The sequence below is a fragment of the Homo sapiens genome, chromosome 2, assembly GCF_000001405.40.
Source record: "Homo sapiens chromosome 2, GRCh38.p14 Primary Assembly".
NCBI classification, from domain to species: Eukaryota; Metazoa; Chordata; class Mammalia; order Primates; family Hominidae; genus Homo; species Homo sapiens.
In genome coordinates this window covers 21,592,219-21,664,307 of record NC_000002.12, presented here as the reverse complement: position 1 = coordinate 21,664,307, position 72,089 = coordinate 21,592,219, and the positions used below count along the sequence as shown (strand labels likewise).

General features: G+C 39.4%; 1 long non-coding RNA gene across 11 annotated transcripts; it reads left to right on the top strand.

The window, feature by feature from the left end:
- The first annotated feature begins 14,735 nt into the window (after positions 1-14,735).
- Positions 14,736-56,843, top strand: LOC101929230 (uncharacterized). Of its 11 annotated transcripts, XR_001739326.2 has the most exons (8): positions 14,768-14,856; positions 16,556-16,770; positions 25,010-25,135; positions 25,770-28,039; positions 28,164-28,265; positions 33,123-33,224; positions 33,365-33,482; positions 34,313-34,466. It is a non-coding gene; the product is annotated as an uncharacterized LOC101929230 (long non-coding RNA). The 11 variants fall into 11 exon arrangements; XR_939806.4 differs by lacking the exon at positions 33,123-33,224 and having other exon boundaries at positions 14,736-14,969; XR_244974.5 differs by lacking the exon at positions 33,123-33,224 and having other exon boundaries at positions 14,736-15,035.
- Positions 56,844-72,089: the final 15,246 nt, after the last annotated feature.

Below are 72,089 nucleotides of genomic sequence, written 5' to 3'. Positions count from 1 at the left end.
CTTGCCATGCCATGTGCTGGCCCCTACCTCACCTTCCGTCATAAGTGGAAGCTTCCTGAGACCCTCATCAGAAGCCAAGTAGATGTTGTTGCTACGCTTGTATAGCCTGCAGAACCGTGAGTCAATTAAACTTCTTTTACTTATAAATTACCCAGTCTCAGGGATTACTTCAAGCAAAGCAAAAAACGGACTGACACAAGCATATAAACACAATAGCAAAGAGAACAGAAATGGGAACAACAATAATGAAATGCTGAGGCTTGAAAATAGCTGATGCTAACTGCCTTAGCAGACAGGAGAATGTTAAATCCTATTCTGGGGAAAGCCAAGCAACACTCTCATTTTTACCCCCAAATCTCCAAAGGCACTGGAATTGGAAGAACCGGGTACCCAGGAAAGGTGGTGTTTGGGAGGGTGAGTTAAAATACCGGGTTAGAAGCAGGAGGATTCATAGGAAGTCTTTTTTGTGAAGCAGTTAGACCCCCAGTCCCTCCTCCCACTCCATGCAACCTCTTTCCCACAGTAGAAGCCTAAAGGGTTTTTCTCTGGAGAGAATAAAACAGAATGTCTCTGGACCAGGAGATAAGGGCAGGGATTACGAAGGCACTGTAAACAGGGAGGATCGATGAAGCGCAAGATTTCCAACTGAATGCAAATTCTGAGAAAAAATAGTATCCGTCTGAAATTCCAAACCAGCTAAACTCTCAGTTAAGTGCGAGGGCAGGAAAAATACATTTTCATGCATGCAAATATATTATATGTCTAAAATATATCACCCCCTTACGTTTTTCATCAAGCAGCTCCTGAAGAATGTGCTCAAATGAAATGAAGGAGAAAATAGGGAAAAAAGAAACAGAGTAAGAGGTGAGAGGCATCTTCAGGGTGGAAATCACAGGCAGATTCCTATGAAGCAGTTGGGCAGCATGCTTAGAAATCAAGAAATCCAGATTGGAGCAGGTCAGAAAATTCTTAGCAAGTGCTCTTCAAGAAGATGAGGAAAAATTTACACTACTGGAAGAGAGTATGGGATAACTGAGAGACAAATAATAGGAAATTTAACAACCAAAAACTTTTGCCAGAAAAATAGTATCAACGTTATTATAATACATAACTCAGCTATGGATAGTGTTTACATAATATTAGTAGTATAAAAATTATATTTGATCTAAATTGAATTATATTAGGAAGACAAAGGAACAAGAAACACATATTTTATGAGAGGCTGAGTGTGAAAGGTACTTAAATCATCATCTTCCATACTTGGAAAACAAAGAGTAAGTACAAAAACTGAAAACAAACAAGCTCTAATTCAGAATACTATTTAGAGACACTGGAGTACATACCAAACAAGTGTCTAAAAGAGCTGACTGTGGGTACCATAGTGTGGTAGGCAGAATAACACTCCTTCCCCAAAAGATATCCAAGATCCAATTTCTGGGGCCTCTGAATGTTACCTTACATGGCGAAAGAATTTTGCAGATGGAACTTTGCAGATGTGACTAAGATTAAAGAACTTGAAAAAGGGAGATTACTGGGGTGTGATGGGGGCAATGTAATCACTTGAATCCTTAAAAGTAGAAGAGAAAGGCAGAAGATGAAGTTGAGAAATGGCCCCAAGAGAAAGATCCACTGTCCTATGCTAGCTCTCAGATGTGGGGAGTATATACAAAAACTAGAGCTCAGGACAGCCCTGTGCTGACAGCCAGCAACAGCCCTACAACCATAGGAAACTGAATTCTGCTAACACGTGAATGGGCAAGGAAGCAGATTCTCCTCTAGAGCCTCCAGAGGGGAACACGGCCCTAGTGATGCCTAGTGATGCTCAGTGAGACCCAGGTTGGACTTCTGACCCACAGAACTATAAGATAATAAATCTGTGTTGTAAGCCACTAAGTTTGTGGTAATTTGTTACATAAACAATGGAAAACTAATACACATGAAAAATGGGAAATCATGGCAGGAGAGGACAGACTAATTTTTCATGAGAAACTCTGAAGAAATAGTTAACTCTTTAAATTACGTTTATGTGTACCTTAATAACGATTTTTAAAAGAGTAATTACAAGGTCAATATAAGATATTCACAGTTACTAAACCCACTACCAGAAGTTTACAACTCAAATTTTTAAGAATTCGGATGAGTCGAAAAAGCAACAACAAGAAGCATGGAGGGCAATATGGGATTCAAATTACTAGAAATAGTTATAAATGAGTAGAAATCATACTCCATTGTAACTACAGATTTGTGTTTCAGTTTTGTTTAAATTGTGATATTTATATGATATATATTTTATATAAGTTTTATAAATATGTATGCTTTTTAATTTGTGTTTGCTGTTTTAAAATAAGCTCATGAGAAATCCTGTATCTCAGAAATCACACTCAAAGAAGTGCCTAGGGGGAATTAAACGAGATTTTGAGTTCTGTCTTTACAAAGGCCAATGTATATAAAAAGAAATGAAATAAAATAAAACAAAGACAAGAAATACTATGGTATTCACTGATCTTTTTTTCCTTTTGGTGATCTATCCACTGCCTTAAAATGAACTATGTATCTTTTCTTTTTCTTTCTTTTTTTTTGAGACAGGATCTCACTCTGTCATCCAGGCTGAAGTGCATGGGCGTGATCTCGGCTCACTGCAGCCTCAGCCTCCTGGGCTCAAGCAACCCTCTCGCTTCAGCTCCTCCAGTAGCTGGGACTACAGGCTCCAGGCTCCTGCCACCACACTCGGCTAATTTTTGTTTTTGTTGAGACGGGGTTTTGCCACGTTGCCCAGGCTAGTTTTGAACTTCTGATTTGAAGTGATCCTCCCACCTCAACCTCCCAAAGTGCTAGTATTGCAGATGTAAGCCACCATGCCTGGACTCTCTTTTCTAAATAGAAAAGAGAGAGAGAGAGAGAGAGAGAGAAGCGAAGGGAGTAAAAAAGGGAAATGAAAACATAAAGTAGAATGAAGAAAGGACAAGAGGATATCCTGATATCCTGGGAGACCCCCATGGTTTGAAGCAGGAGTGTACAAGAAATAGAGCCAGAGAAGTGGGCAGAGAAGAGACAGTGGAGGCAGGGGCTGGTGTAGTGGATTCCATACGAAGGAAGGCCAGTTCTTTCATTCTTGACACTGACAATGAGGTACGTGCTTTGCTAGGCTCTGAAGATGCAGAGGAAATAAACAGATGTCAAAAGAAACAGTAGAGAAAAGAGGAAAAGAAAGAACATTCGAGAACAAAATTTCAATGACGCCCTCTACAAACAGTCAAGCACAGCTAATTAATGACATCAGAAAGAACATTAGTGTCTTCCTTGGTTTGGTAACTTGGAAGAGAGAAGTTATCAGGGACACTGAATCCTTCAGTCAAACTGTTCATCCAACTGTGTGCTCAGCAGGTGTGTCTCAAGACGGACTCCATGGACAGATTACACATTAGTGTCAGAAGTCGGGCGGGGGGAGCCAGAAAAGGTATGGCTAAAAACATCCATCCTGGCTCTAAAGGAAGCTTAGAGTCAATGCAGGAGCTCAGGGGATGCAGAGGCATTCTCCAAGTCCCCATCAACTTTGCCAAAAATGCTCATGACACCAAGCCCACAGGGCCCTTCTGTCCCTATGGAAGGGTTTTAACAATCTACAAAGTTGGTGATGTCACCTGTAGAGTGGTCACCTACAAAAATGAGGGCACATGGCTTAGTGATGACATGGGAGATTGAGTGAAATTTGCTCCAATGAAGTACACAGGGCTTTGAAGAATTTGCTTTACAATTTGAATCATAATCATGTTTTTAAAAGTTTTTTTTGTAATATTTCATGTAAAGGCAGATTAGTAATGAAAGGCACATGTTTCTCTTGGTTCTTTTATGTTGTCTTGTAAATGTTGGGTCTTAGAAGTTGTATTATTTTTGTCTTTGCTCTGGAGGCCTGCTGTTTCCTTAATTGATGTGGTAGCATTTGACTGGCTTTATTCCCATCGTCACATAGTCATTATTTTCCATATCTCAGTTGTTGCTCCATTTCATTAACTTTATTCAGAAAATTGCTCCCTATTTATCTATTTATAGGTTTTGAATGCATGTAGTCTTTGTCCAAAACCAGTATGATTTCCTTTATCTTTTTGCTTTTGATCTTTAATTTTTCTTTGTTCAGAATCAATCATTTTTCCCCTCGATACTCCCTTTGATATTCCCTTTTTCTACTGCTGCCACAGTAATTGGAATTTTCTTGAATTTTTACTTTATTTAAAATCTTTTGCTTGTGGGTGGTCAATTCGAGAGCCAGCCGTTCACAAGTCTGAAGCTCCTAATCTAATGCCCCAGGCTTTCAGCACCTCCAGTGCCAGTTCTAGCTCCTTCCTCCACCAAAGTCAATATCCTAAAAAGCTCTCTGAGCTCTTCCCTCTCACCAAGTAGCTTTTCTTTCCCTTTGTTGAGTTTTTCTGTTTTTGTGCGCCTATGATTCCCCCTTAACCATAGAATCATCACAACTTATAATCCTGATCCTTTTACTATTACTATCTGCTAATACATGTCAGTTCATTCATTTTAACTCATTTTTCATATTTTTACATAAACTCCTAGTGCCATTATTTACTATAAATTTAAACTTCTTAGGTCTTCTATTTCTGAACTATCAACAACTATCAACCAGTATATAAAACTGGCCTTTTGTCAGCTCCATGTACTCATTAATTTAATGTAATCGTTATTGTCTAGATCATTAAATCTGTTTTAGTTGATTGGTTCTTTTGTATCCTTTATCCTCAGTCTTAAGCCGAGAGGAAACTGTGTTGTAGAATTCAATATATATCCATCTGTAGAATGAATGAATGAAAACCAGTGTGTTTCGGCTCACGGGAGCACTGCCTAGTATCTCACCATCACCTTCTGTGTTGCTTTCTGCGATGTACGTTTAGATCCAGTCAGGCACGGTAAGGCTGTGAATCTCCGGTTTCTCTGATTTCAAGATTTCACTAACTGTTTATGAAACCTTTTATCTAGTTAACTCAGCTGCTTGCTATTAAGATGCGTTAGCTTCTTGGCTCAGAAATAAAGTCCCAGGGTAAGAAAATAAAGAGGCCTGGTGTTCTCTGTTACTGAAGCCCTGCTTGGCTGTCCCTGGCTTAAGCTTCCTGGGGCTAAATTATCTATAACAGATCTTGTTTTAACATTGTGAAATGTAAATTCTAAGGAGTGAGGAGGCACTCGCTGAAGCTCAAGAAGGCTGTGGTTCTGGGGAATGGTAAATGGAAGAAACAAGCACACTCTCATTCACTTTACAACTGAGGATAATTTTCCCTGAGGCTCTAAGGGCTCCAGCATTCCTTATTAGCACTTATTGCATACTAGCTGTGTATTATCCCCCTATTTAAAACCATGAGATGCTGCCAGAGCTACACTGGCCAGTGGCCTACAGTTCTTTCCTTTTTAAAACAATAAGAATTGAGCGACACTCAGTTCTTCCCAGTTTTGTATCATCTGTGCTTTCTTAGACTGGATTCTATCTACCACTTGCACAATAACAAATACCCTCTCTCAATTTTCTATAATTTATATTACTGGTGTTTTCCAATTAGTTCATGGAAATTCTTCCAACATTACTGACGCCATACCAATCCTCTTAGATGATATCACTACCACTCCTCCAAGTCCCTGTCAATCATGCCAAAACACTGCATGATACCAAGCCTACATCCCTGAATGACAGTGCCTCTCATTCAGGGATGCCACTTTGCTGCCTGCTGTCTTCAAAGCAGATGCAGATGTCCTAGGCAAGGCCATTAGCCCCCATTTCTTTCATAGTCATTGGTGTTTGCTGCCTCCAGAGGTGTGGGCCACAACTGCTGTAATAGGATCTGGGCACTGCTGCTCCAGGTGGGATATGGGACCCTCAATGTGACTAGGCCAGGCTACGCCTTATGGAACTCTCACTGTATCCCAGCTCATCTGTATCCCATGCTGAGGCAGGAAAAGGGCCTCCACTCTGCTGGAGTAATGTTTTGTCAGAGGGGGATTAGAACAGAGCTTCCTCACCACACAGAGTCTTGCAGAGATTTCAGTGGAATTATTCAGTGGGTTAGAGGATTATGGGAAAAGGTGGAGACCAAAAGCTGGAAGTCACACATTCACAATTGCCCCTCCTACTTGGGCCTTCTCCCACTGTCACTGGAACACTCTTGCATGCTTAACTTTCTTATAAATTGCATTCTCTTCCCAGAAACCTCTTGGGTGATTTATACAATTTGACCTCCGTTGGCCCCACCCCATGCACTGGACAGTCTTGCTTAGGTGTCCTTGAATCCTAGAGTGAACATTCACCAGGTTCATTTTGAGACTCCCTCTCTCCCCTTGATTTATTAGCATGAAGAGACATTAGCACGTCCAGTTCTTTCCATTTTCACTTCCCATATTTCCTATATTTTATATATGGCTCTGCAGGTTACAAGGTGCTTTGACATCAATCACTTCATTAGTTTTATTAAAATCCTAAGACATACACAGCACAGGTATTGATGCAAGTGTTTTAACCCTGAAGAAACTGAGATCCAGGAAGTTGTCGCTTGCCCAAGGCCATATGATGAATGAGTTGCACAATCTGAATGAGCTCTGCTATCTGTTAGTTCTTAAGACTTTACTTCATCACACTCATCCTCAAAATCTCTCAGTTACAGTTAGTGACTAAGTTTGGATAAAGATATTCTATGTTTAGTTATAAGTATAATTTGGTAAGGAGTTTGAAATGTTTGCAATGTTTGGCAAACGTAAAACTTATTTGTAAGCTAAGTTAAAAGTCTGGCAAGAGAGTATTTTACTGGAATTCACTCTTAGCTAATACAAATGTTATGGTTTGAGCTAACACAAAGGAAAAATAAAGAAAATTGTTTAAGTCCTACACAGATTTAATTCAGAGGAACAGTCCTTTTTGCAGATATAAGAGAAGAGTTTCAATTTAGTTCACCAAGCACAGCTCAAGTCATCTCCTTTCCAGGCCCTGTGCTAAGTGCAAGGGGGGATTACAAAGATGATTACAAAGTGGACCTTAATATCAGATGTTCACAGTCTGCAGGGGAAAATAAACCTCAGACACAAATAACTATGAGACAGGCTGAATGTGATAAGAAACGGATAAAAAGTCATGGTAATCCAGGGGAGTGGGAAATACTAGTAATGCATTCATTCTCTAAAATGTAAATAGGTTTCCTTTGCTAAGGGATAGGAACAAGGATCAAATCCACTTTATAAATCAAATACACTGGAGATGTCAAATGACCCGAAGCACCCAACCCAAGATGTGCCCACACAGGCCCCATAGGGCCTTTTCCTTGATGTCAGCAGAGATGGAGGCTTGGTCCTCCTTCTAACATGAGTGTTCTAAAGGGAGTGCATTGTATTGTTCTTAATCGGGGCAAAATTAAGAATCTTTGGTATTGACCACTGGAAATCAGGCCACTGAGCTGCGTGGGTGGTCTGACTCAGCCGAGTCCCTTCTGTCACAATTGATGTTTTCTAGTTTCATTAGAGGGTATTAGATTTGCACCGGGCAGATTCCCATTTTCAACAGCGTGCACACAACCCACTAATGATGATTGCAAATGAGAAAGCTGTGTGCATCCATACAAATTGAGATTACACCTTCATCCTTGGAATACAGTTGTGATTACATTAAAGACACATTATAAGTCTGTCTCCTCTCATTTCATTTATTGTGTGTGTGAGCCGTGTTGGATCCTTTTATCTTCTATTAAATTGCTCGCATTTCCTTTTGACTCAGATATGCCTTCTCTAGTACAAAACAGCAGCACACCCAACAGTTCCAGTTAGGAAGTGAAAAGGAAAACCGCAGCCACTTCAGCAAGTTTGAATATGGTCTAATAAGCACAAGCATCTGCAGGCATGGCAGCTCACACCAGTAGCCCCAGCACTTTAGGAGACTGAGGCAGGAGGTTTGCATGAGCCCACGAGTTTCATACCAGCCTGAAAAACATAGTGAGACCCCATCTCTATAAAAAGTTTTTTTAAAAAAGCATTAAAAGCATTAGTTGGGTATGGTGTATATAATGCACGTACTTCGGAGGCTGAAGTAGGAGAATTGCTTGAGTCCAGGAGGTCCAGACTGTAATGAGTTGTGATTGTGCCACTGTATTCCAGCCTGGGCAACATAGTGAGACCCTGCCTCTACAAAAAGTTTTTTAAAAAAGCATTAGCTGGGTGTAGTGTTGCAGGCCTGTAGTCCCAGCTACTTAAGAGGCTAAGGTAGGAGGATTGCCTGAGTCCAGGAGGTCAAGGCTGCAATGAGTTGTGATTGTGCCACTGTACTCCAGCCTGGGCAACAGAGTGAGACTCTATCTCAAAAAAAATGTTTTTAGAAGCACAATATGCTTTTCTCCATTCCAAAATATGGATTATGGAGATTATGCCTAAGACTTGCCTTCAATTTTCTTCTAAAAAGACCAAGCCTGGCTGGCTTATACCTGCTGCATCTCATATTCACTTTCCCTTTTCACTGACCAAGCATAGCCTTACTTCCACTTCCTATGCAGAGACCACGAGTTCTCAGGGCTTTAGCAGTACATGAATTTATGGTCAAAGGTTACAGGGTACCACTCTCTGTAAGGCCACTGAAGATTTTTTCTGGGAATCAAAATCAATCATTTTTTATACCTATTTATGTTTAAATATTGAGCATTGAGTATTTTCTCTTTTCTTAACATTACCCTACTCTTTCCATATATGTCCATCATTACAACTCCTGAGTAGATAGGGCTTATCGTATTGCCCCAGTTTTATAGGAGAGAAATAAAGACCTAGCCAGGGGAGAAAGGGGCCATGTAACACAGTCACCTGGCTGTAGAATTATAGTTCAGGTTGCCTCATGCAAAGTTCTGTCCTCTCTGCCCTGAGCCTATGAGCATCATAGACACTGACCACATACCAGGCATCGTACTGGGTCATGGGAATGCCCAGATGAGTGAGATGTGGACTCTGGCCGGGAGATCTCAGTGTGTACATTGCTTTGCCCTTCATATGGTAGGAAAAGCACCGGCCTGGGAATTGGGAAATCTGAGTTCTAGTCTGGGTTCTGCCCCTGACAACCATGATCACCTTGAGCAAGTACTTTAATGTCTACGCAGTAATGGCCCAGGCACTGCCTCTCTCTGGATAATTTTGAGATTCAAAGGAGAAAACCTATAGAATGGAGCTCGGAAAGTAGAAATCGCTCTAAAGGTGAGGATCTCTAATGACAATAGGAATATGTAGAGCTATCAGAAATCCAAATATGGGGTGAAACATGGGGCTTACAAGGCTTAGAAAGGAATCCATGAACACATACATCTTGATGGCTCCTAAAACCTTTATGTAAGCCGATGCCGGTAATGAGTAGGGAGAGAAAATAAGTCATCATTTAAATGCAGACAGGCACAAATGGGGAATGCTTTGCACACATTGATCATGTATTCATACTGTCAATTAGGTTCTAGATTTCTCTGATTCCCTCTCTGACTCCCTCTACCATCCCCTCTCTTCCTGCCAGGAGAGTTCCCAGAGACTCAGATCATCCTTGAGATTTATGTGTCAATCTTATTTGAAAAGAGAATTAGTCTTACGGAGGTTGGTAAATGCAGAATTGACGGGCATCATGTTATCCTTCCACATGATAGTAATAATTCTTACAAAATAAATATCCGCACCATGGTTTGATGCTCAAATTCTGGATTTCAAAATTTATCATGAGCTAAACAACTTTTCAGCTTTATTCACAATCAGTTTGCAAAGCTGTTAATATACTGTGACATCTATTTTCTGCTCAACCATAACCCTCCCTGCATATCCCTGCTACACCATCGGCAATACGGAGTAGACTAGTTTCTAGTCTGCAACCACCTGAGATTCCAAACTCCTGAGCACCAAACTGGGAGGCCACTGTAGTATCCTTCCTGCCTGCCAGTGAGAGACCCGGGAGAAGCCCTAGGGAATTAGGAAATAAATACAATTAAATTTGACTCCTCTGCCTGTCTTTTAAGACCATCATAAATTGTCATTGGTTAGTAACTAGGAAATAGGTTCTAAAATATTTAAAGTAATTGATTTTTTTTTCTTCTGTAAACAACTTTAGAGGTAAGCTCAGGGTTAGCAGATTATCCTTACATTTCCCTTCACATACACTAGGGAGAGAAGGGAGGGATGTTTGGGAAGATACAGTTATAATCTTTCCCAGCCGAAATGCTTAATTACACTCAGGTCTTGAATCCCCAAGTTGGCATATTTGGCCCATTCATTGCTCAGTAAATATTAATTGGTGGAGATGAGTTATAATTTAGCATGTATATACTATATAATTTACCTGTAGCCTATAATTATCTTAAATGCTCAAATAAGGAAATTGATTGAAGTGAAAAGAAAATAACTTACTTAACTTTAAAAAATACTGTTATAATTCAGCCTTCGTAAAAATCACCCACCTTCAGACGGCATTTCCCTTAGATTGGCAAACTACCATATACCATATACCATCTCCCATATCCAGGAAGACAAGATTGCAGTTGATGCTGAGCTCAGCTTTATGCATGTTCTGAAGTTCTCTGGTATAGTCAAAATATTTTGTGCTATCTGCTCACGTCAAATGGTTGCTTTCCAGGAACTCTGCCTCCTCTATATGCAGGAACAAGCCCCTAAAAGCCCACTTAAAAAAAATCTTGTCTTCTTGGCCACAAATGATTTATTATTTTTTTAAGTTTATTATTACTATTTGCCAATGGGGAGATGTAGTTTATTTAAACCAGAAACCATAGAGGAAAGGGGAATGAACAGTCAGCTATTGGAGGCAGACTCTTGGCTTAAAACAAATTCATCAAATTGTCTCCCCTAGGGTTATAAAATTAGGATTCAGATTTAACCAGTGCATTCCCTATGTGTGACTGGAACTGAGAGGATACGCTTTGGGAAGTTGTTGGGCATCCATCTTCTGCCCAGTATATGACTATAGGGAGACCGAGAAAGCCAGTCCCAGAGAGAGGGAGAATGAAAAGAGAAAATGAGCAGAGAGGCATAGACAAAAGACACAGGGAGAGTCCTTACTACACGGCTTCCTGCTGACTTTCCACTCCCTCCTTCCACGCCCTGAGAGGCCCAGCTGCTTTATGTCCTACAAGGGATACCATTTTCCATCCCACCTCCCTCTTTTTTTTTTTTTTTTTTTTGTTTAGCTTTAACTAGTTTCTGTTTCTTGCAATCAAAATAATCTCCTCCTCAAAACTTGACAACCCTTAGCTTATTCAGATAAGGGTGAGTCATGCCTCTGCCCCTCCCGTATATTCCCCAAGGAGACTGTAGTCTTTGCCCACTACCTACCTTTCAAACTCCATTTTTCCATGAGGAAGAATTGAGCTTTGTGTCTAAATTTGTGAGCCCCTATTGGTGAAGATGAGAACAAAATAAGGCCTTCATTCTCAGAGAGCCAAACAGCGCTTGCTCCAGCCAAACAAGAGAGCATGGACAAGTGAGTGGCAGCTGCCTCAGGACTCCTAGACCCTGACTTGGTGGTGGAAGGTGTGTTAAATAGTACAATCAAGAGGCAAGAGAATGCTTCCACTCTAGCTCACCCACTTGCACGCATACACCTGCTGAGACATCTGTGTATACATGAACACATATATGTGCACATGAGCACAATAGAAAAGAAAGCAAAGCTCAGTGATCAAGCCAGGGCGCTCTCTGCCACATCCTTATTCACATCCCTGGAGTCTTTCACAAGCCTCAGGAAGCGTTCAACCCAACCAGCCCTCCCATGGAGCTTGTAATCAGGATTGCCGTTCAGATCCATCTTTCAGGGCTCCTTGCTTTGCAGTTCTATTATTGTTTCATGAAACTTTAAAACTTTCCACCCTTCCTTCATTGTAGTCAACTTTAAATAAATTCAGAGTGTCACTTGTTAAAATAAATGACATTTAAACAACCTCAGCATGGTAACTCATTCCTCATTATCATAGAGAGCTTTTCTGAAAGGTCTATAGTACATTATCTCTACGAAATGGATTTTACCTTCAATATTAACCTCATTGCTCAGAAAGGACAGGTGCTAAGCACTGTGGTGAGAGGGGGCATAGAAATGCACAGGTAGATTGATAGAACCGAGTAAGTGGTGATGAACTAAAACAAAAGCAGGGAAAAGGTTTAGGTTAAATATTAGGTAGCAAATCTGAGTTGTGAGAGAGCTGTAATGATTGAGCAAGCTGCCATGGGAGCCTGAAGAATATCGTTATTATTTTAGCTACTCAAAGCTCACGGTGCCTTTGTCTCTAGCAAAGAGAAGTCACCTGCAGGGTGGGGCTGATAAGTACAGTGCACCACACACAAGCCTTAGGTTCCTGCCAGGCCAACACCTTCATTTTAGAATTTGGGAAACTGAGGCCTGAAGCTGATATTGCCTTACTTTCGAGGGCAAAATGAGCAAGTACCTCATTTTGTACCCTAAACTACCTCAGCTCTAGCCTTACCTCAGGCTAGAGCTGAGGTCAGCAAACACAGTGTCCAGAGTCTTCCCTGGGAACCATAGAGGCCTCAAAGTTCTTTTGCTCATTCTCTCTTGCCTCTCCAACCTTTTCTTTCTCCTTTGTAGTGTGGAATCCACTGATCCAACTGCCCATGCCCCCACCTACCAAGCTGTTTGCTCTGCCTGAAAACGCCTTGCATGGGTGTTTTTAGGCAGATCGTATAACATATTATATGTATCCAATAAAGTTATGTGCATCCAATAAAAAAAGAAGTTATTTTCTTAACAATCCAAGAAACTAAGAGGCCGTCTATTCTGTAGAGGGCTCCAAAACAATGGCCTAGGGGAGGTCACTACATGGGCATGTCCACACCCAGCAGAGGCCTGGGATGGCTGGTGATCACCTCTGGATGGGAGAGTCTCACAAGCATGGTCGCCTTCCAACCCACAACCTTTCTCTGAATCCGGATGTCCACCCATAGGACCCTCATGAGTAGAGTCTCTAGTGCTCTGGTCAGGTGCTGTGAGCTAGGTAAATCTTCTAGGTAAGTCCCAAAGTGCCTAGGCTATGTGCCCAGCCCTGAACAAGAACTGGTTAAGGCAGAAGACTAAAAGAGAACTTAGCCTTTGATTTATTTACAGACTTGTAGTCGATGGGGAAGGAGGCAGGTTTGACATGCATGAGGCAAAGTAAGAACGCATGACAGTACTCACGGGCTATTTAATCTACAGCGAAAGTGAAATAAAGACATCAGTGTGGGCTTGGGACAGAAGGCAGTAGGAAAGAGCGTTGGATATGAATAGGTATTACGTTTATATCATGAAAAATAAGCTTATATTTTTAAAGAAAGTAAGAAAATGGAATGAGAGTCCAGAGATGAGAAATACAGTCTTGGCTCATGACTTACGATGTGACCTGGTTGTTGTCCTCCCTTTATGGATTTACTCGTTAGCCCACTGGTGATATCTGGACTCTGTTTGAGTAGTGGGTGGGACCCTTTGCAGCCTCTCTCTTGCTGTGTCATATCAAGCAAGTGAATTCCCTGAATGTTACCATCTGCTTCCTCAGAACTTCCCTGGGGCCACAATGACTCGTGCATTCTCTAAATTTTCTCTCAGATTAAAAACATTTTTATAAGGTCCAAAAGCAGTCCAGAGTTTATCTCTGGAACTCATACCAGTAAGTGTTTAAAATAACTATTTACTGGCAATAACGAAAATATTTGAGGTGCTCTTATAAAGTTCTAGTTGTGAAATATCAGTAAAATAATTGCCTAATTCCAAACCATGTACTGTTCTAATTAATTCTGCATGAGACATTTTTCCACCTTCAAAGATTGCTTTACTTGTATTGCATAACAAAATAATGGTATAATTAGGAACAAATTTGTCACTTTTATAAGTAATTCTTTTTTATTATGTGTTTGGAAGCAAATCACAAGCATGATTAAAGGCCCCTTTAAAAGGTTTTATTAATTATTATGATTATTATGGATAATAAGCGTCCAGAAGCTGCAGAACGCACCCCGGGCAAGACGCACAAAGCCACAAAGCATGGCAGGAACAGGGATGGCTCTGAGATTCAGGTTTCTTTATTCTCACTGTTTGTCTTTTCCCTTGTTTAAGGCAGGGGCATCAAAGATAGGAAGTATTTCATGTTTCATCTCCTTCTACCTCTGTTCAGACTCCCTCCCAACAGGATAATCAAATAAGCGGGTCCTTTTGTCTTCAACACCCTCCGTCTCTTACCTGCCCACTCCCCCACCTTCACCCTCCATCTTGTCAAAAGTCCAATCAGTCCTCAAAAGTCAGCTCTGGAAATCCTCTGCCAGGGAAGCTTCTCTGCTGCCTTTCTAGGCTGGAGCCCCTCCTGAGCTGCCACTTCTATCCCCATCACTGGATGTGAGCTCTTTGAGGCCAAAGACCGTGTCTTGTGTTTGCTTTTGTTTCTCTTACATCCCCAGCACAGAGCCAGTTTGTAAGAGCCATTGAAGAGCATTTACTTAATTGATAGGTAAATTAATGAATAATATGTGCTCATCCTTTTTACTAATATGCATTGCCTAAAATCAATGGACTGGGCTCTACCAGTGAACATGGGTGCCAGGAGCCTCATGTCCAGCCAGCTATCCTGAGGAGAAGCTGAAGTAGCTGCCGCCTAGAACTCTCTCCCTCTATAATGGAGAATCCACACTTTAAATAAAAATGTGCCTCACTAGAATTCTCCTCTCAACCACTTAATGTGATGTCATAGATTCACAGATCATTATAGCCACAGGGTTCTTTAGAGGCCACTTTCTTCAAGTCTCTAATTTTGCATATGAGAAACACTAAGACTCAGCAGATAAGGATGGAGGCGACTCAACATCACACTGAGACAGGTCATCTGGGACCCATGGTTTCTAACTTCTAGACCGAATCTCTTTCTTTCGAATGTCCAGATCATCTCTCCTTCTTCTAAAAACCAAAGAGGCCTCTGCATGCCTCTCCCTGGGTGAGGGGAAGAGCGAGGATCCCATGTCTGGAGGAGGAGTGGTCACATGGCAGGCTTTCCTCTACTGTGTGTTTGTGCTTTTGTTTTCTGGGCTATTCCTTATGTTCACAAACATTTCACAAGTGTTCCTGGGGCCATAGGAGTGTCAGCTATCAGTCTACTTTGTGTCCCAAGGCCATTCTTCTGACTCTGTCTCTTCCCTTCCAAACTTATGGCCCTATGCTCACGCTACCCCTTAGCTAAAAGACAGCAGAATCTGCTGACAATGTCTGATGTCACCCCACAGATGATGATCCCCGCAGAAACCACATCAAAATGAGCATGAGGCAGAAGCCATATATCTTATTTTAGGTCCACAGCCTGGCTTTACCTTTCTGCCTGACTTCCTTTAATGCAGCCCTCATATTTGCAAGTGCTTGTCCAGGTGCACATTTGGAATATAGGGCAGCACTGAAAAAGAGTGTGGGCCAGGCTGTGTGAAGAGAGGCACACCTCTTCTGAGTAAAAATAAATGTTAAATTGGAAAGTTTTTTCTTTTTTTTCCCCACAACTCCAAGGACCACACCTAATAGTAGCCTGGCAGTTCTGGTTGCCAGTCCAGAAACCACCCTTGTATGGGAATTGGGGAAAGTACTGACCTTACAAAGAGGAGCCAGAAGAGAATGTTCCTCTGCATCTTGCCTGGTTCCTAAGATATCCCTAGGAGCCACATGGAAGGCACCATGAAGAGTAGCAGTAAAGAAGTTTGCTTTCTTTCAGTCAGTTATTTACAAGTTTTCTTTATATCTTTTCAAGTTTCCTTCTCTAAGGATTCATGCAAATATCACACCCAGAAGACCCATCACATTCTGAAAGAAAGACAATGGGGGATTCTCACTGGGTGATGCCAGGCCTTGGTCAGGGATAAGGTTCTAGGTGTGACTGATGTGGCTTAGGACACACCATGAACTCCCTGGGCCAGGTGGAGCAGAGCTGGGTCTAGTCCATGCATGAGGAAAAATGGAAGGAAACAGAGAAGGCATCCTTGCTGCATCAGTCAGATAGGGCAGGCCAGATGCAGGATGCTGACCTAGAGGAGGGACAAGACAGGAGCACAGGCAATCCTGGCTCTCAGTGGACATTGCAGCCAGGAGGATTTTTAGAACGCTCATTTGAGTGGCACCTCCAAGAGGGAGGAGCACGTAGCAAGGGTAGCTGTGGAAGGCAAAGCTAGATCTGGCCTCCATTTAAATCAAAGACCGTCTGCCATCTTTTCCTTTTTTAAAAAATGTTTTTCTGCTGCCACCTTCACAGTCTCCCCATGTACATGAATTTTATAGTCTCAAACACTTTGAGAATGTTTGGCTACAGCGCCCCCCGCCCTGGGTCTCCCCAGCCCAGTGAAGTAAAAAAACAGAAAAGGACAGGGGTTCGAGAAGGGGCCAAAGCCTAGTAACAGAACACTCATGGTGACTTAGAGGCTGTCTTTTCACAGATGAGGGGTAAACTTTCCCTAATAGAATTCACAGTGTCATTATTTTTCTGACCTTCCCCAATCCAAAAGACTGTATACCACTAAAAAGAACATCACGGACTTTTCATTTCAGATATGAGCCCTGCATTTCTGAATGCCTTGAAAGAAAAACCAGCAAGTTGGGAGGGCCGTGTCTCCTTATCATCTTCCAGGAATTCAAAACCGTGATTTCCAGTTTCCAAATGCAACTCAAGCTCCATCACCCTGTACATCTTGCACGGTTTCTCCAGCATATCCTGATCGCCACCTCCAGACCCTTCTGATAGATTCATTACCTGAATCTATTTGGTAACTAATCATCTGCTGTATTTATATTCATGGGACCCACACTTTGACTCTGAGCTACTCCAGGAGTAGAGGATGTGGCTTGCATTGTTCTTATGTCTTTCACAGGGCCAAGGAGATGAGAACCATCTATGCATTATTCACGCATTTATTCCTTAACTATGTATTCAGCACCTGCTCTCTGCTAGGACTCATTCTAGCTACTAAACTTACAGAGATGAATATAGGGCTCCTGAGTTTGAGAGCTCTCTCAGCCTAGTGAGAGAATCAGACATGTAGACATGTAATGATCATACAGTGCAACAAACATGCTTCAGAAGTGCAAGCAAAATGAGTTCTCTGAGAACACTGAGGAGCGGAGGAGAGACTCCAAGGGAATGGCAGTGAGATTGTGTGCCAAAGCTTCTCAATAAATATTTGTTCATTAATTAGGAGAGGAGTACACTTCTTTAGGGATTACAGGGACAAAATGTTCTCATTAGCTGATGATGAGAGAAATGTTTTCCTTAGAGTCAGAGAGCTCATGGGAGTTGGTAAGTGATAATCTGTGTATTAATAATAACAAAAGGAGGAAGCACTGACAGGAACACAAGGCTCAGATGCATCTTGAGCATCAGATAAATCCATTGCATTTCTGGGCCTGTAATGCAATCCTGCCCATCGTAATATCCCCTGCCGACTTTCTCCCCAGTCCAGGGAGATGCTTTTTGCCCACAGAGAGCCACAAACCCATACTCCAGGCACAGGAACCTATGTGGGCTCAACCAGCAGCTGATAGGCTAGGAGATGAGCAGCTCTTTCTTCAAGACCCTTGCCTGGGAAGGGAGGGGAGCCTCTGTGTGGCCTGGGTTTTGCCTGCACAGTTTATTTATTCTGTAGCATATGCTGGCTCAGCAAATTAAGGCAGCTCCAATTTTCCGTGTTCATTTTAGTCCTCCCTTAACTCTCATAAGTTGCATTTTGTAGCGATCTGGCCCTTATGGCTTATAAGGGAAGCAGCTGTGATTTTTCATCCTTTGAACTCTTGAGCCAAATGGCTTAACACTGCCCACTAGTTACCCTCTCCCCTGGATCTGATGACCAGCAATGTGGTGATTAGTAACAAGCGTCGTCTGCGAGGCTGGGAATGTTTTTTTATTCTTACAGCAAACTTCACAGCATCATGGTGCTTGTGTGTCCTCCATCTGTCAATAAATCAATGTTGACATGTAAGAAAACAGTAGTAAGCAAGTGAAACTGCTTTGCTCAGGTGGGAGAGAGATCTGATCATATATGCAATGTGAGGAGTACTCAGACCCTCTTTCAGATAATGTTCTATCACTTATAATGGGCTTTTGTTCTTGGTCAGCTTAACAATTTTTATGACTACCACCCTTTTCTTTCTCCTCTGTGTTGGCAGTTGTCACTTAGGCTCTGCAGCTGTCCATATTAAATAGCAAAAGACAGAAGTAGGTCCTATGGAGCAATCAGTCAGAAGAAAGGACTTATGTTTTTTATTCTATGTGTGCCAAATAACAGCAATGGTAATTGAAAACTTTACATTAAAACTCATGGCATTAAAGCCATTAATTTCTTAAAGGACAGATGGGCTATCTCTTCCATAGTAAGAAATTTTAAAAATCAATATTGAAAGCTAAAAATGAGGTCATGTAGTGTCAACCATCCTCCAGTCTTTGTGAGTTCAGAGTTCAAGAGCAACGTATTTGGTACTTGGAAACTTGCACTTGATGTGAACACTGGAACCCTTTATAGTATTTCATTGTACTATTTCGTCACTCTGAAGTTGCCCTCTCCAGATCTAAGTAACTCACGAAATTGTGTCTTTTAGGGTTTCAGCTCTTGTCTCAAGGATCTCATCTGGTTTGGCAACCAAAGGGAGGAAAATTAATTCAAAGAACTTAGAATATCAGAAAATGATAAGGCTAAAGCAGAATGTACACTGAACTATAGAAGTTTTACTTCACCTGTAGTCTTTGTAGGGCTTGACATTTAGTCTTGAATATAATTTTGGCTCATTGGCTAAGATACTAAACTTAAGAAGAAAGACAAATGTAGACTAGCGTGTTGGAAATATTGGGAAAACAGCTTACTAAAACAGAGAAATAAAAACATAAGTTAAGAGAAAGAGAGCAATCCACAATGGATAATCCCAGCCCCATAAAAGGAAGGCTTGTCTGCCTCTCTGTTTTTGTGCCTGGTCTTCTAGTTATGATCCAGACGAATGGGCATCCTGAGAGCTGGTAGCTGGTGCTGCTGTCAGTGGGCTCCCAGGCAGTCACACTTCATCCGAGTTATGGAGCTGACCCTGACCCTGTTGAGGGTCAGCAATGCTGACCTATGCTTTCGGGCAAGAATAACAATTGCAGAAGAGTTTGATACAAATAGGAGGGATGACACAATTTGTGATTAGCGAGTGATTAAGATTTTAGAACTTTGTTCCACTCTTTATAAAAGCATTTTAGGAGGCATGTGTTCGCCTCTATGTGCATATCCTGAACCTGGATATTGTAAGAAAATGCCAGAATCGTGGTTTCAAATAGCCGCACTAAATGTGGATCAGTTAGAACAATTGTATGAGGTTTATATTTAATCTTCCTCAACACTACCTAAAGCCAGTGCTGTTAAAATGCCAGCCGGGCATGGTGGCTCACACCTGCAATCCTAGCATTTTGGGAGGCTGAGGCAGGTGGATCACCTGAAGTTAGGAGTTTGAGACCAGCCTAGACAACATGGTGAAACCCTGTCTCTACTAAAAAATACAAAAATTAGCTGGGCGAGGTGGCAGGCACCTGTAATCCCAAATACTCAGAAGGCTGAGGCAGGTGAATTGCTTGAACCCAGGAGGTGGAGGCTGCAGTGAGCCGAGATCATGCCACTGCACTTCAGCCTGGGCCTCAAGAGCAAAACTCTGTCCAAAAAAAAAAAGTCTTCCTTTCGGTCCCCACTCTATTCCACATATGATAGTCTCTGTGTTGACACAGAGTTGTCTCTGAGTTACACATAGTCTGAAAGGAGCAGAAGTTCACAAGATCCAGTAATGCATGTCAAAGCTGTGATGTCATGAAACCAGCACAACCATGCTGAAAACATGCCTGGCCCTGGTGTAGGATAGTACAGATAAGCCAATCTTGCTGCTCTTTGCCAAGAAGCATTAATTAAATTTGGAGATTATTTTTCCATCTGAAAGTTTAACCTGCCTTGATTGTGTCAGACCAAAGCAAATGATGTCACATCATGGTACCTGCCCACTTGCCAACAGACCAATAGCAACTAGACTCACAAATGCCAGAGCTAACCCTCAGCATAAACTAGAGTCCGGATCAGAGATTTCAGACACTACTTACTGAGTTTTCTAGGTATACCTGTCTCCACAGAGAAGTATCACTTCTGTAGAGAAGTGGTTGTCAACTCAGGTGATTTTGCTCCTCACTCAAAAAATATTTGGCAATATTTGGAGACATTTTCAGTTGGCGCTATTGTGAAGTTGCTACTAATATCCAGCAGGTGAAGCCACAGATGGCTCCTACAATACACAAGACACCCCTCCATTACCAAGAATTATTTGGCCCAAAATGTCAATTGTGCTGAAGTTGAGAAATCCTGCCCTAGAATCACTAGAATATTGCAGAGTTGATATTTTCAAGGTATAGTTAGAAGGAATGACACTCAGCATAACCTACCCAAAGTGGCAGGTTTTCGATACTCTTCTAAGTCCTCTCCCTCACTCACACCTCGCCCCTATGACAAGGCTCCCATGTCATTCTATAATATGTCCTTGCATTGCATGTTCATTTTACGTATTCTTGATGAAGCAGGAGAGCCATTTGTATGGGGGAATAAAAATCATCAAGACTTGCCTTTAAAGTATTAGGGTTACTACTTGGAACTTGGCATATAATTCAGATTGGGCCTCCTTTCTGCAGCCTTCAGATAATTTATAGGCGGTTTCTACTGATGATCCTCTCTCTGGCCTCCTGAACAGTTCAGATCTCTTAACCTTTGAATTAAACATGCTTCACTCATGAAGTACTTTCTCTTGACTTGGCACAAATCATTACTCCTGCTTGTTTGAAGAGTTTCCATGTCCATAGCCCACCTCTGCAATTCACTTCACATTCCATTTCTGCAAGAAAGCCTCCCCCGCTGTTCCTGTTTGCATTTCTCTTATTTTCCTAAACAATGAATCACTGACTATGGCATTTTCCCCCATCACCCCACCTTATGTTAGCTGGGTTTTCACTATCCAAGTCTTATCTCAGCAGTGAATGGTCATGATGAACACTGGGTATATATAAAGAAAAGGAAGCCATTTCCTTGTATTATTAATAGTTTCAGAGCTTACTGTATTCTGGAAACTCTGCTAAGCATTTTATAGGCACTGCCTCAATTTTACAAGGAACATATGATTCTTCTTATTTTATAGATGAGTAAATTGAGTTCAGAGAATTTAAATAAATTGTTCAAGACCACGAGCTTTTACATTTCAGACCTGCAATTCAGACGTAGATCAGTGTGAACATAATAACCCATGCTCCTAACTAGTCCATTGCACAGCCTCCCTCAAGGTGTTCCCCATCTAAGAGAGAGCTACGTATGTTCATTTGGAGGCAGAAAACCTCCGTGAGCCAAGTCAGGCTAATGAGCTTTGTGGTGACTCAGCATCAGCAGGCTCCAGGCAGGCATCCCACTGATAACTTTAATGCACCTTATCTGAAACCAGCCTTGAGGACCCCTTGAACACGTGGCTCAGCACCACACGGTCTTATGAATAGTAATGAAATCCAATCAGGAGCGGAAGCCTTAGGTTTTAATTGAGCTATCCTTTAAAGGACTGCTCTTCTCAGTGTCAAGGTCATGTTCCCCTAGCTGAGGCAGTTATTTTATGTGTGTAACAACGATAATAGGCACTGGAGACACATTGAGGACAAGTGGCATGCGGCATGAAAGAAAGAAGGAAATATACGAAAAGCAATCATTGAAGTATACACTATAGACTTTCCCATTGATAATTGGTTTAAATTATTAAAGCACATAAGAGATTATTAACTAGAGAGAGTATAAATTACTTTTTTTTTTTTTTTTTTTTTTTTGCTGAGCATGACTTTTCAAAGTCTCCCAAACTTCCACATTAAAAAAGCTTTAAATTTGGAGTCATTAGAAAAAAAAATCTCTTAAAAATTATCTCCAGAGTAGATGGATAAGGAAAGAGCAGATGCTGCACGAATTTGAGATCATGTTACCCGCCATGAGAATATAAAATGTGAAATGATATTTAAATAATGCTAACAGGGCTCAGTAGGTGGCTGGCATTGGCCAAATCCAAAGAGTTGGCTTTGCAGGCCCCTGGGACAGGAAACATCTCTGGGCGATTGGGACAGACAGCTGAGCACACACCCTCAGAACTCCTGGAAAACTTTGTGACGCACAGCTCTGGGAGCACAGCCGCCTCAGGATGGAAGGACACATCTTCAGTAGATACCACTGGGAGGGGCCTCATCTTCCACCTCCACCTGTGTGCAGAGCAAGGGAGGGGAGCAGCCAAGCCCAAGAGATTTCAGGAAGAGGCCAGGCCAGGGAAAATGAGTGACATATATCTTCCTTCTCCTGCTTCAGATGCCGACTTATATCCCTGTTCTCCAAGCCCTCCTGACTTTCCTGCAAATAGGTCTGATGAGTCTGTTCTGATCTAATGCTATTCCAATCTTCTGGGGCTCTGAATTAGCATTTTGAGGATGTACTGTTCTGGCAAGAGACCCTATATCTAGTAAGGCCAATTATCTCCTTAGATTTCTAGTTCTATCTTTATTCATTAACTCCCATTTCCTCTCTCAGAAATGAGCTCATTTGGTCTGCTTGCCTTTTCTTTGAATGACTTTTCCTCCTTGTGGCCTAAATCCAGGATCTTTTTGCTCAGTCTCTCTCTAGGCCTCCTCCTTTGCCCTGTGGTTTCCTCTCCTCTACTTTTCATTTCTCAGTGGTGCTTCCACTGAAAGAATGAAAAGGCCGAGCAAAACTGCTTTCTCCTGCCAAGCACAGGCCAAGCTCTGCTTTTGTCAAGCATGTCAGGATGACAGAAATGCTACAGTTTCAGCGCCATTCTTTTAAAGATGGTCATGATATATCATTGCATGAGGTAAGAGGCTAGGAAACAATGTGCCTAGCACACACACATACACACACATGCATGCACACACATACACACTGCACACATATTGTGATGGATACCTCTTACCAACCTTCCTCAAACTTGTATTATTTTTGTAATTGTTTCTCCCCCAGGTCCAACCATAGTCTTTTTTTTTTTTTTTTTTTTTTTTGAGACAGAGTCTTGCTCTGTCGCCCAGGCTGGACTGCAGTAGCGCGATCTCGGCTCACTGCAAGCTCTGCCTCCCGGGTTCATGCCATTCTCCTGCCTCAGCCTCCCGAGCAGCTGGGACTACAGGCGCCCGCCACCACGCCCGGCTAATTTTTTGTATTTTTAGTAGAGACGGGGTTTCACTGTGTTAGCCAGGCTGGTCTCGATCTCCTGACCTCGTGATCCGCCCATCTCGGCCACCCAAAGTGCTGGGATTACAGGCGTGAGCCACTGCGCCCGGCCCATCCAACCATATTCTTATATGGTGCCGACACTCTTTTTCAGGATCAAAATCAAGTTAATAAGACCAACAATATTTTTTTCCCAGATTCATAATTATTTTCAAATTGGAAATGGAAAAGTATTTTCTACTCCAGAATCAAAATTACCCCACATGGATGAAGCTGTACTACAGAAAGAAATAATAATGTTGGCACCCAGAGAGAAAGGATAGTCAGAGATGCAGAAAGCAAGACTGCTAATGGAGTTTCAAACTTGGATTCCAATTACTCTCCCGGACTTCCTGTAATTCAAATATCAGCTTCTCCTTTGATTATGTGACCTTACTAGATGTCCTGCCAATAAATTCACTTCTTATCTAACCTCTGTTAGTTCACTTACTGTTGCTTATATACAAAGGACTCCTGAATAACATAGAAATATATTCTTGAATAACATACACCAATATATTAACAGTACTTATCTCTGGATTTTCTCTTTTACTTATCTGCATTTACCACTGCTTTATAAGGAACCCCAAATATTTACGTACTTTTATAATAACTTACTCTTTTTTGTCATGGTGATTTGTCTACTTATCTGATTAAAATAGAAATACTTTTCAGAAGAATAACAAATGTAATTGTGAAGAAATTCAGTAGATATGAGGCATCCATTACCACTGGGTCAGAATCGTATGTTTGTCCAGCAAATATTTATTGAGTGCCCAGTACTACTCAGCACTGTTGGCCAAGAGTGAGCAAACCTGGACTCTGTGTTTGTGAAGTTTGTGAGCTGGTGGAAGATACAGACAAATCAGTAATCACTCAAACAAATGCAAAGCTGCAACTGTGATGATTGCTATGAGGAGAAGAAACTTGGAAATAAGGAAATATGACCTAGTTATAAAAGTCAGGAATACTTCCTGGAGAAAAATGACACTTAAGATGAGATCTGGAGATAAGAACAAGTTAACTGAGGAAGAGAGGAAGAAAGAACATTCCAGGGAGTGGAGGCTGCATATCAGATGCTCCATGAAAGGAGGGGATATGGGGCATCTGGGACATTGAAAGAAAGCCAGTGTCACTGAACTGGAAAGAGCCAAGAGCTATAGTGTGAGAGGGAGCTGGTGAATTAGGTGATGACCAGAGTATGAGACACCTTGTGAATCAAGTTCAGGCATTTTGTTTTCTTCAGAGTGTGGAAGGGCTGTTAATGGACATGCATGGAATGTCTCTGTGCATGTGTGTCTGGGATATGAGTGGTGAAGTATGATCAGATTTGAATGTTTTAGGCATCACCCTGACTAAGGTGGTTTGAATGTCCCATACAAATCTCGTGCTGATATGTAATCCACAATGTTGGAGGTGGGGCCTGGTGAGAGGTGATTGGATCATGGGGGCGGATTTCTCATGAATAGTTTAGCACCATTCCCTTGCAATAGCGAGTGAGTTCTCATGAGATCTAGTCATTTAAAAGTGTATAGCACCTTCCCCGCCTCTCTCTCTTGCTTCTGCTCTTGTCATGTGATGTCACTGATCCCTCTTCCTCTTCCACAATGATTGGAAGCCTCTTGAGGCCTCCCCAGAAGCAGATGCTGCTATGCTTCCTGTACAGCCTGCAGAACTGTGAGTCAATTAAACCTCTTTATAAATTACCCACTCCCAGCTATTTCTTTATATGAATGCAAGAATGGACTAACACACTGACCATGGAACATAGACAGATGTGAGAAGATCCAGAAAAGATGCAGCTCAATTAATTAGAAAGGCCTCTGGAATGGGCACAAGCCAGGTGAGAGATGATGGTAGCTCATCATGGGATAATGGTGATGAAGCTAGAGAAAAGAGATTTTGGGGTGTATATTCACATCTCTGTTTTCAAGAAATGTAATTCCTATTAGAGGCAGGAATTTCCTTGTCACAGACAAGGGGACTGGAATTTATAAAAACATAACTTGGCCAAATACAATTGAGCTAAAATGTGTTGAGCCTCATTTCTATCAGAAGTAAATAGAGAAAGCTTCAAGCAGAGGTAGGACCCAAGCTATGTACTAAAGAATGGGTCAGCTTCTGTGTAAAGGGGAGAAATTATTGTGGGATTTAGCAGGAAACAGGAGACACCCTCGAATTGGGTAAGTTGAGAAGAGTTCAATAAAGAGACTACTTATAAAGGTATGAGCAATGTGTACAGAAATTCCAAGGAATGGTGACATACCACAGGTCTAGTAACCACCCTTAGACTTGAAGGATTGAGAAGAGGAAGTGGCCCCTGGAGCCAGAGAGAGAGAGAGCGCTAGGTAGATACATTACCTGATGAAAGTTGATGCTTTACAACAAAAGGTAAAGCAAACTCACTATAACCCTGCAGGGAGGGGAAGGGCCGGGAGAAATGCATACTCTGACCTCACTCTCCTTTCTCCCACCAGATCCTGAACTCCTGCTCTCCCTTGGCTCAACCTCATCACAGCCAGAAAGGATGAGAGCTCTTTAATGAAGTGCATACATGTCAGTTTCCCAGGACACAAACCAAAGTAAAGAAGAATGGAGCATGCTCCTATAAAGGAAAATAAAAGGAGATCCATAAAGCAAATCCAACTCATGGACACTTACTAAACATGCACTGTGTTCATGTAATGGCTCCAAGAATCTTAGTGGACATGGACGGAAGTACACACCTGGAGTGGACCTACAGAAGCTCAGAGTCAAATGGCAGAAAGATGATATGGGCATTGAATACATTAAATGAAAATAAAAGTAATAAATCACAAGAGAAGAGAGTAACTGAGGGTGTCACTGGGCAGTACATTAGCAATTAATTACCAGACACCTATGCAGTTAAAATGTACTGCTGGCCTTCAAAGGTGAAGGAATCCATGGCCTGGAATGACCATAAAAAATTTATTTTAACAAAAAGACATGACTGTAGCCTTTTAGGGTAAAGAGATTTTAACATTTGAAGAGCAGAGAGACAGGTACAGCATTGCAGGCTAGGAAATGTGGGAGTTCAAAATGGCAGACCAGGAGGAAGGCAAGTTGTGTTTGGGAAAATTGACTTTATGGTTATTAGAAAGACCATGTAAGCAAGCAGAGATCAATTGTGCTAGAAATGTTTTTCAAATTGAGCATCTGGTGTGTGTTAGGCACTGCTCTCGGCACTGGGGATACAGCTGTGAACATGATCAACAAGGACCCTGCAATCATGGAGATTAAATTATAGTGAGGCAAACAGAATATAAATAAATATACACATTAGGTGAAAGCCAGACAGCTTCGGGTCTTATGGAGAGAGTTACTGTTGGAGCATGTACTAGAGAATGACTAAATGGTAACTATATGGGATGGTCGAAGATGACCTCAATGAGGAATCTCTACACTTAGATAAGACCCAAATAGCAAGAATGGTTCTTGTTCTGTATTATAATCAAGAGGAAGAGGATTTCAGGCAGAGGGAAAAATGGGATCCATGGGCTAAAACAGGTACTTGAATGATGTTTTTGAGGAAATAAATGAAGATCAGGGTGGCTAGAGCATTGTGATGAAGGTTTACACCAGGTGCTGGCTGGTTTTTATTCCTAGTGAGAGACAATTGTTGCATTTTCAGGGATTTTGTAAGGCAATTCATATAACGTTGGTAGCTTATAATTGACTATGGTAGGAATATTCATACCTGAGAAATCGGCAAACACTGTGAATCAGGACTCCCTCTTTGTCCCCAACCCTCAACTCCCATTCAGAGAGCCTGTTTTTGAGTATTTTCTTGCATACCACAGAGTGAGTATAAGAAGCAGCTGGAATAGTAACTAGGAACCAATCATCTTAGGCTTTATAAGGCAGAGAAAGGAATTTTAATTTTAGGTGTGTTGGGAAGCCATTAGTGGGTCTTATGTAGGAAATGAATATGGTCTGATTTACATATGTAAAGGATAATTCTGAGTATGTTATGGAACACTTTGTAAATAGGTAAAAAGAGAAATAGGAAAATCAGCTATTGCATTAGACTCAGTTAGAAGTGGCAGTGGTTTTGCTAGGGGTTATATAAAAGGAAGAAAACTTAATAATGTTAGGCCTGACTATAGGTAGAATCTATAGTTTTTACTCATGAATTGGATGTAAGAATTGAGGAGAAACGAAGAACCAAGTAAAAATTTTGAGCTTTGGCTTGGGAAACTAGGTATATGGTAACGCCAAAAAGAGAGATGTAGAGAATTGATGTAGGAGCAAAGCTGGGCTGGGAAATTGAGAAAATTATACCTGCCTTGTTAAAGTTGAAACACCCACATGACACTCACCTGGAAGGATATTCACACTTGGATTGTTGGGGAATAATAAGAACTAGAGATACAGTTTGAGGGTCACTGGCATAGAGATAGTAATTAAAACCAGGATGTCAGTTATATCACCTAGGGATAATGCAAAGAGAGAGAAAAGCAGGAGATAAGACAGATCGAGCAGTGGGAGAAGCCGGCATTGAAGAATGAAGAGGAAAACCAGGCGTGTCTAGTGCCATGATGCCAAGAGAAAAACCCAGCTCCGAGAAGACAGGAGTTTGTTTGCTAATGTTATTGAGGGATAAAGTAAAATACGAAGAGAGAAGTAACTTGGACTGGCGGCAAAGCGATCACCAGTGCTCCTTCTAACTGTGGTGTCGATAAAGTAATGTGGACTGGATGAAGGAGCCTCGTTGGAATAAACTCATGTGAGGATGCTCACTGAAAAAGCAGACATGAGTATAAAAGGGGCAGGGAGTAGGGGGAGTGACAAGAGTTGGAGGGGGATGTGGGGTCAAAAGAGGTTTTTGCTGACTATATTTTATTTTTCAGATAGGAATGATGATACCGTGTTTACCTACTAATGGGAATGACCCTATTGAAGAGGGAACATCACGTATGTTGGGGAGCGGAAAAGTCAAAGTCCTCGAAAAGGTGAGAAGGAATGGGATCTAGGGCACAAGATGAGGGGTTGTCAATTCACCAAACGTGTATTAAATGATTCCTATGTGCCAAGTTTCACTGAACAGATCTCTGAAAGCACATCTGGAATATTTTCCAGCATTAAGTTCCCCTAGTTGATTTCAAGCTGCTTGAGAACTGAGAGCTTATTTTGTTATTGTTCTCCAAGTCTCGGACACCAGCCCAATTTCAGGCACACGTTAAGACTTAATAGTAAGTATTTGCCAATTATATGTTGAATAAAACTAAAAAGTTTTCATTTAAATCGTTACCATTAGCAGTTATTGGGACATCTGATTTAATCATAAGCAGCATTGAGGAGATAGACATAACTAGCAAAAATAGACAACTTCAATTACAGATTTTTTTGTTCCTTACTTTAAATTTGACTTAGATTGGCAGGGAATAAGGTTGGGGCCAGATGGATGTGGGAGTTGAGGAAGAGAGAGCTCCCTCTCTAAGTCACTAATGAAAGAGAATTATTGTATTTTACATAAAATCTAGTTTAGTTTAATTCTTGAAAACAACTAATCGTACGCATCACCTCAATGTACCTACACATAGTATTGAGTTTCAATTTTTGAGTGTGTTATCTTAGTACGTCTTCTCTATAATTGTAACCTACTGAGCTTCCCTGAAAACATACTTCATTTCTGCCTGTGTATGTGCCTCTGAGGCCAGTGCAACCAACCCCAATCACTTTTCATAACCCCAGCACCACCCTGTCACTCCTATATCACGCTCAGTCCCACATCTTGTTCTCTCCCTTGAAATGGTTCCTTCTTTCTTCTTTTATTGTCGAAATTTTCTCATCTTTCAACATCCAATTCAAGTCCCACCAACTCTAAGAAATCTTTCCAAGGGTAAGAAACGTATCCACTTGCTTAAATTCTGTAGTATTTAGTGAATTCGTTATTTAGCAATTGTCGAATAACACCTCATATTTAATTTGGTGGCATGCGCGTGTGCATGTGTGTGTGAGAGAGAGAGGGAGAAGGGAGAGAGTTTCGTATATATCTGTAATAATTTAACCTGAATAGATACATTGATATTAAGAAGTTGGCTTTAAAATAGCTTCTGCTTCTCAGAAGTTCAGAGAACAAGACAAGAAGTATCTATAACAAAATACTTCAGGCTCACTCTCTGCTTCAAAGATGGTGCCTTCTAGCTGTGTCCTCACATGGTGGAAGGGGCAAACAAAGTCCCTTAGGCTTCTTTTATAAGAGCATTCATTCTATTCATAAGGGAAAAGTCACTCATGATCTAATCATCTTCCACAGGACCCACCTCCCAGCATTATGCTGGAGATTGCATTTCAACACATGAATTTTGGGGAGACGCAAACATTCAGATCGTAACAAGGGCTAAATGACTTTTGGAAACTCAGCTGTAGTGCAGGTGAAACATTTTTGATTGCTTGAACTACACAAATGCTGTATCAACCACATCCTCCTAAGTAGTAGGGTATTGACTCTGTTCTTTTTTCTTGAAAATTATATATATACATATATATGCATATTTTCTATTTTTGAAAGCTTTTCTAAAATATGTGTTTTAGAAAAGAAACAAAGTTTTTTCAATCACTGTAATCACTGTCACATCCAACAAACGAACCACAGCTACCTGGAGGGAAGAGGCAAAGTAATGGGATTAAGTGGAGAGCTCACAAGACTAGGTTTCAAAAACCTGGAATATTCTTGAATCTGCCTATGGATGTGTGATCTTGGGATAGTCATTTCCCTTTTCCGGGCCCTCGATTTCTAAAATGAAAGGTTTTGACTAAATGATGTTGAAGATCTTTCCAGCTCTGTCAGGACACGATGCTAAGGTTGTAAATGAGATCTGAGTTTATCACTCTCCTTTGATCAACACTGCAGACCTTGCTCCTTCCTGACATGCTGTGCTTCCTGGAACATAATTGACATAATGCGGGTGTCATATCTCTTTTGATTCCCCAAGCATGAGCGAAGTCATCAACTCTCCTCGTTTAACCTTTCAACAAATAGCTCTGTTTGTTTCAGCCAGGGGCAGTATATATAATTATAATAAAATGTCTTAATACAAAGATGAACACGTAATATTCAAGCCACTAAATTAGAAAATATCCATGTCCCCATATGGCACCCGGAAATCACTCTCCCTTTAGCGACTAGTTTTCAGTTAGTAAAAATGGAAATCAATTTAGCAAACATCACGTCTATGCTCGAGCCAGAGCTGTCCTAATATCCCCTACAGTGGTGTCCTTGCAGGAGCCAGCTCAGGCAGCTAGCAGTGCACCCCATTTCGCAGACGGAGACAGGCTTTGTTGCTAGCCATGCAGATGCCCTCTGGCAATCCTCACTGGCGCCTGCCTCAGCAACAGAATTGGCTGCCTCTTCTTGTTTGTCTCTTTGCTCCTATAGGTGTAATGTGGGTATTTGTTTTACTAAAGGGTTTGCTTCACTCACGAGGTATTAGACCTAGGGATCAGACATGAAATAATTATTCAGCCTCCAGCAGCTTTTTTTTCTGGTGCTGCCATTTCTAAGCCAGCAGTCAGTTTCTGCAGGGATCTGTGTTACAGGAGAAAAGCCACTCGCAGCCTGACTAGATTGCGTATAGACAGAGAAAGCCCTATTAAACCCTTTATCTACTGTTACCTTGAAAACAAAAGAGCATCCTCCAGCTTTTCTCTGAATTGCTGTATTCCAGGAATCAAGTAAATGACTCGGCTGTTAGTCTCTGTGAAACCCGGTTTACATCTTTTACCTCTGGTGATGGTGACCTTCACTTGGGGCCTCAAAACTCACTCACACACTGTGTCTTCATCATGTTTATGTGCCTTTGGATAATTTCTATGTCGTCATTATAGGCATGATTTTTGGTTTGCTTTCTAATTGCTGCTTCTAAGAATTGATTAGAAGAATGAGCATTCGATCTCTTCCACACAGGACTAAGTTCATTCTGTTTTGTTGTTGTTACTGAGAATACCACTTAGCATATCGTTATCTATTTCCAAAAATCTTCCTCATGTTTGCCATCAATGAGCCTCAGGATTGTGCTTCAGTTCATCCAGTCCAAATAACTCATGCAGAGTACTTGGCATCTGAAGTTGTAGATAACCACAGATAAGTACATTCAATCATTCCTCAAATGTGGAATGAGCAATCAGGAGCTGGGTTCTACAGTACTTGCCTTTCTGGAGATCATGGTCCAGCGAGAAATACAGAAAATGGAATAGGAACAATTACTGTAGAATACACTGAGAAAGGTACTGGGTACTGGGAGAGGCAAAGTACAGGCAAAATGGAAGCATAAGGCGGATCACTCCTTCTAGCTGAGCAGGTCGGCCTCAGGTGACTTTTTGTGACAGTGCAAGGCATGCCTCATTCTCCATGTTGATGTCGTCTTTTTTGATGTTTCCATTGTTTTGATGTTTCTATTGGGTCAATGTCACCATTAAATCAGTAACATATGTATAATATATATAATATATTGCACTATAATGTTATTTGTATATATACACATAAATAATACATATTATTATATTTTATATATGTGTGTGTGTGTATATATATATAATAGATAAATAGGAATAAAAGATTATCCCTATTCAAAGAACTTAGTTGAGAAATGAAGCAAAAATAATTCCTACTCCTAGGGAGTTTATAGTTTACACACAAAAAAAAATATAGAGAGGCACAAATGTGGTATGAGATCTTGGTGATCAGAGTTAAAAGAGCAGAATGTATTCTAAAACCTACTTTGTTCATAACTACACATCAGGTAAATCAGAAAAGAGCCATCAAATCTAATCTGTCAACATCATTGTCTCCCATGCACCTTCTATGTTTCAGGCTCCAAGGATATAAAGGATAAGACACAAGGGCCAACACTAAGAGACAAAATTAAAGCCCTAAGGAGACACTGAAAGAGGCTAATTGTTTCTACTGCAGCTTTCATAGTCAGACATCTCGGATTCAATCTTTGCTCTACCATTTACTAGCAATGTGACTTTAGGCAAATTTCTTCATCTTGCTAAACCTTTGGTTTTTCACCTGTAAAATGAGGATAACTAAAAATGCCTAATAGGGTTATTTTTCAGTTTAAATGAGATAATATGGTTACAATTCTTAGTATAGTTCTTGGTTTACAACTGAGTCAATAAATGATACAACTCTTTTATTATAATGAAGCATATGGTCTAATAGAGGTCCTGTCATCATCTTCTTTCAGGAAGGGGTAAATACAGTCACCTACAAGATAATGGAAACTAACAATGGATACATTCCTCTAGCCAGTGGATATTGCTACTAAGAGATAGTAAAACTTACAACCAAACCCCTATAATGACCAAGAAAGTAAATAGATCTTAGAAATAAACTTGATTGACTTAAATGTTGAATTTTATCTGTACATCAATGTATAGCAAGGAACATGAGTGAAAGCTACCCTGAATCCAAAGACTCAGAAATAAGGAAGGTAGGCAGTGTATTTATGGCCTGGCCATTTGCCCCAATGCCTTTAATCATCCTGACTCTTGTCCAGGTCTGAGGCCTCTGCTCTTTACTCCTACAAATTCATTATTTTCTATTGTTTCACCCACATTCAGTAATTGAGGGATTCCTAAGACTTTTATCAAACATCTACTATAAATTGTTTCCTATTCTTTGGAAGCTTAGAACAGTAGGAAAGTTTTCTCTTGCAAATTGTTTTACCTATTTTAGGATAAATTGTGTTGCTAAATGAAAGGTCAGGGGGCACTGGTTCTTTCTGAGGCTCTCCAAACAAGATCAACAGATGAAATAGAGAGAATGTAAAATTCACCACAGCAATCTTCTTCAATTAAAGGATTTATGAACAAGTATTCAGAGAACTCAATTCTATGGAGAAAATTGACAAGTAGAGACCTTGAAATGGAGGATGGCTCGAAACTATGGAAGCTGGGAAGTGGTGAGCAGCTCCAGAGGTTAAAGCAGAAGCTAGAGATGTATTGCCATCTAAATTTATCTATTCAACAAGGTGAGAGGTGGAGAAAAGTCTTTGGAAGAAAAGTTCCACTAGGCTGCTTTTTTCCTCCCTTTTTTCCATAGGAAGCACTTTGGAAACCAATGGCTGAAAAGTTTGCTTTCTGTGAGAAGTGTAAATCAAAGTCATGTTTCTGTTTCCAGCAGTAGAGGAAAGAGAGATAAACCTGATGGACACAAGCAGGTAAAATCTGCCCAAAATGACTCTGGGGCTTGTTGAAAAATTAACGCCTATGAGATCTGTCTCATTCGAGGGCAAGGCATGGCGGATCACCTTTCCACATCAGTGCCTGGGTCTGATCTGCACCATCTTTATACGCTCAGCAGATTAACTGGAGCCATCTGAAGGAACCCTATAACCAGGAGGCCGCTGTCCTCAGGGTTGAGCACCATCTATGGTCATATCAGGGAAACTGTATATTTCCCAGCCAGGAATAAACATTCTTGCTTTCAAGTCTCCCACCCTGATTGCCTCTGTGTTCTCTGGAAATACAGATAAAAATAGACAGGTCACACCACAACTAGCTATGGTTTGACTTTCTAAAGAGAAAAAGAAAATACTAACCATGATGGGGTGAAAATAGGCACAGAGACAGTAAGGTATAGTTAAGAGTAAACAGCTGGAGTCAGTCTCCCTGGGATCAAATTCCAGTCTCAGCGCCTACTACCTGTGTGACCTCAAGAAGTTGTTTAACCTCTCTGAGACTCAGTTTCCTCTGCAAAATGGAGGTAATAATGGTAGCAGTTGCATAGGATGAGTGTAGAAAATAAATATTAACATATGAAAAGCACTCAGAATCATATCTGACCCATAACAAAAGACTGTCATTATTATCAATAATTTCTCCTATTTTTTTTCTTTCTAATTTGGACCTTGAGAGAAGGAGAACTTGGCCCTCTTATGCAGGCCTTTGGATAATCAGACCCCATGAAGGCTTTCTTATGTGTAGGAAAAAGAGCCTTGGAGAAGTCATTGAGACATTTCCTTGTTCAAGATTTTTCTGCTTATTCCAGGGCCCTGGATCCACTTTAAAGGGACATCCATGGAAACCAAAGAGATAAGACTGTGCCTCGTCAATAAAAACCCCACATCTCTGGGACTCTGCCACCTGGGGCATTGTTGCCCTGAAGGAAGAAGCTGAAGGGGAGATTTAGTTCATTTGATTATCAGCCAGAGAGGAGCCATCCTTCAAGGCCTCCCAGTCTCTGGCTGCAGCAGTAACTGTAACACTTTCAGCAAGTCTGTACCTAGGCCTTGATCTGTGTGTAACTTTGGAGGTAGTTGAGCCGTTATTTGAAAGAATATTATTTTGAGCAAAGGAAGGAGCAGTAAGAGCTTTGGCTCTCCAATGGGGAAAAATGTATTCATCCTTTCAAACCTCTCAGTTAGACTTAGGCAAAATGCCCAATCTGCAGAAAACAATTGGAGATCCCTCTGAGGTCCTACTTGGTGGATCTTCTCTCTTAGAAGTGAATAGACACAGGAGCACAGGGGTCTTATGCAATAGATAAAAGTTCCTGCCTCTGGACACACAGCTCAACCTCCAGTCTCTGATAGAGGGAGGACCTATGCCTTTCCATGTGTGCCCAGAACTCACCAGCATCTTCCCTTGCCTGCAGAGATCAGTTCCTACTGCTCCTTCCTTGGCTCAAAATATATATTTTTTTAAATAATGGCTCAAATACCTCCAATGCTGGTAACTAAGAATGCCTGAAAGGGACTGTTACTGGCTCACCTTAAAAACCAAAGGTGTCATTTTCTGAACATTGTTTACATATTATGATTCAGTAGCAAACACACTGGTTTGGCAGTCAGACCACGAGAGTTTAGCCATGGCTGTGTCTGCTACTAACTTGCTGTGTGACTTTTTGTACCTCTGTTCAACTCTCTGGGATGAATGAGTCATCCTTTGGGTGACATGAAGATAACGCAGATACTATTCAGATTCATGATTGTCTCATCAAGTGAGGCTGCAATGGCCTCCAATAATGCAGAAAGCAATGAGACATATTAGAGAATCTACACATTCCAAAACTGTGTTTAAGGTATTTCACAGAGGTCATTGGTTGAGAAGTGAATTCTATAACAAATCTGTGATGTTTGACAATTGAAAACTAGTAAAACTATATAGTTACTTAAAAAAAAAAAGGGAGACTGTCAATATACCCATTGCTTTAAATGTGTTCACTTTTTAAGTAATAAATGTATCAAAATTATTTTTTTTCATTGGCCTCTGTCATAAAACAACAACTCAATGATGAAAAAATTCCAGAAAGTTTTTATGACAAGCTGAGCAGTGGAAACATGAACTTGTGAAATATTTAACTTTATATAATTTCTGAATCTTTCCAAATAAAGAATTCCTTCCACCTCTCCCTAGAAAAGATGACATGTCTGTGGTTCCATTCATTGACTAGAATGTACTGGTGGGTTGTGATGTTACATTTACTAAAATGTTCCACTGCCCGATGAACACCAAACTCCAAACAAAATATCAAACTGGATAACACAGTGGCCTGACTTTGTTAACACAGAACATTTTGCTTTGGGTTACCAAGTACTTGCAGAAAGGGGAAACCTGCAAATAGAAATCTTCAAGTGCATCCAAGGAGGAACCACATATCACCATTCTCTTTCTTAAATCATCACTCAGTGGATTTTGTACACTACCACCAACTCTATGCTATGTATTATTTTAAAATGGGTCATTTGAATCTTTACAGTTATGTATCATCAGCACCCAAACTTAGATCCAGGCAATCTACAGCCACATGACTGTGTGACAATGGGTGATTATGAAACAGATTCATACTTTAAATTTTATTATGTGTTCTCAGCACTTCATTGGGAAAAGGGAAATCTTATTTCTCAAGCAAGGAATACATAGTTGCTGAATGATGGATGGAATGCTGCCATCTCTTGGTAATCTAGCACAGAAGAAAACAGTTTTTAGAAAAGTGATTTTGCATTTTTATTGGCTAAAGGCAATGCAGTTAAGAAGCATAATTCTGTTCTTCTGGTGTCAGAACAATCTATAATTTCTGTTATTATTTTTAGCATTTAATGCTTACGGTGCATATTGAAGCTATTCCCTGACAATAATACCATATTAAAAAGAATCAATCACATGGTTTCACTGGCTTAGCTTTCACAAGAAAGGTCTAAATGAGATTGGCCCAGCATCTTCTCTTATACCTTTGCTTTTTGGGATCTGTTCTGAGAATTCCCTAATAAAGTTGCAAGTTACACATGACCCCCTTTGAGCATCATCTAAGTTTTCTCTCCTCCAATATATACACCAGGCAGAGAGACAGGAAAATGGTTGACCCTTCAGTGTAGCTTTTTGTAGAATGAAAAAGCTGAGACTGGGCATGGTGGCTCAAGCCTGTAATACTAGCACGTTAGGAGGCCAAGGTGGGTGGATCACCTGAGGTCAGGAGTTTGAGACCAAATTGCCCAACATGGTGAAACCCCATCTCTACTAAAAATACAAAAATTAGCTGGGCATGGTGGCAGGTGCCTATAATCCCAGCCACTCGGGAGGCAGGAGAATCGCTTGAACCCAGGGGGCGGAGGTTGCAGTGAGCCAAGATTGTACCACTTCACTCCAGCCTGGGCAAAAGAGCGAAACTCCGTCTCAAAAAAAAAAAAAAAAAAAAAAAAGAAAGAAAGAAAAGAAAAGATAAAGAAAAAAAGAAAAAGCTGAAATTCAGAAGACCACATGTCTGTTGCACATTGGTCGTACCACTTTGGCCAAGAAAGCCAAATCTCCTCAGTTTTCTCATCTCATTGGAGACAAAATCTCTATTCTACCTACCTTGCTGTTACTATGAGGATTGAATAGAATTGCAAATGTGAACATATTTTGAAAGAGGCAAAGAACTGTGATTTGGTCAAGGATTCTCTGACAGGTAATGACATTATTCTATTTTTTATAGAATTATTAATCAATCTAAATTATTTATACTTGGCTTTTTTTCACAGTTTATTACTATTTTTCTCAGAGGTGAGTGTCTGATGTTACCAATAAAACAATATAAACAAACCAGTAGACTTATAAAAGTGGCATTATCATTCATAAGTTGGCATGTCAGGAAAAGTTATCAAAGCATCACATCAATTCACCATGGTCCCACAGTTTGATTTTGGCCACCAAAAGCAGAGCACATTCAGAATAGCTTGAGAAGTTGGGAAACTCATTCTGCCTCACCGTCATTGCATTATACCTATAGTATACCTTCCACTGCAGTTATCATCTGTTAGAGCAACTTGTTTATATTTCTATCTTTCCCCAAAGATTGGGATCCTACTTAGCTTACTAATATGTGCTGCAGCAGAGCTTAACTCAGTACCTGAGACTGAATTTGTTTATAAATATTAATTTGATGGATAAATCAAAATGGATTAAGTATTATTAGCCATTCACCATATTCTGGGTGCCAAAGAGTGAAGAAGAGTCAGTTAAAATAAAACACCAAGTGCAATCTCCACACTGGAAAAGTATACACATTTTCAGAAGAACTGAAATTATTCGAAGAGAAAATACATTGAAAAATTACTTGAGATACATCCCATCAATACCTGATTTATTGAGAGTTTGTAGCATGAAGGTTGTTGAACTTTGTCGAAGGCCTTTTCTGCATCTATTGAGATAATCATATGGTTTTTGTCATTGGTTCTGTTTATATGCTGGATTATGTTTATTGATTTGCATATGTTGAATCCCATTACTGGGTATATACCCAAAGGATTATAAATCATGCTGCTATAAAGACACATGCACACGTATGTTTATTGCGGCACTATTCACAATAGCAAAGACTTGGAACCAACCCAAATGTCCAACAATGATAGACTGGATTAAGAAAATGTGGCACATATACACCATGGAATACTATGCAGCCATAAAAAAGGATGAGTTCATGTCCTTTGCAGGGACATGGATGAAGCTGGAAACCACCATTCTCGGCAAACTATCGCAAGGACAAAAAACCAAACACCACATGTTCTCACTTATAGGTGGGAATTGAACAATGAGAACACAAGGACACAGGAAGGGGAACATCACACATGGGGGCATGTTGTGGGGTGGGGGGAGGGGGGAGGGAAAGCATTAGGAGATATACCTAATATTAAATGACAAGTTAATGGGTGCAGCACACCACCATGGCACATGTATACATATGTAACTAACCTGCACGTTGTGCACATGTACCCTAACACTTAGAGTATAATAAAAAAAAGAAAATATGACAAAGAAGTATGCTGCTTACAGTTTTCTAAAATCTGAAAATATTTTGATTAGAAATAGGTAAGTCTTATTTATTTGGAGCAATAGGTGAGTTGAGGAAACAGGGAAAACTCTATGCTTCCTATAAACTTATAAAGTGAAAAGCTATTGGCAAGTTGGTATACACCAGGGAAAGTATACTGATCTCAATAACAAATTTAATAGGTTTACTTTAATCTGTGTAGTCATACATTTGGCATATTATATTGCTATAGCTATTCATTTAGAATATCATGACATACTGTCCAGAGAATGTCAACTGGCATAAAGAAGATTCTGGGAAAAAGTGACAAGAAGAAATAATGAAATAAATTGACTAGGGGTACAAGAGATGAAACAAAACTTTCAGGAGATATGGTTTGACTCTGTCCCCACCCAAATCTCATCTTGAACTGTAGTTCCCATAATCCCCACATGTTGTAAGAGGAACCAGTGGGAGGTAATTGAATCATGGGGGCGGTTACCTCCATGCTGTTCTCATGATAGTGAGTTCTCATGAGATCTGATGATTTTATAAGGGGCTTTTCCCCCTTTTGCTTGACACTTCTCCTTGCTGCCACCATGTAAAGAAGAATGTGTTTGCTTCCCCTTACGCCATGATTGTAAATTTCCTGAGGCCTCCCAGCTATGTTGAACTGTGAGTCAATTAAAGCTCTTTCCTTTTTAAATTACCCAGTGTTGGGTATATCTTCATTAGCAGCCTGAGAACAGGCTAATGAATCAACTATATTCAAAGTTGAGAAAACGTTCCTGTGAAAGATAGTGAGAGCTGATGCACAAGTCCAGCAAACAAGAACAACTACCAGTGGAAAATAGTTACAAGGATGTATTTTCTCAACATAAAGCAAAATGAAACAGCAACCGGAACTTCTAACAGGAGTCTCGGATGATTCAATGGGCTGTCCCACGTGGAGATGAGCTTCTTGTCACCAGGTGATGGGTTCCAGAGCAGGACAGGAGAGGACAGGAGCCAAGAGCAGAATGTTGGCAAAGGGTTCCCTCACGGGGTAAGAATCTTCCCTAAGTGAAATGACAAATTGTCACTATTTCATAATAAACATAAGCTATAAATATAGGATTTTTTCAATTATATATTTGTAAATACCAGGTGGGAGATTTGCTGTTAAACTATGACTTGAGAAGGAAATGGAGGAAGCAGAACCCTCCATGGTAAAAGAAAACAGCAAACTTTCAAATATCCACACTCCCTACATATGAGTCACAGTTAGCTGCTGCAGGGTCAGCACATATGTACTAGTTTTTGTTGTGTACGATTTAACTGGGTGCCATCTGCAATCTATAGGTAAGGAGGTCGCCTTACACATAATCACTAAATGCAGTCCTTCATCAAGGTAAGTTTGTCTTATATTTAGATAAAATGATTGTAAGTGTTTGCTTTTGAGATTGTAACATCCTCTGTACCTGCTCTCCTGCCTAGTACATAATTAACCTGTCATCCCACCCTGCAGTAATAAGTGTAATAGACAGGAAATACATTAGGAAGGAACTTTTGTGCGATGTGCTTTCAAGCCCTCCTTTATCCTTCAACTATCTTTCCTTTTAATTAGCACTTGGGTAACAGTGTACCATAATGAATTACCATATTACTGTTATCAATAAAAATTATTTTGGGTCCAAAGTAGTCATTAGGATGAAATGTGTAAGACCTGTTCTGGATAGTTTGTGGGGAGATAGCAGTTGAAAATTAAGTTCTATTTTATATATGAATGTTTAAAGATTCAGAGGATTCTCAGGTTTGTAAATCCATGCTTACTAAACATAAAGATCTGAATGTATGGGAGATAAAGGAAAGAAAGTGAATGTATGCATCTGGGGAAAATACAGTACTAATATGTTAAAAAAGATATTTTCATAAGATGGCATATTTAGAAAACATATTTTCCTCTGCTACCACTCTAGAAACCTGACCAAAACAATAGCAAGAGGACTATTTGTATCACAAATACAAAGGAATGGGAGAAAAGATTATAAAAACCAAATGCTACAGTCAAGGAAGCAGAAGAATGAGTGAACCTAACTTGTCAGATATGAGCATTTTGAACACTCAGCTGGTAGTAGAGAAAACAGAGTAACACACCTTCCCCACTTCTCCCCGTATCTTCTACAAGCTTAAGAATTGGTTACATCAGGTATCTAGAGCAGTGGATGTAAAGTTGGTACTAGAAAGAAAAAGATCAGGCAAGTTTGTTTAAGAAGCTGCATCAGAAATTCCCTTGTCCTCTTGGATCAGCTAGGCAACGTCCCTCCTACACCCTGTTTGTAGGTTGGAGGTGGATATATTATCTGTGAAGAGGGTAAAAGACAGGGAACACTTGAGACATGATACTCAGAACAGCAGAGATGTGATACTCTTCTTCTGCAGTGCTCTAAGAGTATTGGCAGCCAGAATTATACCCTCCGGGCAGAAAATGTGCAGTCCAAGAGAAAAATCTTAAAGCTCACAGTGAAAAGCCGAAGTCGTTTCAACTGTGGTAAAATCTACCAACATACACCGAATATCAAATCAAACTTTTTATGTCATCTTTTTAAATAGACAGGCAATTAAAAGAAAAATAATAAGAAATCTAAGGAAGATACCATTCAAAAGGCAAAGAACAAAACAAATAGAAAGAACAACTTGGACATAGAAGAAATTCGGAAAGAAAAAGAAAGTTCCAGTCATATCCTTACTGAAATAAGGGAAAATATCACACCCCCGAACAGTTAACAAAGTGTTATGAAAAGAGAATAACCATAAGACAAGGAATATCGGAAATGAACATAGGAAGGCAACATCCCCCCAAACCCATCAGACACCAATAAGCAGATTGAACCATACAGTGATGAATAGTTGCACATATCTTCCAGAAAGCAGAAGAATGAGTGGAGGTCAGAGAATAGAAACGAAAATTAAAATAAACAGTTAAGATTACTAATCATTCAGAAGTGTTCATATATAAGTAATAAACATAAAGGTAAAATAAAATAACTTTTAAAAGATTGCCAGCAATGATTATGTGAGTTCCTAGAATGAACAGTGTCATCACGTTTCCTGTAAAATAAGTAAAAGATACTATAAGGCACAACATCATAAAATTTCACAACACTGGAATAAAAACAAAACCTAAAACTAACTATTGCTGAGATTTAAAAGGAAGAAAGTAAGCTAAGTAAAAAGATGGAGAAAGAGAAAGGCTGTAGACTTTTCAACAGCACTGCTTGAATTTAGGAGACAGGGAAATAGTGGCTTTAAAACTTTTCATAAGATGGCATATTTGGAAAACACATTTTCCTCTGCTACCACTCCAGAAACCTGACCAAAACAATAGCAGGGAACTATTTATACCACAAATTCAAAGGAATAGGAGAAAATATTATAAAAACCAAATGCTGCAGGCAAGAAAGCGGAAGAATGAGTGAACCTGACTTGTCAGATGTGAGCGTTTTGAACACTCAGCTGGTAGTAAACAGTAACACACCTTCCCAGCTTCTCCCTGTATCTCCTACAAGCTTAAGAATTGGTTATATCAGGTTATCTTCAATTTAGAATTCTTTACTCAGCCTATCTGTCACTTTAAGTATAAGGATCAATAAAAAGCATTTGTAGACATGTAGTATCATAAAAGATTTGCCTTTCATGCACCCTTTCTCAGAAAAGTAATGAAACAGTGGTTACCAAAATAAGGAAGTAAATCAGAGAATGAAAAGACATGGGATCTAGGAATCAAAGTAGATGCAGGAAATCTCCAACTTGGCAATGGAAGGAGATATTAGACCGAAAGCTACATTGAAATCCCAGAAACAGGCTGGGCACTGTGGCTTACACCTGTAATCCCAACACCTTGGGAGACTGAGGCATGAGAATCACTTGCACCCAGGAGGCGGGGGTTGCAGTGAGTCGAGATTGCGCCACTGCACTCCAGCCCGCTGAAAGAGCGAGACTCCATCTCAAAAAAAAACAAAACAAAACAAAACAAAACAAAAGTCCCAGAGACAAAACAGTTCAGACATTAGCAGGTCAGAAGGACCCAGAAAAGATTCTTCAAGAAGAGGCCGATCAAATATTTGATGTGTTTTAACAAAAATACTTAGATACCAGAGATAAGAGTGAAAATGAATTAGTGGTAAACAAAACAAAACAACAAAAAAAGAAAAAAACTATTCTTAATTCTAAGGAAACCAAGAAGTTTTACATAAAAGAAAAAGTTGTCATAGTATAATACACTGTAATTCTGATCTAATCAAAAATTATGTCATAATTATTGTGGTAGGATGGAGTGTGGGAAGTGTACATGAGAAAGGTGACCAGCAAATAAAATTAGCTCTTTCTCTTCCACAGGTAAATCAATAGAGAATGCCTCAAGTGGAAAAATCAAAACATGTCAGTGTAAGTGTAGTACTAAGAAACATGAAGATTGATACCATAGGAAGGCAAAACTATTTGAAAATTGCCATTTTCTGGAATGGCAATTGAAGAGGTGTAGAAAGGCAATCATATTTTGTATAATTAGTCTTGTAGAATTATTTGCATCTTTATGTGCTATGTGGTAAAAAGTGTTGCATGTCTATAAAATTCAGAATCATAGCTACACAGTCACTCTTTAGAAGCCTAAAGCTAGCCTCAGGGACAGAAAGACCTTGTTAGAAGATGCCAATGAACATAACGTCTTCTGTTGAGCTATTTTGAGGACACAAAGCCTCCAAGGAAGACCAAAAGTAGCCAGAGGAAGAAGCAGAATTAAGCAGGAATGTTTAAATCCCACTTCTCATTTTTATAGAATGAAAAATTTTCTCATTTTCTACTCCCCTTGAGAGAAAGCCATGGAAACACTTCCTGTGCTCTCCCATGACCTCTTCTGAAATTAGAAGAAAGCACCGAGTATATGAGGCTCAGTTACTTCTGGGAGTACTGCTTCCTTCTGCGCGTATCGCCCTCAGGACATAGGTGCCCTCTGCTAGTCCAAGGGCTGCATTCTAGACAGTGTCTGGCCCTGACTCTGCAGAGAAAGGCCTGAAGATTGTGTTATATGTTGGATTCCAGTGGGAAGGTATATTAGATAGGGTGATTATTGAAGGAGATAAATCCACATTATCCAATTCAGCTTTATTAGAAAGAAAACTGTCATTCTAGTTCCATGTGTAGGATTCAAATATCTTATTTCTCATCTGACTTCAAACTCAGGAGAAGCAAAAGAAGGTGTTTTTATTGGAACTCCCTCTCCCCACAAACCTAATAGGCCTTATTGAACAGGTGATCTATCTGTTCCAATGCCTGGAATAGAGCTCCTTGACAAGTGATGGCACTGCTTCTGGTCATGTTGAGTGTGGTGGATGCTGTGACATGCTGCTCAGTGCCCCTTTCAGAATGGAAAAACTTGATTCCCAGCTACTGAGACTGTGGCTTTCAAATTGCTGTCTTCATGAATTGCCTTACCCAAAGACATATTTTTTCCCAAGGCAAACCACATCCAGTGATTGTTTAACATGGGGGTTTCCAGGCCAAGTCCCTTACCCTAATTTGGACAATTCTGAAGAGCCATGCCAGCTTCAGAGCTTCCTAAGGAGCAAGCAGAAATCTGGATTGAAACTATATCTCAACAAAACTTTTCCCTCTGGCAAACCCTGCTTCCATCCCAATCCTGTCCAATTCTGCTTCCTTCCATAAGAGTTGATTGCATCAGTATTCAGTAATCAATTTTCTGAAGAGTTTGCTCCATTCAGAATCTGCATGCCAGAGAACTCATCCTTCAGCAATGAGTAATATGTTACTATACAGATAAATCCTCATTGGCCATTGAAGTATATAACAGTTAACACTTAGTGTTTATTAAGTGTCAGTTATCCTATTAGGCATTTTATGTGTATCAACTCTTTTGCATGCGTGAGATAACACTATAGGTAGGTATTATTATATTATCATGTCCAAGATGGGTACGCTAAATTTTAGAGATTAGTAACTTGTTACGGTCACACTGCTCACAAGCAGCTGATCCAATATTAACCAAGTTAACCTATCTACAACAACTGCCCTCCTAAGCCCCTCACTAGAGCTCTCTCTTGAAGAAAATACCAATTTCTGTAGCCCTGGACCTTTAAGATTGTGAGAAATTTGCCACAAAGAAGCTCTCTTTGGGTAAAACATTCTCTGCTCTGTACGTTTTGTCTTCGCAAGTAGACAGTTTGGACCTTACAAGCAGAATCTTAAGTTTACCTTTGTTTTCTTTATGTGAACTAATGAAAGTTAATTTTAAGACTTTGTTTCTTCAACATTAGCCAGGAATAGCTAACTTGTTTTGTAGTGCCATTACAGATGTGTAACAAAAAGTAGGCATGAGTGAGGAAAAAATGGATTTTCTCTCTTTTCCAATTTCAATAGTCCACCTTTTTTTTTTAACTTGAGATATGTATGATCCTGTCCATCGAAACCAGTTTCTTCTGAAGGAATCTGCTTTTCATCCTCACTCTTGCTCCCAGGGAGATCCCCATGGTTACTTTCAGCAGTCCAGCCCAAAGAAAATCAACCATACACTACTACTGAAAACAAATTTTGAGACGATCTATCTGTTCCAACGCGTGAAATGATTTTGGCCTTTCAGTGCCTCAAAGAGATTTGGAATATCTCAGATTTATAATATGGAAAAGCTTAACGAACTTTTATAAATTTGTTTAACTCAGCATAACGTGGTTATTCATTGAGGTGGGAGTAGGGCATTCTATCTGCACTTATAGGTGATACTGAAAAACACTCTAATACTCCACCTAAGTTATACCAACTAAAATTTTGACATAGAGCACAGCATGTTGACACAAACCTATCAGACTATCATCTGCATCTTAATCTCCTTTTTCTAACAGAGAACTTGAATATACTTGATCTCTGCTCTCTTTTTTCATTTCCAAGACTATCTTGCAATAAATTGTACTATTGCTATGCTAATCACCTTAATATTTTCTTCTCTATCTCCTCTTCCTTCTTCAGTTTCAAATTGAAATTTTTTCTATCTACTATGAATATTCCTTATGTTACAGCTGGGCAAAAAGCTTCCTACAATAGAGTTGACAAGTTAGTAGACTTACTACCTGGCTGGTTAAGCCTTACCTATTTTTTTAGTCTGGCACTGTCTAGATAGCACTTCTTTATACAAGCATAACGCGAACCACATCTGTAATTTTAGATTTTCTAGTAGCCACATTAAAATGTCCAAAGAAACAGGTGAAATTAATTCTAATAATTTGAGAGGAGGCAGAGCAAAACAGCAGAATAGAAAGCTCCAGCAATTGTTCCCCTCTCAAGGACATTAAGTTAACAACTATCTACACAGATAAAACACTTTCATAAGAACTAAAAATCAGGCAAGCCCTCATTGTACTGCTTTTAACTTCTCATCACCGAAAGAGGCTTTGAAGAGACAGAAAAAACAGTCCTGAATCACCAACACCACCCCTCACCCACCCCCGACAGCAGCAGTGTGATGCAGAGAGCCTCTCTGGGTGCTGGGGGAGAACACAGCAATTGTGAGGCATTGAACTCAGTGCTGTTCTGTTAGAGCAGAAAGGAAAACCAGACCAAACTCAGCTGATGCCTGCTCACAGAGGGAGCTTTCAAACCAGCCCTAGCCAGAGGGGAATTGCAGATCCCAGTGGTCCAAACTTGAGTGCCTACAAACCTCACCACCGAGGGCTACAGCACGCTGTATCACCAAGTAAACTTGAAAGGCAGTCTAGGCCAAAAGGACTGCAACTATTAGGTGAGTCCCAGTGCTGAACTAGGTCCAGAGACAGTGGACTGAGGGGACACGTGACATACTGAGACACCAGCTGGGGAAGCCAAGGGAATGCTGGCATCACCCCTCCTCTAAACCAGGCTGCATAGCTCAAGGCTCCAAAAGAAACCCCTTTCTTCTGCTTGAGGAGAGAAGAGGGAAGAATGAGAAAGATTTTGTCTTGCATCTAGGATACCAGCTCAGCCACAGCAGGATAGGGCACTGGACAGAATCATGAAGTCCCTGTTCCAGGCCCTAGCAAACAGACATTTCTAGACACATCCTGGCCAGAACCCACTGCCTTGAAGGAAAAGACCCAGTGCTGGCAGCACTCATCATCTGATAACTGAAGAGCCCTCGGGCCCTGAATAACCAGCAGCAATACCCAGGTGCTACATCGAGGGCTCGGGTGATCCTCTGAGACTTGATGGCTTCAGGTAAGACTCAGCACATCACCACCCTTGGTGGCTGTGGAGCAAAACTCCTTCTTGAGAAAAGCAGAGGGAAAAGTAAATGGGAATTGTTCTTGCGCCTTAGGCACCAGCACAGCCACAGGTGAGTAGAGCATCAAGTGGGCTCTTGGGGTCCTCGATTCCAGGACTTGATGTTTGGATGGTTTTTTTGGACCTGTACTGGGCCAGAGGGGAGCTCACTGCCCCGAAGGGTAAGTCCTAGGCCAGGCAGCATTCATGACAAGCTGACTTAAGAGACCTTGTGCCTTAAGAGACGATGGCGGTAATCTGGTAGTACTCTTTGTGGTCTGGGGTCATGGTGGCTACGGGGTGAGGCTCCTCTGCCTTTGGAAAGCAGAAGAAAGAGTGGGAAGGACAGCATATTGTGGTTTTAGTGCCAGCTCAGCCACAGTATAATAGAAAACTGGGTAGACTTCTAAGGTTTCTGACTCTAGTCCTTTACTCCTGGATGGCACTTCTGGACCCACCTTGCCACCCTGAAGTGAAGGACACAGGCCTAGCTGGCTTTGCCACCTGCTGATTGTAGAGCCCCAGGGTATTAAGTGAACATAGGCAGTATCCGTGGAGTAGGCCTTGGGCAAGACCCAGGGCTGTGCTGGCTTTAGGTCTGACCCAGCACAGTAATAGTGGTGGTGCCCACAGGGAGGCTTGTGTCACTCCACCCACAGCCTTAGGTGGCTCACAAGAGAGAGACTGTATGTTTTGGAAAAAGTAATGGAAGAGAACAAGAGTCTCTGCTTGGTAATCAAAAGAATTTTAGCATATCTTGTCCAAGACCATCAAGGCAGTATGTCAATGTGTCTGCAAGAACCACAGTGTTATTGGGCTTAAGTTACCCCCTAAGGTAAATACAGCTTGGATCACAACACTCAAGTCCTTTCAAATATCTAAAAAGTCTTCCCAAGGAGGATGGCTACAAATTAGCCAAAACAGTAAAGACTACAATAAATACCTTACTCTTCAATACCTAGGAAAAAAAAAAAAATAAAAAAGAACATCTACTAACATCAACACTATCCAGGAAAACATGACCTCACCAAATCAACTAAATAAGGGACCAGGGACAAATCCTGAAGAAACAGAGATATGTGACAATTCAGACAGATAATTAAAAATAGTTGTTTTGAGGAAACTCAAAAAAATTCAAGAGAGCACAGAGAAGGAATTTAGAATTCTATCAGATAAATTTAACAAAGAGTGCAAAATTATTAAAAACAATCAAGCAGAATTTCTGGAGCTGAAAGAAGAATGCCTTAGAGTCTTTTAATAGCAGAATTGATGAAGCAGAAGAAAGAACTAGTGAGTTTGAAGACAGGCTATCTGAAAATATACAGTTAGAGGAGACTACAGAAAAAATAATTTAAAAAAATGAAGCATGGCTATGGGATATAGAAAATTACCTCAAAAAGGCAAATCTAAGAGATATTGGCCTGAAAGAGAAAGTAGAGAAAGACATAGGGGTATGAAGTTTATTCAAAGGGATGAAAACAAACAACTTCCCAAACCTAGAGAAAGATATCAATATCCAAGCACAAAAAGGTTATAGAATACCAAGTCCATTAAATCAGAGAAGATTACCACTAGGCATTTAGTAATCAAACTCCCAAAGGTAAAAGATAAAGAACGGATTTTAAGAGCAGCAATATAAAAGAAACAAATAACATACGATAGAGTGCCAATACATCTGTTAGCATATTTTTCAGTAGAAATCTTACAGGCAAGGAGAGAATGGCATGACATATTTAAAGTGCTAAAGGAAAAAAATCTTTTACTCTAGAATAGTATATCCAGTGAAAAATATCCTTCAAACATGAAGGAGAAATAAAGGAAGACAAACAAAAGCTGAGGGATTTATCAATACCAGACCTGTCCCATAAGAAATGCTAAAGGGAGTACTTCAATAAAAAAGAAAAAGACACTAATTATCAATAAATAATCACCTGTATGTACATAACTCACCAGTAATAGTAAGTATACAGGACAACACAGAATATTATAACACTGTAACTGTGGTATTGTAAACTAATTTTATCCTAAGTAGAAAGAATAAATGATGAACCAGTCAAAAATAATAACTACAATAGCTTTTCAAGATATAGTCAGTACAGTAAGATATAAATAGAAACAGCAAAAAGTTGAAAAGTCGGGGGACAAAGTTAAGGTGTACAGTTTTTATTAGTTTTCCTTTTGCTTGTTTGTTTATGCAAATAATGTTAAGTTGTAATCAAGTTAAAATAATGGGTTATAACATAGTATTTGCAAGCTTCATGGTAATCTCAAACCAAGAAACATACAATGGATACACAAAAAATTAAAAGTAAGAAACTAAGTCATATCACCAGAGAAAATCACCTATACTAGGGGAAAACAGGAAGGAAAGAATAAAGAGAAGACCATAAAACAACTAGAAAACAAATAACAAAATGGCAGTAGTAAGTCCTTACTTATCAATAATAACACTGAATGTAAATGGACTAACCTCTCCAATCAAAAGACATAGGCTCTGACTGAATGAATGAAAAAACAAGACCCATTGATTTGTTGCCTACAAAGAATACATTTCAGCTATAAAGACACACATAGACTGAAAATGAAAGGATGAAAAAAGATGTTTCACGCCAATGGAAACCAAAAAATGGGCAGGAGTAGCTATACTTATATCAGACAAAATAGGTTTCAAGACAAAAACTTCAAAAAGAGACAAAGAAGTTCACTACGTAATGATAAAAAGGACAATTCAGCAAGACAGCAGGAGGATGTGACAATTTTCAATATATCTGTACCCAACACTGGAGCACATAGCTATATAAAGGAAATATTTTTAGAGCTAAAGAGATAGATAGGCCCTAGTACAATAATAGCTAGCGCCTTCAACATTCCACTTTTGTCATTGGACAGATCTTCCAGACATAAAATCAACAGAAACATCAGACTTAATCTGCACTATAGAACAAATGGATCTAATGGATATTTACAGAATGCTTTATCCAAGAGCTGCAGAATACACATTTTTTTCTTCAGCATATGGATCATTCTCAAGGACAGACCATAGGCTATGTCACAAAACAAGTCCTAAAACAAGTTAAAAATTGAAATAATATCAAGCATCTTCTCTGACCACAATGCAATAAAACTAGAAATTAATAATAAGAGGAATTTTGGAAACTATACAAATATATAGCAATTAAAACAATATGCTCTGAATGACAAGTGGGCCAATGAAGAAATTAAGAAGGAAATTGAAAAATGTCTTGAAATACAACATAATGGAAACACAACATACCAAAATCTGTGTGATACACCAAAAGTAGTACTAAGAGGGAAGTTTATAGCTATTAGTGCCCACATTAAAAAAGAGGAAAACTTCAAATGAATGATCTAATCATGCATCTTAAAGAACCAGTAAAGCAAGAGCAAACCAAACCGAAAATTAGTAGAAGAAAAATAATGAGGATCAGACCAGAAATAAATGAAATTAAAATAAAAATAAACATTACAAATGAACCCAAAAGCTGATTTCTTGAAAAGTTACACGAAATTGACAAACCTTTAACCAGACTAAGAGAAAAAAAGAGAGAAGATCTAAATAAACAAAATCAAAATGAAAAAGGAGACATTACAGTTGATACTGCAGAAATTCAAAGGTTCATTAGCAGCTATTGTAAGCAACTATATGCCAATAAATTAGAAAATCTGGAAGAAATGGATGAATTCCTGGATACATATAACCTACTCAGATTGAACCAGGAAGACATCCAAAGCCTGACCAGACTTATAACAATGATATCAAAGCTGGAATAAAAATCTCCCAATAAAGAAAAACTCGGGACCTAATTGCTTCACTGCTGAATTCTACCAAACGTTTAATGAATAACTTACACCAATTCTACCCAAATTATTCCAAAAAACAGAGGAGGAGGGAATACTTCCAAAATCATTCTATGAGGCCAATATTACCCTGATACCAAAACCAGACAAAGAAACATCAAAGAAAGAAAACTACAGGCCAACGTCTTTTATGACTATTGATGCAAAATCCTCAACAAAGTACTAGCAAGACAAATTCAGCAATACATTAGAAAGAGTATTCATCATAATCAAGTGGGATTTATCCCTGGGATGCAAGCATGGTTCAACATATGCAAATAAATTAGTATGATACATCCTATCAACAGAATGAAAGATAAAAGCCATATGAGAATTTCAACTGATGCCAAAAAAGCATTTAATAAAATTCAACATCTCTTCATGATTAAAAATCCTCAAAAAAATTGGGGATAGAAACAACACAACTCAACATAATAAAAGCCATATACGACAGACCCACAGCTAATGTCAAACTGAATGAGGAAAAACTGAAAGCCTTTCCATTAATATCCAGAACATGCCAAGGATGCCCACTGTCACCATTGTTATTCACCACAGTACTAGAAGACTTAGCTAGAGCAATCAGACAAGAGAAAATATAAAGGTCATCCAAATTGGAAAGGAAGATGTGAGATTATCCTTGTTTGAAGATGATATAATCTTATATTTGGAAAATCCTAAAGAGTACACAAGAAAAGTGTTAGAACTGATAAAGAACTTTAGTAAAGTTGCAGGATACAAAATCAACATGCAAAAATCAGTAGCATTTCTATATGCCAACAATGAACAATGTGAAAAAGAAATAAAAAAGTAATCCCATTTACAATAGCCACACATAAAATTAAATAACTATGAATTAACTTAACCAAAGAAGTGAAAGATCTCTATAATAAAATACATAAAACACTAATGAAATAAATTGATTAGGACACCAAAAAATGGAAAAATATTCCATGTTCATGGATTGTAAGAATCAATGTTGTTAAAATGTCCATACTACCCAAAGCAATCTACAGATTCAATGCAATCCCTATGAGAATACCAATGATATTCTTCACATAGGGCAAACCTACCTAAGATTTATATGGAACCACAAAAGAGACCCAGAATAGCCAAAGCTATCCTAAGCCAAAAAAAAAAAAAAAAAAAAACTGGAAGAATTATATTACCTGACTTCAAATTATACTACAGAGCTATAATAACAAAAACAGCATGGTACCAGCATAAAATCAGACACATAGACCAATGGAACAGAATAGAGAACCTAGAAATAAATACACACACCTATAGGGAACTCATTTTTGACAAAAGTGCCAAGAACATACACTGGGGAAAAGACAGTCTCTTCAATAAATGATGTTAGGAAAACTGGATATCCATATGCAGAAGAATTAAACTAGACTCCTATCTCTTGCCATATATAAAAATCAAATAAAATCAAAATTGATTCAAGACATAAATCTAAGACCTCAAACTATGAAACTACTACAAGAAAACATTGGGGAAATTCTCAAAGACATTGGTCTGGGAAAAGATTTTTTGAGCAATAGCCCAAAAGCATAGGCAACCAAAGCAAAAATGGACAAATGGGATCACATCAAGTTAAAAAAAGTGTCTGCACAGCAAAGGATACAATCAACAAAATAAAGAGACAACCCACAGAATGGGAGAAAATATTTGCAAACTACCCATCTGACAAGGGATTAATAACCAGAATATATAAGGAGCTCAAACAACTCTACAGGAAAAAACATCTAATAATTCTATTTAAAAAATAGGCAAAAGATTTGAATAGACATTTTGCAAAAGAAGACATACAAATGTCCAACAGGCATATGAAAAAGTGCTCAACATCATTGATCATTAGAGAATGCAAATCATATGTATACATGTGCCATGTTGGTGTGCTGCACCCGTTAACTCGACAATGAGATAGCATCTCACCCCAGTTAAAATTGCTTATATACAAAAGACAGGCAATAACAAATGCTGGCGAGGATGTCAAGAAAAGGGAACCCTTGTACACTGTTGATAGGAATGTAAGTTAGTACAACCAGTATGGAGAACAGTTTGGAAATTCCTCAAAAATCTAAAAATTGAGCTACTGTATGATCCAGCAATCCCATTGCTGGGTATATACTCAAAAGAAAGGAAATCAGAATATTGAAGACACCTGCATTCCTATTTGTTGCAGCACTGCTTACAGTAGTTAAGATTTGGAAGTAATGTAAGTTTCCATCAACTAATGAATGGATAAAGAAAATGTGGTACATATACATAATGGAGTACTATTTAGCCAGAGAAAAGAATGAGATCCAGTCATTTGCAACAACATGGGCGGAAGTGGAGATCATTGTGTTAAGTGAAATAAGCCAGGCACAGAAAGATGCACATCACATGTTCTCACTTATTTGTGGGATCTAAAAATCAAAACAATTGAACTCACTGACAGAGAGTAGAAGAATTGTTACCAGAAGCTGGGAAGGGTAGTTGGGAGCTGAGAGGAAGGTGGGAATAGTTAATGGGTACAACAAAATAGAAAGAATGAATAAGACCTACTATTTGACAGTACAGTAGGGTGACTGTAGTCAATAATAACTTAATTGCACATGTTGAAATAAAGAGTGAAATTGGATTGTTTGTAACTCTAAGGATAAATGCTTGAGGGGATGGATATCCCATTGTCCATGATGTACTTATTTCACATTGCGTGCCTGTACCAAAACATCTTAGGTACCCTATAAATATACACACATACTATGTATCCACAAAAATTAAAACAAAATAATTAATTTTAATAACTTGTCGGTTAGCCCTAGATATCCAAAATACTGCTGTTACAACAACCAGTATAAACATTAGTATATAATATTTTACATCCTTTTTAATACTAAATCTTTGAAATTGCATGTGTATTTTATACTTAATAGATTTACTCATTCATACCAGCCACATTTCAAGTGCTGAATGGCACATGTGGCTGGTGGCTACTGATTGGAAAGTGTTAAGTATAGGGTCTGGACTAAGAACATGACCAAATCTTTTCCTTAAACAGATCTGCCAAATACACAAGGACCACTTCCTGTACTGAACACACAAATACTGCAACATTTCCAGTGTCTCAACTACACCTGACCTCGCTGTTTTGCCGTCCAAGCCTAAGTCCATATTTGTCCCAACATGACCTTGGTTCTTTAACTTTATGAAAGTTATTTATTAATTTGCTCCTGCAACCTGTAACCAATAATCATCTATTTCAAAAGGCAGAAATTTTGCATACTCTTCAACGAGAAAATAATAAATCAGTCATCTATATATCAGAGTGAAGCATATAGAACAGGTCAACACTCCACATCCTGTTTCTATCCTTGGTTTACCCTCTTAGAAGTTGTCTAACTCTCAGAAGTTGCCTGAATCCTGTTTACTACTTTAGAATAGCAATTTAGGTGATGCTTCTTTCTCTAGAACCTGCTGTGATTGCTTACCCTCCTATGCCACTTCTCAAATAACTGCCAAAACCTAAAAGGAGAACTCAGATGGCCTCCAGGCTTTAGAATTTCAGACAGGAAGAACAGTAGAAGTACTTCTCTTCAATCATTATTCTTTTTGCAGAAAATCAACAAAACTCAAGAGTAAACAAGGTTTTTAGGCTCCTTCTTTTCACACTTCTTGAGATGGTGCTAATTTTATGTTTGCACAGGTGTATCTTAGTAGTTTGTCTGAATGTATGTTTGCATTTTTTATGTATCCTTCTCCACGGAGCTCAGAGATGAGCTGAATCTATTCATCATGTATGCACGTCATTGGCATTGTGGTAGTAGCATTTTTTTCTGCCAGATTTAACATATAATACAGAAGTGTACATACATAGAGTGCTGGTTTATTTTCCAGTATTACTAGGAAATTGTCTATTTTATATAAACGACGTTTCTGTATAGTTTAAGTGCCATTTGATTTCTTCTGTTTCCTGGCACTATGCTATGTGATATAAAGAGTTTACAGAATTTACAGCAACCCTGCAAAGTATCTATCTCCATTTTACATATACGGAAATTGGGTCCAGAGCAGTGAAGCACATTTGGACTTGGAACTGCTACTTATGCATTGTGTTAACTTAGATTTTAACCATTATACTGCATTGTCTATATGCAGAAACCCTCACTGTTCCACTACTTCTAGTATTCTCTCCTAAGAAGCTTAACTTTACAAACCACATTAAGTCTCCTCTGCTATAAAGGTTGTGTCATATCTCACCAAAAAGCAAAAGGGTACAGGATTTGTGAGAGCTCTTTTTGTTCTTAGAAATCTGTTTAACCAATTTCGATCACTTTGTGTGGATTGGATGGCTGGAAATATGGCCTATGGGCAAATGAGGCATGTCTTTATGACTTATTCAGAAGGAGAAATGGAACTAAAGCTCAGTCCTCTAATTCTTGAATGAGAAGTGAAGCATTTCTAGTGATGGGAGTTGCTGAAGATGAATAAGTAGCTCAGCTCAGATAATTTAAATATTTCCTGGGTTATCATTATCCTCAAGAAATCATGTAAATATTTATCTATTGATCAATATGTATACAATGTACACATATATGTATGTATTTAAATACACACATATTCCTTTGAATACAAATGTGACACAAGCATTCTGTTATATTTTGAGTCCCTCCAGAAAACTCCAGCATCTTTGGTTAGCCAGGCATTCATATTCTTGCCAGATTCCCCATTTAGCAAATAGTATAGCTTTGGGTCAGTGGTGAGGGCTATAGTTATAACTTGTAGTAGGTACAGAAAACTAGATATTGTATCCAAGTAAAACAAACTACTTGTAAGTAAATAAAATTGTGATTTTGATTTCATTCCTACCATGAATTTTTTATGCATCTCGAGAAAATATTGTCATAATCAGAGACACCACAATAACTAAAAATGAAGAAAATTGGTATTAGATTTAAAAGAATGCATTTATTTAATCAATCAAAAAGTATTAACTAAGCTCTTACAGCATACAAGATTTTACAGAAGGACTAATATTAAGAATAGGGAACACGGTCTTCATGTATAATAGTTAAGCATAGAAAGAACTAAAATCAGGAAAATAAGAATTTAAGTGTTTTTTCAAATTTTGTGTAACACCCAAGCTAGAATCACTATCATACCATATAGATAGGATCCCCTTGTCCTCAATAATGGAGGGACTTCCCAGAGCCTTGGCATGGCAGAGAGGCTGAAGGAGGAGCCACAGTTCTGAGGGTCCCCAGCAACAAGCCCACAACCATTGGGGACGGAATACGATGGCCTTCTCTGAAAATGCAGCTCATACAACATTGGCTTGGTATACATGGGCTCCTGGTCTCTCACTGCCATTAAAATTTCCTGTGAACTATGTAATACATTTTTAAAAATACAAATTTCACTCCACTCACATACGCACACAAACTTGAACCCTCATCAGTGATCTACTGATAAGACTACTTTCTTTTCTACAGTCATCCCAGATACATTCCTTTCTGTACATTGTGTATTAAAGATGGGCATATTTTATTTCATTTTTGTATTTTGCCTCTGCTCATGCAAAAGATGTAATCTGTTTCCCTTTGCCTTAAATTTTAGCTGGTCCTGTGACTTCCTTTGATCAATAAGATGCATCAGAGGCGACAGGGTGTAATTTTCAAGGGTGGGCCTCTTTAACTTCTGCTTTCTCGTAGATGGAATTCTGCTCCTGGAACCAGCCACCATGCTATGCAGAGCTGAATCCATGTAGAAAGCTAGCAAGAGGATTCAAGGAGCCCTGGCTGACAGCTGAGCTGAGCTCTGTCCTGTAGCCAGCACTGACAGCCAGCTATGTAATTGAGCCATCATAGACATTACCGTCTCATTGTGCCTTCGGAAGATGACAGCCCCAGTCAATACCACACAGAGCGGAAGAACTACCCAGCTGAGACCAGTCCTACACCGAATTGTGAAAGATGATAAATGGTCATTGTTCTCAGCTATTACATTTTCAGAGTCATTTGTTATACAGGGATAAATAACCAAATCACCCTCCATTTCTATTCAGCTTTTAGCTTCAATCTAGACCCTCAGTATCCTCAGTTTTTGGAAGTATACTCGCAAGCATTTGGCACATAATAAAGGCTCAGTGAATATTAAATATGTGTGTGTATATATACAATCCACTTCTATACACCACAAGAAAGTTGTTTTACAAAAACTAACTGGTAACTGCATGTTCTTAGTGCTTTTAGACCACCCCGGGGACATCATAATTCTTCCTTAACCTCTGCAATACCAATTTAGAGGAACAGTGGAAGGAAGTGTTGCTGCACATGTTCTCATATGCTCCTGCTACTTCCATTTCTCACCAGTGTCTCATGATCCTCTCTAGGCTCCACACCAATATATGCAGCTGAGTTTCTTGTGGGTTTCCAATTGTCAGCTCTAGGAAAGAATGTTTTCTTTCCTGAAATGAGATTGTCTCTATGACCTAAACTCCAGGGTTCAAGAACAAAGGACCCTGACAGTGGAGGCTGCCAAAGTCACTTGCCAAAATACTGCAGAGAGCATTAGTCCATTTTAGAGGCTTGTTCAATGTGTAGAACATTCCAAAGATAATCATAGATTAACATCTTTCATTCAATGCAATTTTTTCTTCTATTTTAATAAGTCTCGGATCTTCCTTATACACGTTAAACCACAGGCATCTCTCTTCATGTTTTCACCATCCCAGAAATATTAAAGACCCTTCCTAGGAAGTCTTTTGATGAATTGCTTAAACAATATGTCCCACATCTGGAGAGTTCCTTATAATATTCAAAGTACTTTATATATATACCATCTCTTTTATGTCAGTCTCTTCATGAATAGAATTCTAGCTTTGGGTCTTTTAAGGTCTGCCTTCCATGGAGGCTAATTGTGTGAGGACTATTGATCTAGCAGATGTTTGTCTGCTTCTTTCAGATGTTTCTCCAGTCCATTGTCTTTGCTCTCAGGCATTTGTAAAGGCAGGAAATATACAGACATATTTTATTCTAGGACTTGTAGTAGCTAATCATTTTCAAAACAATCATTTTGAAAAAGTAATGGCATCATTGATGCTTTACAATTATGCAAATCTAAGAGAGGGGAAGTACTGCCATTACTTCCTTCTGCCGTAATGCCATAAAAGCACAAGATTTTCGAGTGGAGTTGGATGTCAAGTATGTCCAGGTGAGTCACCTGATTAATCAGCATCAATAAACTCCATAGTCTCTTGCTCCAATTGCGTTACTGACAGTGAAAACTCTGCCTTTGATGCTGCTTGCGTGTTTGAGAAATACTACCATCATTACAAAATTAAGTCACTTTGAACTCAAGTGTCTCAGCTAATTGTGTAATGTGACTTTATTCACTCCTTGCCCCCAACATCACTCTCCTCTAAGCACTTCCATGAAGAATTTTTTGTCATTCACGCATCTTTTTAAACCCAATACCACTTTCTGCTCTCACTCCCAAGGGAGTGACTGTGGTGAGAAGAAACTGAGAAGAAATGAAAGAATAACTCACAAAGCAGAACCCTGGAGAGAAACCTCACCACATCATACTGCATTTGTTCCCAGATAAGGCTTTGACTTCAAATCCCAACTCTGACACTTGGTATACTATTTAAACCAACTGACTTCCCAATTTCCTTATTTATAAACCAGAATAATAATAGTACTTAATGCATAGAATTGTTATAATATGGCATATATCCTGCGCTTAGCACATAGGTGTTCAACAAATTGTTATTAATCTAACATTGCACAATTAATACATAGGCAGGTGGCATGTGCCATCCTCTCTGCCAGGCACTGACAAAAAGGACAGGATACAGTTTTGCAATGCAGGGACGTGAAGTTTACTTGGGGAAGTGTGATAGTTATTTTATGTGTTCACTTGACTGGGCTAAGAGATGCCCAAAACAACGGGTAAAATATTATTTCTGGATGTGTCTGTGAGGGTGTTTCCAGAAGAGATTCGCATTTGAATCAATAGACTAAGTATAGAAGAACTGTCTTTATCAATGTGGGGGGGCATCATTCAATCCACTGAGGGCAATGATAGAACAAAAAGGCAGGGGAAGGGTGACTTCCTTCTCTCTGTTTGAACTGGGGCATCTACCTTCTCCTGCCCTCAGAGATCAGTGCTCATCTTTCTCAGGCCTTGAGACTGACTGAGAATTACCCACCAGTTTTTCTGGTTTTCCAGCTTGCAGATGGTAGATCATGGGACTTCTTAGCCTCCATAATTGCATAAGAAAATTCTCATAGTAAATATTCACATCAAATATCATAAGAATTAAGAATACAAGGGAAGCTCACACTGAGTGGGAAAGTGGTCAGGGAAGTCTTCTTAGAGGTGTCAGACTTCAAATGAAGGACAAATTTTTCATAAGTGGAGAGAAAGAGGAGTGGAATCTATGAAAGCAGAATTTGGAGAACATGGTTTACATAAAAGATCTCACTTTGAACAAAGATTTGGATGTGTTTAATGTGTTTGGAACAAGGTGTACTGATCAGCCTCTGATATTCCATCCATCCGTAAAGTAAGACTCTAGAGCTCCAGTGGATCACTGTACTCTCTTACAGCTTTGAAGTCCAAACAGGTATAAGTAAACCTTAGCAGCCAATGACACAATACAAAAGAAAGTGCTAGGAAAGCATGCCGTGAGGAAGACACAGGTAAACATTGAGCTGCATAATAGGGGACATCCTTACCTGAGTGTGGGCACTTCCACCACCCGATGGGGTCTTGGACAAGAATGAGAAGAACTATCTTACAGATGTTCATGAATACGTATTAGAACTATGCATCCTTACACTCAACCGTACATCCCGATTTTGTTAATTTCTGCTCATTTCATCATCCCTGATACACTTGGCGAGTGCTTTTGCATTGAATTAATGAAATCATAAGTTTGGCAAATATGATATTAACTAGAATTATTATTAGAAATAAGTTCTTTTTTGTGTTCAGAGGCCAAACCAGTTTGGGAACAGGATGAGTGTTACCTTTCCATTTCAAGAAGATTCCAAAGGCCAACATTCCTAATACTGTGCATAGCTACATACCATGCCTTATTTCACCTAAAGCACAGCAATAATTTAGCAGTCATTAAGCAATGATTATATGCTTAATGCATATAAATTCTAGAATTTTAGAATTAAAAAGAAACCTAGAAATTACCTAACCTATTTCCCAAATTAGGCTATACCATCAGGTTCCTCCATTTCTAAATGATGTCTTACAAAGGAGGACAATCTTAGCCAAAGCATTAAGCATATACTACAACAACAGAAAATAAAATATTTTATGGCTAGGGAGAAAAGAACCATTTTGATCATGGAACAATGTATTTAAATTTATTTTTAAGTCATTTTGGCTGGATGGTGTTTATCAAGAGACTATGGATGAAGGTGGATTGGGTGTTGTGGGAAAGCAAGGGCTTCTTGCAGCCAACAGACTCAAGACACATTTTCCTCAATACTATTTTGGACTTTATTCCCCCCATAAGCTTTCAAATTTCAATCACTACCCCACTGAGTCTGGGGAGAAATTGATAAAGAAAATAATATAGCAGACAATCACAAGTGAATTGAATTTGAGCACAATTGAGATGAACTGCAGTGTTTAAAAATAGAACCATTTCAGAAATGGGCTTAAGGGAGAGCTTTTTTCCTCTTATGTGTTGCTTAAATGTTTGAGACCAGAAAGAAGAGAAGGAATTAGAAGGGCGGCAGATGGGGGGCGGGCTGGGGAGAGGTTATGAACTAACTTGGCTAAATGTTTATTTCATTCTTCTCAGCTTTTTCATTTTGGGGACATTTCTTCCAACTACCTGAGCTGCATTAGAAGGGGAAATTGTTAAAATAAAATGATGTCGCCTATAATCACAGGTGAATTGGATTTTTCCACATGGGCTGTGGTGCGTAAAAGCCTTTTCTTCTTAAGACACACACACACACACACACACACACATTATACGTGTGTGTGTGTGTGTGTGTGTGTGTGTATTACTGAAGTCTTGTGGAGGGAAAAACAGAATCACAAATTCATAGAATCTTAGAACTGAAAAGGAACCTAGAAATTACCTAACCTATTTCCCAAATAGGGCTGTACCATCAGGTTCCTCGAGAGAACTTAAAAAATATTATTTCCTGATCCTACTCAAGGCTGAATCAGACTCCCTAAGGCTGAGACTCCAGCATGGGTAGTTTAAAAGCTCTCCAAAAACCTTTAAAGAAGCCAGACTAATGTCTAAAGCTACTGATTTAATGCACCTCTCATGATTTATAGAAAAGGAAACCAAATCTCTGAAAGGAGAATTCACGTGGATATTAAGGGACAAAGCGAAAAACTGAATTCAGTGTTCCTGGATTCTGGTACATTGGACTTTCTACTACTCCAAAAAGAAAGTGATAAAGGATTGTAGATGTCCCCAGAATAATTTAGACTAAAAGAATCTCCTTAGGAAAGTGTGGGTGTCTCAGCTGACAACATGTGCGATTCCCCATCATAGCAGTACCAGAGACCAGATAAGAAGTGCCTGACCTGAACTGTGGAAACCAATGCTGCCTTAATTAGAATCTGTAGTACCATGTCTCGGCTTTGGTCTTTTGGAGTGCAGGCTCATCAGACAATGATCATTTCTTCACTTACTGGACAATACAATTTACAGGTTTCAGTCCTGAAATAAGCTCAGGCCAGACAATGTGAAGATACAGGTGCAAGGCTGTGCCCACAAGACAGTGCTAGGCTCACACCTGTAAATATTTAAAGAATAAGCCAAATCAATATTTTCTGCAAATAACTCTTCTAATTTAGGAAGCTGATTGTGCCAATAATGTATTCTCAGAATTCGTAGTGACTTTAAAAATTATTTAAACTTTCACCAAGGCAGGAAACTGGACCACAACATCCATGTGATGTGGTGGGCTAGACTCCACTTGGGCATGTTTACTGAGGGGTAGTCCACTCTTTCGTTGTAGACAACAAATTAGACAACCTATTTTGTTGTCTCATCTCTTGTTTTCTAGAAAACATTTTCCCCTTTTAATGAAATTTTCTTCTGTGCAATTTCCAAACTCGTATGCTCCCTCCAGAAGTGTTTATTTTCTTAAAATAAATTTGTTTCTGGTACCAAGTAGCAGCTCCTAAAATATTTGCAGAAAGCTATTAAGTGACCCTCTTCCACTCCCCTGCCTCAAACAAACAGAAGTACTTCTTCTGACTTTTGCTATGACCCCAGCATGTTAGTCTGCTCTTTATATTACTAATGTAGTCATTCAATGCATAATTATGTCTCAGTCAACGAAGGACCACATACAGTGTGGTGTTCCCATAAGAGTATAATACTGTATTTTTGCCAAACCTTTTCTGTATTTAGCTGTGTTCAGATGCACAAATATACCATTATGTTCCAGTTGCCTACAGCATTTAATACAGTAACATGCTGTCCAGGTTTGTAGCCTAGGAGCAATAGGCTACACCACATAGCCTAGGTGTGCAGTAGGCTATACTATCTAGGTTTGTGTATGTATACTTGATGATGTTCACACAATGATGAAATTGCCTAATGACACATTTCTCAGAACTTATCCCCATAGTTAAGCAACACGTGGCTATACAGTACTCATCATATGACAACTGACTGTACAGGACCTCCCTCAGCCCTAGACTCTGGTCTCCTTGAGAGCAGATGCTGTGATGTAGTTGTTCATCCCTGCATCTCTATTCCCCAGCATAATGTGTGACATACACCAAGTATTTAAATGTTTTGGTAATTGAATCAAACCTCATCCTACTTTCAAGCTACTTCTTTGGTATAAATACCTTAAATTCCTTGAAATTCTAGGCTCCTTGACATAAGTTTGGTTTTGTTCATTATTATACTGTAACACCTATCACAGAGTACTCCCATTAATGTGAATTAATTTGACAATGTTTTTCAGATGCTTCATAAATCTTATTAGTTTCTTCTTCTGGACACATGCCTCTTTAAAGTCTCTTTTAAAAAATCACTACAACCCTGAATGAGGTCTTGAGACAAGTGGAATTGTTGTTTTCCTTGAGTTTGACATTGTGCAGCCCCAATTTATTTGAGTTTTCAAATAGTCACCTTGTGGCTTTGGTTCAGACTAAACTTACAGTTTGTGAAATCTGAAAGTCCTTTTCTCAGAAATATTTGTAATGATATTTTCCAAATCTTGAAAAACAATGACCAATTTTAATTTTAACTAAAATACAGACCTAAAAACTTAATATAGCATAATGACTAACTTCTCAGGTTCAAACCGTGGTTCTGCCACCTATTAATTATGTGACTCTGGGCAAATTGCGCCTCTTTTCTGAACATCAGCTTCCTTATCTACAGATTAGGCATAATTATAGAAACTTCATAGGTATTTTTCCACTTAGTAAATGAGATAGTGCATAAACCTACTTTCTTCTATGTCTAGCACAGAATAAACACTAAATATATGTAATTTGTACATGTTTCAGCCTATTATTTTAGTTTGGCAAAATTATTTGAGCCCTATCTGTCAAATGGCTTCTTAAATTGACCTCCTAAATTTGAACCAAATAAAAATGTAATTAGTCTGCCTCTAGTGCTTTCAGTCATGGCATTGATTGAAGAGAGAGAGAAAGGGTAGGGGCTCTTATTCAAGTTATCTTAGTCACATTGATTCACAGTTTTTGATGAATTTGCCCAATCACTTATATAAAAGAATCTGCAACATATACCATAAGCCTTCATTCTCTTCTTCCCTATAAATTTATTTTCATTAGGTCAACTAATGTGCTAGCAAACCATTGTGCAGAGATATAGGTTTGTTCTGCTACCAAGCACATATCCTGTATTTCGTGTTGATGCAGAAAGGCAAAACTAGTTGTCTTCAGATTGATACAGGGGATATTTAAAAATTTAGATCAAGGGAGCCATAGAGTACTCTGCTACTCTCAGGCAAGCCTCTGGGCAGGTCATGGTTTACCATGGTAAACTTTGCGTTTTGGACATAAGCTTATATGCTAGAGGCAGAGCCACCATGTTTCACTGTAATTCCAGAATGTCTTGTATCAGTTTCTAAATAATTTGAGCATGAATCTTGACTTCCCAAGAATATTATGAGTAACATGAGGGCAAACACTGTGTATCCCATTAACATCACCCTCAATCTACTTCTTCCAAGAAAAGAAGGTGGTGATAATAGACCATCCTCAGAGGTGTGTGAGATCCAAGCAGAAATTGGCCCCTGGAGCTTAGTGGTATACTCGGGTTTTCCTCCCCACCTTGCCTTTAGGTCCATTGGCCCAGAATGTAAGTGAGAGACCCAAAAGATGGAAACCTTGCACATGCTGTGAAAATCTGAAATATTGTTTTATAGTCACATTCTAAAGCTTCCTGACAGATGACACGTTACTGAGAACACTGTACAATGAACAACACACACACAACTTATGAGCATTATTGGAATCCTCTTTAGAAAACAAACAACAAAACTGCTCACAGCTTCCAGATCCTGCCTTATAAATCTCTTTTCAAAGCCTCTACATAGCTATGTCTACTGTCCAACTCATTCCTGTGTGTATTCTGGAAAAGTCGATTAGGAAATGCTTATTAAATATTTATGTCCTGCCTATTCAGGTGGCTCAACCCTGCCTTCAACAAGTTCACTGCTACCCAGGAAAGAAGGGAACCACCTGAAACGGTGTTCAGGCATCCAAGGACTGAAGGCTGAATTGTATGTTCTTGTAACAAGCACCCAAGAACTGAAAGCTGAATTGAATGTTACAGACCACAAGTGCCATAGGAATTCAAAGGGGAAATAGCACAGTACCAGAAGGAGTGACTGGGGAAGACCACAAGTGGCATAGGAATTCAAAGGGGAAATAGCACAGTACCAGAAGGAGTGACTGGGGAAGGCTTCCTGGAAGGGGTAACCTCTCAACTCATTGTAAAAAGGTGAACAGGATTGTGTACAGGCAAGTGACATTTACAATATTTTTCAATCATTAAACTGCACTGCTGACTACATGCAGCCGGTTGCTTCTATTTACTCAGGAAAAAAAAAAAAAAAAAGCTTAATTCAAAGCCAAAAGTTAATCATGGGCCCCAGGCCTGTGCCTGTAGAAAGCTGCCTCCACTTTCCCTGGGGTTTCCCAGGGTGCATAGTCTGGCAGAGGTCAGCAGGGAAACAGGGTGAACACTAATTAATTTTGTGTGCCAGTTTTATAACAAGATTATTTCCTAAAGTGCAGGCAAGATTTTATACACCGTGGAAGCATTTCTGGAGACAGAATTATATTTTTCACTTGTGTTGAAGTTTTATCATAATTTTGAAATCCATTTATATCAAAGAAAAGAAAAATTAACATTATTTAAGCACAGGGATAAAGTTACCCTTCAGGTGGTAAAGTCAGAGATCCTTGGCTTTAAAAAACAGGCAGAAAGAAGAATTTTGAAACAATAAAACCAGCTGGCTTTAAACACTTACTGAATTTCCTTAAAATTTTTTCAAATAACTATATCTTCTAGATACTTCATAGGATAAAGACAGAAAGAATTAACTAACATTGCAGCAGTGACTATGACCAGGATGGCCAGGAGATATGAGCTGGGGCCAGACTCATCAGCAATTTTTCCACTGACCAATGTTCATTGAAAGCCTGCTAAATGCCAGGTACTGTGAAGGACATCAAAATTCCCTAGAGCTGAGACACTGAAGTGAGGCAGAAAGTGCCAAGCACAAGTTGAGATTTTTGAGAGCTTTGTGTTTAGGAGTCAGTCCTCAGCAAGAAGAGGGGCCCATGATGAAAGAAGCTAATCAGAAACCATGAGAAATGTCAAAAAATCTGCATAGTAGACATTCCTAATTCACCTCAATGACCAAAGGAGGAAGAAAGGAAACTATTGGGACTTCAAACCATTGCTTTACTGGAATCATTTTAATACTTCAAGGTTAGGGCATTTCCAGCTACTTCCTGTGCTAGATACACTACATGACAATGATGTTTTTTTTTCTCATCATGCTGTGACCTTTCAATGTTTTCCATTAAGAAATGATTGGTTCATCAACTTTAGCAGTCTCAGGATACAAAATCGATCTGGAAAAATCACAAGCATTCCTATACACTAATAACAGACAAGCAGAGAGCCAAATCATGAGTGAACTCCCATTCACAATTGCTACAATGAAAATAAAATACCTAGGAATACAACTTACAAGGGATGTGAAGGACCTCTTCAAGGAGAACTACAAGCCACTGCTCAAGGAAATAAGAGAGGATGCAAAGAAATGGAAAAAAAAAATCCATGATCATGAATAGGAAGAATCAATATAGTGAAAATGGCCACACTGCCCAAGGTAATTTGTAGATTCAATGCTATTCCCACCAAGCTCCATTGACTTTCTTCACAGAACTAGAAAAAACTACTTTAATTTTCATATGGAACCAAAAAAGTGCCTGAATAGCCAAGACAATCCTAAGTGAAAAGAACAAAGCTGCAGGTATCATGACATCTGACTTCAAAATATACAACAAGGTTACAATAACAAAAACGGCAAGGTACTGGTACCAAAACAGACACATTGACCAATGTAACAGAATAGAGGCCTCAGGAATAACACCACACATCTAAAATCATCTGATCTTCGACAAACCTGACAAAAACAAGCAATGGGGAAAGGACTCCCTATTTAATAAATGGTGCTGGGAAAACTGGCTGACCACATACAGAAAACAAAAATTGAACCCCTTCTTTATACCTTATACAAAAATTAACTCAAAATAAACTAAAGATTTAAACATAAAACCTAAAAGCATAAAAACTCTAGAATAAAACCTAGGCAATACCATTCCGGGCATAGGCATGGGCAAAGACTTTATAGCTAAAACACCAAAAGCAATTGCAACAAAAGCCAAAATTGACAAATGGGATCCAATTAAATGAAAGAGCTTCTGCACAGCAATAGAAACTATCATCAGAGTGAACAGGCAACCTATAGAATGGGACAAAATTTTTGCAATCTATCCATCTGACAAAGGTCTAACATCCAGAATCTACAAGGAACTTAAACGAATTTACATTTACAAGAAAAAAAAAATAAAAAAGTGGGTGAAGGATATGAACAGACACTTCTCAAAAGAAGACATTTATGTAGCCAACAAACATATGAAAAAATGCTCATCATCACTGGTCACTAGAGAAATGCAAATCAAAACCACAATGAGATACCATCTCATGCCAGTTAGAATGGGGATCATTAAAAAGTCTGGAAACAGGCCGGGCATGTGGCTCACACCTGTAATCCCAGCACTTTGGGAGGCCGAGGCGGGTGGATCACAAGGTCAGGAGATCAAGACCATCATGGCTAACACGGTGAAACCCCATCTCTACTAAAAATACAAAAAAATTAACTGGGTGTGGTGGCGGGCTCCTGTAGTCCCAGCTACTCAGGATGCTGAGGCAGGAGAATGGCATGAACCCGGGAGGCAGAGCTTGAGGTAAGCCAAGATCACACCACTGCACTCCAGCCTGGGTGACAGAGTGAGACTCCATCTCAAAAAAAAAAAAAAAAGTCTGGAAACAACGGATGCTGGCAAGGATGCAGAGAAATAGGAAGACTTTTACACTGTTTGTGGGAGTGTAAATTAGTTCAACCATTGTGGAAGACAGTGTGGTGATTCCTCAAGTATCTAGAACCAGAAATACCATTTGACCCAGCAATCCCATTACTAGATATATACACAAACGATTATAAATTATTCTACTAAAAAGACACATGCACACATATGTTTATTGCAGCACTATTTACAATAGCAAAGACTTGGAACCAACCCAAATGCCCATCAATTACAGACTGGATAAAGAAAATGTGGCACATATACACCTGGAATACTATGCAGCCATAAAAAAGGATGAGTTCATGTCCTTTGCAGGGACATGGATGAAGCTGGAAACCATCATCCTCAGCAAACTATCACAGGAACAGAAAACCAAACACCACATGTTCTCACTCATAGGTGGGAGTTGAACCATGAGAACACATGGACACAGGCTGGGGAACATCACATACTGGGGCCTGTTGGTGCATGGGGGGCAAGAGGAGGGAGAGCATTAGGACAAATACCTAATGTAAGTGGGGCTTAAAGCCTAGATGATGGGTTGATAGATGCAGCAAACCACCATTGCACATGTATACCTATGTAACAAACCTCCATGTTCAGTACTTGTATCCCAGAACTTAAATAAAATAAAAAATAAAGGAATAAAGAAATGATTGGTTCATAAAATACATAGACAGATATAGTTATAGGCATATACATATCTGTTTGTGCATATTTGTATACATATGTATGTGTGTATATAAGTGTGTGTGTCTATTAGTCCATTCTCATTCTGCTAATAAAGACAAACCCAAGACTGGGGAAAGAAAGAGTTTTAATTGATTCACAGTTCAGCATAGCTGGGGATGCCTCACAAACTTAACATCATGGTGGAAGGGAAAGCAAACATGTCCTTCTTCACATGGCAGCAGGAGAGAGAAGTGCCAAGCAAAAGGGGGAAAAGCCCCTTATAAAACCATCAGATCCCATGAGAACTCATTATCACGAGAACAGCATACGTATAACCACTCCCATAATTCAATTACCTCCCACTGGGTCCTTCCTATGTCACATGGGGATTATGGGAACTACAATTCAAGATGAGATTTGATGGGGACACAGCCAAATGATATCTGTGTGTGTGTGTGTGTGTGTGTGTGTGTGTATTCATATACATATCCATGTATAGATATATATTTATCTATCCGTCTATCTGTCTAGTGGGTTAACAAATATTTGCATTTATTTTTAAAAGTCATAGTACAGAGCCACAAAGGTTATTTAAATAGATGAAAGGGAGGTCTGAAAAGTAGTAATGAAAATGAAATAAATTTCATTTTCTCTTTTTTCAGTTATAATTATCTATAATTATAATAATGCATAAAATTAGTTTTATATTATATTATCTATAATTATCTATAGCTTAGAAAACAAAAGCTATATTGGATAGTCATTTTCCTCCTAAGACTGTCACCGTGGTTTAAACAATTTCAGCAAAGTTAACGAAAGGAAAACAAAGGGCTACAGTTCCACCCCAAAAACGTTGTTTCTGAGGGGTGGAGCATGGAGCGGGGAATGGGGAGCCAGGGCAGGGTATGAAGCACAGGGTTTAAAATTCACGTGAGAATGTCTGCTTGTTGTGGCTCAAGATTTTCATCACACTGGAATGGGCCGAGAAAACTATAGAGAAGGTGACCAAGCACATTTCCAAAGAACTGAGGCTAGCTCTGAGAGTTCCTCAACACAGGTCCCAGTTCATAGCAACGTCCAGGTGTTGTTCTGGTGCTCACATTTCAGGTGTGGCACTGGAGCCAGCAACTGTGACGGTGTCACTGAGTCTTCCTCAACTGCCTGTTAGTAAAGGCTGTGTCCCCGTTGCCTGCCAGGCATTGTAGCACAGATGACAACTGTGCATACGGCTTGCTTGAGGAGCAGGGAGAGGTCCCTAAGCTCCTCTGTTTGGGAAAACTTGAAGCACACCCTCCATTTTTCTTGCTGACCAACGGGAGGGAGGCCCAGGATTCCAATCTCACTAGTCTCTTCTTTAACAAGTGCAAAGAAAACCGAAAACAATGAAATTAAATGCTGTTGATTTCCCTCAGAATGGTACAAGAGTAGCAATTGTTAATTTTTTAAAAAGGCAAAGAAATCTAACTCCATTATCTAATTTTCCAATTGGAGATAATAATTTTTTTTTCCTCACATTGTTTGGATAACAATTACTCTAATTTAATATTACTTCGTCACCCAAAACAAGTGAAAGGTAAAACAGAAAATCCAAAATCAAGATGTAAACGCTGGAGAAATTCTGAGATGCAACGTTTGTTGGGAAAAGATATTCGCTAGTGAATTCATAAGCTCTAATTCGAAGGAAGCCTCCCTGATGAGGATGTCCTGGTAATAGTGGTCCCTGCATTACTGTCACACATAATGAACAATTGTGTTCACTGAAGAGGCTCTCCTCCCTGTTTAAGGAATGACCACTGACTTTTCAACAGATTCATGAAAATCTTGACTCTCATGAGACCATCAAATGCTGCAAAAGTCAAATGCATATTTTAGCCTGGAAAATAATCAAAAAGACTTAAATTTGGACTCTGATCCTAGAAGAAAATGAACAGCAAATGCAAAGAGATCCTTTGTCTTTTCACCCACCCATGTCACTAGATGTGTAGTACGGTGGCAAGGGATGCTGTGATATGGGGAGAAATGATGTGGAGTAACATAGCGTAGCACAGTGCAAACCTAGTGAAAACTATATGGAACCATATCTACAATATCCCAAACCCACATTGTTGCAATATGCATTGTTTATGAAGATTCATCTTTATCGCTCCTTAACTCACTCATTTGACTTGTATTGATATGCATAATTATTGTTCACATCATTCAATAAACTTTCAGTATGGACCAAAACTAACACATTCACATAGATTCCATTCCAATGTCTGTACCTTTGCGGTGATCAAAAAACAATTGACAGCTACTATCTGCTCCAGACTCCAAGACAGATACTAAACCGACCCATTAGTAATGGTTTCTTGCTTGAGCATATCTGAAGTCCTAGGAAAACCCAAGAAATTAGTTTCCATCTGATGTGGTGTTACCATGTAGCCCTTGCAGAAGGCAGATGAGAGGAGCTCAAGAGCCTGGCCCTACCTTGGTGTTCATCATGATTAACAAGGCTGCAGCCTTCGAGTCTCCTCAAGAGGTCAACAAATATTTGTTGACTAACAGATAAAAGGAACACAAAAAACAAAAACAGTGACAAAGAGAGGGTGTCCCTTGAACTTAACAGTGTAGAAAAGAAGAAACAAAAACAGTGACAAAGATAGGGTGTCCCTTGAACTTAACAGTGTAGAAAAGAAAAAACAGAAACATACAACCTGTGTCAGCAGTGTGGAGATCACTATTATTACCAGGGCATCCTCTTCAGGGTGGCTTACTCTGAACTAGAGCTGATGAATTCACTAGCCAACATCTTTTCCCGACAAACGTCTCATCTCAGAGTTTCTCTACAGTTTATATTTTGATTTTGTATTCTGTTTTACCTTTGGCTTGTTTTGAGTGATGAAGTAATATTAAATTAGAGTAATTATAGCAAAATATTGCTTATATGAAGGGAGAAACTCAAGGCAATATTAAATTTGCTTCTTTGACAAGTGACAGTGTAGACATCCATAGAAATTCCCACTCATCCCCACATCCTGACATCATGCTGCACATCAATGGAATTGATCCATTAGATATTGCATCCATTAGATAATACTATCAATAGTGATTCATCCATAAGACCTCTATGATATTATCACGACATAATGCTTTCTGAACAGAGATATTGAGAAAAAATAGAATTGGGACCAAAGGCAGAACAATTTTCAACAGAAAACCTATAGACTCATAGAATATTTTCTAAGTTTTTGACTAGGATAGTGCTGCCACTTATAGGTTTTATCTGTGTGGTCAAGAGAACAGAAAAGACAATACAACCTACTCCACCATGCCCTGTCATTTCACCTAAAATAGGATGTGAGACGCCGCCTCTTCTCATAGAATTCACACAACTATAATTTTCAGATCTATTAAGGTGTTAGGCAAGCCCTCTCATATACTAGAGTAACACATCCCATTCTGGACACTAAGATGGAAAAAATTAATGACAGCCTGTCTTAAGGTGTTGGACTGAAATATTTAAGGGTCTACCAATGTATCATATAAGGTACAATTGAAAACTGAGTGGACATTTAACTGGAGGAATAATACTGAGAGTTAACAATAATAATAATACTAAGAGTTAACAAAAAATGTATTAAAATATTTGAAAGTAACTTGCTAGAGGAGGAAACAGGCATATTGGATGGCTCTAAAGAGCCAAACAAAGTCCAACTGATAGACATCATAGGATGTAAATTCTTAGCTCCATAAAAGGGACCATTTTGACCATTGTGGGAAAGTTGTCAACACGCCATCATAGCAGTGCTCAAGTAAACACTGAGCACCCCCCTAAGGAGGATGTGCTGTTAGATGAAATGAACTTAAAGGTTTTTTTCAATGCAGCAGTTGCTGCCGTGAAATTCCCCCAGTTCCCCCACTTCTCACCAAAGGCCACCAAAAGGGGCAGGTCTTCTTATATAACTTCATCTCTAGTTCATTTTCTTTTCATTTTCCAAAACTGCCACTCTCATCACAGGGTGCAATAGCATACTGTCTTCTCATGCTTTCCTGCTCCCTTGAGGAATGTGTTCCAGTTTGGGTAATTACATTCTGCCAG